Here is a 60,948-nt window from a genome sequence, read left to right on the forward strand (position 1 = left end):
AGAAGGAGTATAGTATGATATCTTACATTCCATGTGCTTTTCATTGAACTCTTCAGTTTCTTGTGTCTGAGCAATGGCTGGTTCTTAATCAACCTTCAGTGGTAGCCAGTTCCGGTTTGATGCTTGGTTATCTTTATTCTGTTTCATCAGGTTCCTTTTGTTACATGGATATTTTGTTTGCCCCCAGCCCTACAACAATTTGATTATGGTAAACATGGAGATTTAGGTGGGCTATCTTTGTCTGGTTGTTGGACAGAGACCATTCTTTGAGACTGGCGTCACTTATTTCACTTGTGAGCTTGGGGTGAGATATCTCACTGATTTACCTCAATTCAAGCTTCCTTGTTGTAAATCCTTTTTCTGCGGCTTATGTGTTCAAAGCTCACAAAATACCATTTGACTAACTAGCATCGTCACATTAATTGTTCAATATTCCTTATATAGGCCAAGGGACAAATTGTATTTGAACAAAATTTTCTTGAAGTTTCCTACTGATATGGTAGATGAATGCATTTATTTCATATAAGAAAAGTGCAGTCTTGCACGGAGGAGGTAGATATGGGGGTTGGTTGGTATATGAATCTTGGTTATAGATGAAATGCGCAACTAGTTCGTCTACTGAAATACGCAGCTAGTTTGTCTACTGAATACTAACTTCTTAGTCCATTGAATCTATACGTTTGCATTACGTAATATTTATGGATAGGTAGCGTCGTGTAACTCTGCCTGTGTTCTGGGTTCCCTGCCACAGCCGGTCCCAAGCCCGGGAAAAGAGGAGGGGCGACAAAATAATGTAGTACTCCATGAGTTCCTTTAACTGATTATGATTTTCTCTTCTAGACATTTACTAAATTATAGTACTCCATGTAGTACTACTATTGCATTACAGAAGCCATTACGGAGGTAGTACATTTTTCATGTACTGCCTCCGTTTCAAAATGTCCTGTCTCCGTTTTAAGTTATTTGAGTTGTATATCATTTTTAGTCGTTCCAAGATAGCCAAAAACAAAATGTTTTATCTTACTTATTTGTTACGTTCTTATTTTTCTTTTATTTTCATATCACTCACTAAATATAACTTTTTAAAATCTCGTGCTAAAAAAATATCTATGGAGGAGTAGCTTTTTGGTGACTGATATATCGTTTACTCTAGGATTTACTCTATTGTATACTTACTTAGTATACCATTCTAAATTAAAATCTAATTACAAATAGTAACCTATATCTGATGCTGGCCGTTATGGAGGGTTGCAGAGGTAGTATATTATTTATCTTTGTTAGTATTCGACTCCTTGAGGATACTTTTGGTTATTAAGTTGAAGTTAATGACGGTAATGTAGAGTGTTATATTTGTTTTACTCTTTATTGTCGAATATCAACATAGAATAACTTACAATTATCTATCAGCTATCAAACATGACTATTACCCCTCTGTGTTATGAGACAAACTATTTAATGATAATTTAGTTTTATTGAATATTCAGACATGAACAAACACAAGTATATTTCCCTATGTCTCAGCTTTATTCTAATATTATTGTCAAATTCCTCAATTCCTCTATTGAGCTCTTTGAAGTCCAGTGCATCATCATCTTAATCATCACCCCCAACAATGATTGTTTGATGAGTAGATATATGAATATGAAGTCGATTCAGCCCAACTAATTAAATTTTCGTAAAAAGGAGAGTAAGCCATATTAAATTGTTCATTTGCTTTTTCTTACTTGTTATTTCCATAATATATTTATATGAATTTTTTATCTTGCATATTCATACCAATTTAAGGGTAGCAAGTTAGGTTCATATTAGGATTGACAATTTCCTTAACAGATCAGATTCGGGTTAGGCTTTATTGGGTTGGATCATTATTAGGTTGACGGTTGACCCGATAACAACCTAATCTGCACGACTGGTCATCCCTAGTACTTTTGCTATCTAGTACTTAATTAAATTTAAGGATATCTAGAAAATTTTGGAACTTTTATGTTAGTGTGCGACACAGAAAATTTTAACACTTACATAAAACTTTCTATTTTATTATTTAAGATATGTTTCTAGTACATGTGTTATCTAGAAAATTTTAGGATATTTAAGTATATACGTTAACCAATGTGTTATCTAGAAAATTTTGGAACAATTATGTTAGTGAAGTAGAATGTGCGATTTTGAAATTCCCTTATCTTCAGGAATTCATGTTCAAGATTGGTATAATGTTGTATATATACCAATCTACTTTAAGAAGGAAAAAGGACAAAAGATATGAAAAAGATTTGAATACATCCCTGTTGCATTATCCACAAATCCACTCTCAAAGACCGAACCACCGAACCATACTAAATTAGGATTTTTAGATCTAATTTTTTATGGATGAGATACACAAATTTATAAATTATTTTAGCCTTCATCACGAGCCTATTTTAATTCATCCGAAGGTAAATAAGTCATACTAACATGTTACGAAGATTTAACTTCATTCCAGAATATATTACTTCATTCCTGAAGGTTTTTACTTCATTCCAATAGGATTATTACTTCATTTCAGTACGTATCAGTACGTAAATGCGGTTTCACCGTCGCGTGCCATTCTTCTCTCTACAATATCTATTACCACCTCCATGGCGATGATATGGTTTAATAAACACATGGAATAATATAATAAATTATTGGAATGAAGTATGTGTAGAAGCATTTGAAATCCTACTAGAATGAAGTAAAAATCTTATCCAATGAAGTAATAATGTTTCTGAATGAAGTACTAAACCCACTTGAATAAATTGCATTTTAAAATGTTAATCAAGTAAAAATCCAAGTCAATAAATTTGAATGAAGCATTCAAAACCTACTGGAATCAAGTAAAAACATGTTTTAGTTTCAAGGTATTACGTACAGAATGAAGTAATAAACCTATACAATGAAGTAAAATGGGCTTGTAATGAAGCAGAAAGCAACACATCTCATCAAAAACACTAGATCTAATGGCCCAGATTTGGTCTCTAGTTCGGTCTTTAAGAAGGGTTCGACATTGATCACAACTCCATCCCCATATATATATATATATATATATATATATATATATATATATTTGAAATTGGTTAAATTTCAGCCAATCTGTACAATTTTTTTTTATTAAAATAGAAGAAATTAAGTCAAAATATTAATTTGAATGCCAAATCACTATAATTTATATTTACTATTGTTTAGTAACTCTTATCTCACTAAAACATCACATTTTATCTCGTAGTACTTTATACTCTTCCCTAACCAATGTCATAAATTGAATAGAATGTATAGGCTATTCATATTATTAAATTGGGTTGTTGAAGTGATTTAAATAAGTTGATGTGTTTTCAAAATATTTGTGATGGAAAGGAATATTGTTTATTAGAAATGGAGATTTAGGATTTATCTTCTTATATACGTTTAGGTTTTCTTTACAATCGCTTTCTCACTTTTCAAAGCCTCACATCACATAGTTAGCGTTTTGTTGATGGATGGAATCGATTCAATAGTTAGCATTTTATTGATGGATGGAATCGATTCAACCCGTACGAGGAAGCAAAATCAAAAGGTAGGCTTGTTTGTATCTCACAAATATATATGAAAATATTCACGATTAGTCTTTTTAACTAAGGTGTTTGATTGCATTAATATATATTGTTGTTTAGGGTTCAGGGTTTAGTACTGACAGGATAAGCGAGTTACCTGATGACGTCATCTTAGCTGTTCTCTTTCTCTCATTCTTATCCTCGATGGTGGATTTGTGGAAGCACACTCCAAATAACCTTTTCGACACTAATAATCTCATCCAAGAAAAGAGTGAAACCGAGCACGCTTCATGGGATTCAGAGACGTGCAAGAATGTCAAAATGGTGAATTCGGCTCTGAAATCGCACCAAGCCTTTTAGTTGAAACAGTTCAAGAGATATTGAGATTAAACTTCCAGTGTAATAGTATAAAGCATGCAGTTGTGTTACAAAATTCACTGGGACAGATGAGACCAGTGAAATATCTCGAGAAGTTGTCTCTAATAATGAAGAAAGTAAGTGTCAACGGGTTGTAGCGCAGTTGGCAGCGCGGAGCTGTGGTGACCTTGAGGTCACGGGTTCAAACCCCACTACCCGTTGGGAGACTTTCGGCCTTATTCTGCAAACCCGGGTCGAGCAGGATTAGTCGGATTTCACCGAAGGCGGGTTCGGTACACCTGTGGTCAAGCCAAAAAAAAAATGATGAAAGTAAATGGCCATCTCATATATTCGGAGCAACCGCATTGGAGCATCTTCAAATAACTATACGCAAATGTTGGCTATCCGTTAACAATTCTGCTCCAAATCTCTCTACAGTTTGTGTTGATGCAAGACTTGGGAAACTATAGTTCGAGAATGTTCCAAAACTTGTAGCACGTTTTGGAATAATAGTACTATCTCCAAGATATATTATGCCTCATTTTGCTTCTGTCCTGTCCTGTTTTACTTCCCAACTCCAGAAACTTACCTTGTCTTTAATAAGCTGCATAGATGACGACGATGTCGATCTCTTAATTAGGCAAAGCTTTTGGGGAAAGGGTGGGTTCCTCAACGGCCTAATGTCAAAGAATTGATCGTTTTTCACTCCGGTCTTTTGCAAGTAACTCATGTGATATTGACACGTCCTCGTCTTCAAAACTTCATTTTCAAGGTCAGTATATATTTATAGCACTCGTCTTCTATTTTTCATTTAAATATAAAGATCTAGTATATTAACTTTATTAACAAAGGAGATTGTTCATTTTAGAATTTTCTTAAAATCAGAACATAAAACTATAAAACTATAGTATTAGTTTATGACTCATGTTATGAGTAATATTCATGACATGATATTAATGTTTTTTTTATCAAAGTTCTCATTGGAACCGTCCTCTATGAAGGAATGTCAGTACTAATATGAGTGTATGCAGTTTCGTGACAAAGCCAAAGATGCGACAACAGATAGCAAAAGAATCAAATTGTTAAAGTTTAAAGGATCTTCGGAAAACAACATTCAATCATTGACGGATACTTCTGAAAGGGGTGCATTTCAAAAAATAAAAACCCTCACTATGAGCGAGGACGACACGGAAGGATTATGTCGACAAGTTCAACATCAATTTCAAGTTCAACTTAGTGTTCAAGTTATTTAAGGCTTCATTCGGCATTCATAATAGTACTAATGCATTTTATCAGATAGTATAAATAATCTTTATATTTGTATATTGAAAATTGATTTTTGTATTTTTGGAGTTTTGTTATTGTGAAGGATGTGATATTTATTTTGATTTTCAAAGTTATTTTATGTTAGATTTATCAATTATTTAAATCACGAAATTTTGTTAAATGTAGTCATTCTCTTAGGCCATCCACAATCCTGGCCCGTACGTCATCATTCCTCTAAATTTGAGTCTCAGGCCACAACTCCTCTAACTTTGTAGGCCTCATCCCAGACCATAATTATTAAATTGCACTATTCACAATTTCAACCTATTTTGCTTGTAAAAATTGAAAATATTGAACAAATATAACACGAGAAATTAATTTTTAATTCAAAAATAATAAATTATAAACTAAAAAAATTAAAAATTAGAACATCATAAAAATGCACAAAAAAAATAAATATTAAAAATCAGAAAATTTGGGGGTCCGTCGTCGTCGCCCCTCTTCTTCCTCTTCCTCCCTTTTCTTCCTCTCCCCCCTCCCTCTTCTTCCTCTTCCAAAAATCAGAAAATTAAAATTAAAAATCAGAGAATTGGGGGTCTGTCGCCCCTCTTCTTCCTTTCCCAAATGCAAAAAAAAAAAAAAAAAAAAAACAGAAATTGGGGCCCGGGACCGGAAAAAGCTCCCCTCCAACGCTGGCCAGGCCGGACCCTGGTCGCAGCCCCGGGACACTACTGCGTCCTCGGGCGTGGCCCAGGCCGCAAAAATGGCTCCTCCAATGCGTGAGACCGGGGGCCGGGCCGCACTTGGGTCCCGGCCCAATGCGTTATTTATGCCCTTAATACTCATCCGTCCTATAAAAATAAGGTTTCTAGGATGACACAGATTTTAATGCACAATTTGTAAAGTAAAAGAGATGTAGATTATTTGGAGAATTAAGTCCATCTCATGAGAGAGAAGAAGTTACTAAAAATGGAGATGATTATTTTTTGGGATGGCCCAAAATAGAAAAAGAAAAATTGGAGTATTAAATATTTTATTTTCCTATAATTTCTTAATTATTTAAAACATGGTTGATTTTAACCTGGCCCAAAAAAGTTGATTTGTATATGAATTAGACAAATTAAAAAATTGTAATTTTATGATATAATATTCCAATTTCAATGGTTATGAGACTGACCAAAAATTGGCCAAACTTAATAATTTAAACGGGTATTATCCTTTGGTGACAAACTATTTAAATTGATAATTTAGTTTAAATGAATTTCAATTTTCAGAGTTAATGGGATGATTCGATTTATTTTTGATTCGCTATTATTGAAGCAAAAAAATCAAATTGAAGTTCACCGTTACTGATTTCTCGTCAATTTAAATGTTTTGCACTTTGCATGTAAACTCAGTTATTTCAAAATTTTGTGCAATTTATTAAAATCGAGTTTTGTAAACCATTTACCGAATTAATATTTTATTCATCAAAATTTCAAATTTCTTGATAGTTTTTTTATTCAATTAAAAAAAATGGGGCTAAATTTTTGTAAACAAATTACCTTAATTTGATTTTGACGAAAAAATATGTTATACACATTGTACCAAAAAACGACAATACCTTATAGCAGTATTTCACAAGATCGATCCTATAAACATAATAATCGTGTACTATGACTCTTTCTTGAAAATTTTTAAAGTTAAACGCAATAGATTATGCAGTAATCTTGCTTTATTTCTTATTTATTATTAATTTATTTATTTTTATTTTATTTGAGAATGCGAGAAATCATATTCAAACGACGCCTTTTATTTCATCTTTTTTAAAATGAATTATAAATTAGTATTAATTGAGTTAAGTCCACGTTTATTTTCTTACTTAAATACTGCAAAGTGTGATTATATTTAACCCACAAGTAAATGTGGGATGTTGACTGGTTTGAATTTGACCTACATATTATATACTATAGATGTTACTAACTTCCTAAGAGCACTCCCAATGGAGTTCCCTTATTTCTCCCTTATTTCTCCCTAACTCCTGCCACATCAGCGCCACATCAGCATCACATTTTATCCCCAGTTTTTAGCCAACCCCTACAATGGTTTCTCCCTTATTTCTCCCTTATTTCTCCCTAACTCAACATTTCATTTTTACATCATCACTAATTTAATTGTTTTATTTTTATATATAATAAAGCTAGCTTATTTAATTTATAAAGATAAATCAAATAAATAGTAATAAAGTTCGTTGTATTAAACACGGGTACACATTACAACGAAGAAAATTAAAAAAAAAAAAAGTACACGAATGGAAATAAAAAATCAAAAAAAAAATTCAAAGAAAAAAAAATTCAAGGGCGGTGGGCGCGGTTTCTATTTGCCCACAATTCTTCGATGATATCGTGTTGTAGTGCTTGATGGGCCTCCTTCTGGTGTATGTCCATGAACGCCTGGAACCGTTCATGTTCGTTGTGCGGTACACCCTGGCGGGCGGACTCGGTTGAGACACCGTGACTCGATGATGCAACACTTGGGTCGTTGGTGACGTCGAGGACGCCTTCGTGTTCATCTTCGATGATCATGTTATGCATGATGATGCACGCATACATGATATCGGCAATATCCCCCTGGTAGAAAAAGCGCGTCGGACCCTTTACCAGTGCAAATCGCGATTGGAGCACCCCAAATGCCCTCTCCACATCCTTGCGCGCAGACTCTTGCGCTCGGGCAAAATACCTTCTTCTATCTCCGAGTGGGCATCTGATCGTCTTCAGAAACACGGGCCATTGCGGATAGATGCCGTCAGCCAGGTAGTACCCCATGTTATGCACATTGCCATTGGCCGTGAATTCGATGGAGGGGCCTAATCCGTTGATCCGCTCGTTGAAAAGGGGCGAGGAATTGAGAACATTTAGGTCGTTGTTCGACCCGGCTATACCAAAATAAGCATGCCAAATCCAAAGCCGTTGGTCGGCAACGGCTTCAAGAATGATGGTGGGATGCGTACCTTTGTAGCCGGTAGTAAACTGGCCTCGCCACGCGGTTGGGCAGTTCTTCCACTGCCAGTGCATACAGTCGATGCTGCCGAGCATCCCCGGAAAGCCGTGGGTCCTCCAGTGCCAATCCAGTAGGAACTGGCAGTCAGCTGCGTCCGGCGAGCGAAGGTAGTGCTCCCCAAATATCTCTCGCACGCCCTGACAGAAATTCTTCAGGCACTCGTTGCCAGTCGTCTCGCCGCATTGCAGATACTCATCGAACATGTCGGCGGACCCTCCATATGCCAACTGCCGGATGGCAACAGTGCATTTCTGTAGGGGCGATAGTCCGGGCTTCCCTGCTGCGTCTCGCTGGAGCCGGAACTCGGGGTAACGCGCGGACAACGCATTAACAATGCGCAGGAAGAGGGAGCGGCGCATTCTGAACCGGCGACGAAATACATCTGCCGGATAACGTGGTTCCTCCGCGAAATAATCGGCGAACAGCCGATCGTGCGCACCAGTGTGGTTGCGAGGGATGTATCGGCGCCGCCGGCGGATTGGCCGTTGGGGGGGTGGCTGCTGCATTCGAGCGATCTCGCTTTGTATGCAGCGGGAGATATAGTTGTTGATTGGGTTGTTGGCGAAACCCGCTACATCCCATCCGGTGGGAGCGGGAGGTACCTCTTCTTCGGAAGAAGAATGTGATATTTCCTCGTCGGACTGAGCACGAGACGATGAATCAGAACTCATTTAATAAAGATGGAGAGAAAAAAGATTGAAAATTTGTGTGAATGAAGTTTGTGGGTGATGAATGGAGGAAGAGGATGAAATATTTATAGGGGTGGGATAAAATAGCCGTTCGGCCAAAAAAAAAAAAAAAAATTTTAAAAATCGCCGATTATCGCCGAGCGTCGCCCACAGTGGCCGGCGATCGCTCGGCGATAATCCGGCGATAAATCGCCACTCGGCGAAGCAACGGTAACATTATCGCCGAATTATCGCCGACTTCGCCACAATGGCCGGCGATAATTCGGCGATAATCGGCGATTTATCGCCGAGAATTCGCCACCTCCATTGGGAGTGCTCTAAACTATGATTAGAAAAATAAATTGCTAGCCACTAGTATAATTTATGCGATTGCTGGATTGGATAATAGACCTTCGCATTTAAAATTACCACTACTACTACTATCATTTCTATATTTTTGGTGAATTCTTCATAAATTATACTAGTACTATTACGAAAGTGAGATTCACTTAAAACTCATGATATGCTTGAATTCATCAGATAATGTAGTATATCATGGGTTCGCGAGCCATGAGGTACCATCAATCCAACACTCTAAGTCCACCCCAATAAATAGTGCGTTCAACGCTTGCTCTAAAAAAAAGAAATCAAGTGAAAAATTCTTTAACTAAGACGCAACAGTTAACGACAACATTAGGGAGTCCAGGGACATTAACAACAAACTAAAAAAAACATATGGAGTATTAATAGTCAAATGATTCAATACAAAAATTATAAAACATAATAATTAAATAATTCAAAGATTCGAAAAAAAACAGAGAATTAAATACTTACAAGGGAGAATTTAATAGTAAAATATACTCCTATACTATTGAAATTGTTTATTGATCAAAGAATATATATTTCCCAGCCCATAATTACCTCAAATTATATTATATAAACAGACCAAACAAAGTATTTCCAGCAAATAAATTACAGAAAGAATCCATCGCTATCTAATCATATCTATCCTCTGTCTTTAATTTTTAGTAGTATCATTAGTTTCAATTACTGTAATTTGTCACATTTATTAATCTCAACTATCCTTCTATTCTCTCCCAATAAATAAGCAAATAAATACATTTTTATTCTGGGTTTGAATAATCTTCACCCTCTAGATTTCTTCATAATTCTCCTGCTCGTATTTATGCGGCGGAAAATCTGTTCACAATTGTAGATGCAGATTTTTGCCCGCTGATTTCATCGCTCGAGATCGACTCAGATCTGTATGTATGTAATTTCCGCCTTCAAATCTGTATCTATTTTCCGTGCGTGTGTGTATATAGCGGCTGCGGCTGTGACTGTGACTGTGACTGTGTAGCTGAAGTAAATGCCTAGGCTTTTGTTGATTGGCGTTGATTTCTCCACATTTGACCTTTCAGTTCACTGATTTGTGGATAAATGTTATTGACTTTTAGGTGACAGTGTACTCTCTCTTCAATTTATTCGTTGTTTATTCGGTTGTTATGTTTTCATGAGGTAATTCAACTGTAGTGTGGAAGGAAAACTGAATCCCCTTTTTTTCTGTTGAGCCTTTTTCTCTTTGTCGTTTTGTGTTAGGGTTATGTTTCATTTAGTTGATCTTGGTAGTTGCTGCATTGTTAGCTGAGAAATAATCCACTTCTGAATTATTTTGGGGGAATGCATATTGTTTTATATGTGAGATTGCAACTGTGTTTTCATCACTTGGATTGTTTTGTAGTGTTTCTGTTGTGTTAAGAATTTAGTGGGAAATTTGAATGATTTTGACAGCAGGTGAATTATGGTGCAGAAATAGATGAGAAGAACTGATGTTATTGGCAGTAGAAGGAGGGGGGTTTTTCTCTTCATCGGCTTCGGGATATAGTAAGGGATTGACGCTTCTTCTATTGGGACAGAAAAATGAGAAGGAACCCATGAGAGTAACACCTTGGAGCCAGTACCAGTTGGTAGACCAAGAGACTGATCTCCAGCTGGCTCCTGGGAAGAACCGGCTTGTCCGTGGGTGCGCCTCCTTTGTGTGCTTTGGTCGCCCTGCCGCTGGACATGAAAACCCTTCTCCCCTGAAAGTTGGACCAACTCAAAACCAAGAAGTTTTGTCAGAGCCTGTAGATACTGATGAGAGTAAAGATCAAGTGCATTCTGTTGATCCAGTTGATTGCAATGAAAATATTAGAACGGTGGTTAGCCTTAAGAGTAGCTTGAAGAAATCAGCAATTGTTGGTCCGGTTGCTCATGCTGTTGATGGTGGAAACTCCAACAAGCATGAAGTGGACAGAGGTGTTGCTAGTGAATTGGAAAAGAGGAAAGTGCAGTGGACAGATACAACTGGGGGAGAGCTTTTTGAGATACGAGAATTTGAGATGAGGTAACAAGAGCTTCCAGTGCATAATATTAATCAAAAACATAAATGGATTCATTGTAGTATGTGCCTGTTCAAAATCTAACAAGAGCGCTTATTTGTTATATAATGAGCACCATGATGTAAAATTCTAAATCTTTCTTGCTAACTATTAGTATCATTTGTGAGAGAATTTTTTTTGAATTTGCTCTGAGCATGTTATTAAAGAATTCGAAAATTAGTTATACCAAAAGGTGTTTTCTTCACTGCTTCCTGTCTCTGTTTTAATTTTATTGTTGCAGAAACTAAAACTTTGTTGTCAATCGGCTAATTTAGTTGCAAAGAATGATGTTTAATGAGTGTGTATTAATGTGCTGGCTGCAAGCATGCTACTACAACATCAAAATTTGCCTCTATTCTATTGTTCTTGTTTGAAATTCTTGTTGTCTATATGAGGTCTAAGGCAGGGACAGTATCATCCGTCATTTTATTTGGTACCTTTATGCAAACTCAATTTATTTATGATTTGTTAGGTGTAGTTCTAGAAAGCAAGGTTGTATGCTTAGGTTGATCTGGTATCTGCTTTCGCGTAAGGTATTGTTTTTTAAGCTCATCTTTTAAGTAAGTCAAAGCTCATATCATGTGGTATGCTTTATACAATACTTGTGCATAGATTGATGAAGTGGGTTTTAGTAGGATTCCTTTAAAAATCATGTTTGAATAAAGATTTTAGAGAACTACTTTGCCATACGCTACAATTAATTCTAAAATACCTACTTGCTCATGGCCATGAGCACTTATAATGAAGACAGAGCGAGTTCTAAACAGTATTCTTTGGTTTCCTGGAACTTCGGTCTATACATGGTAAATTGGTTCTTTGGTTGGATAAGTAATCTACCTCTTGGATGGTCCTTTGACATGCTTTAGAGTGTTGTCTTGTAGCCAAGTTTAGTAATCATATGCCTGGTTTTTAATACAACTCTCGATTTTGTCAATTCTCATGTGTTTCTTGAATAGGGAATGAGTTCTTTCACTTTCCTCTTTCTAATTCATTGTTTCATGTGTTTTCAGTGAAGATGGATCAGATGATGAATTTGATCAGGCGACTGCAAAGAGTTGTTCATGCATAATAATGTAGTCCTTCATCTTTCTTAGGTGCTTATGGGCTTGATTTATATTATGACAAGCCTTTCGTGCGCCACATCACCTGAAATCCGAGCAATGGAAGTACTGGTTTTATCATCCCCCAGCTGTGTCATCATCGGATGACAGGAAAAAAGGAAAGTTTGAGGTAATGCAAGATGTCATGGCTATTCACTGGCCTATTCTGATCATATTCTTGCTTGCATTCCGTTCCAGCGAAATGGGCATTTTTTGTTTCCCTTCTTGTTTTCGAGGCTGCAAATATTGTATTTTGGTGTTCATATATTGTTGTTTAGATTTGGAGAGGATGGACAAGGAATTTAGTCGTCTCATTATTTATATTTTGTAGGTGTCAATATGAAGTAGAGTTTCATTTGAAAAGATTTGTAAATTTTGCTTTGATTGATGCTATGAAGGATTTCTATATACATTTCCTTATCACTTTAAAATTTTTGAGATAAACTTCTCTTCATTTTCAAATACTCATTGAAGGAGCTAATAACAAGTCACTTTCATGGATATATCAAGTAGTAGTACTTTTTGAATTGGATATACGACATTCTCATCAAATTTTAAAATCAAAATTTGACTAAACTTACAGTGACCGATAGATTAATCATACCCTAGCTACTTAAATTAATCTGGTTTTATTTCATAATTTCTATATTGTTGAAATTAAAACTCTCATATATGAATATCCGAACATACAAAAATCCTTTCACTTTTTATCATCTTCCTAGTGGATCCCACAAAGTCGACTAATTTTATAGCTAAACCAAAAGCATGAGAATGTTCACAAACTTGGCCACTTGTTATCCACAAAACTTTCCTCTTTGAAACCATCACTGAATCACAATCTTCTCTCCCTCTCCCTCCACACAAAACCCTCATCTCAATCCCAACAATCACAAACAAAAAAATGTCAGTCGCTTCATCACCTTCATTTCCATGCATCAAACTCCGCACCCCTTCATCATCACCACCGTCTTCCTCTTCCCTCAGATTCACCATTAGGAGCTCTCAAGCCGACGGCCCTTTCCGGAGACCCACCGCTCCCACGCCGGTGAAGCCGGTGCCGCCTTCTCCGTCTCCGTCTCCGTCTCCATCTCCGCCGCCGCCGGCAGCAGTGGTGCAGGACAAGAATGTGATAACGTTGGAATTTCAGAGGCAGAAGGCGAAGGAGCTGCAGGAATACTTCAAGCAGAAGAAGCTGCAGACAGTCGATCAAGGTCCATTTTTTGGTTTCATTGCCAAGAATGAGATCTCCAATGGCAGGTTATTTCTTGATCAATTTACTGTGTTACAAATTGCAATTTGAATGTGTAGACAGAACCTTTTTGTTGTTGTTCTTGTTTCTCTGTTCTAGCTTTGTTTAGGAGTAGTTAAAGAATGGATTTTTGCACTTTTTTCTTTAACAATTCTAGCTTTATTGAGGACAAAATGGGATATACTCAAGCAAAGGCTAATTTTAACTTTGAGACTTATGATCAATCATGTACTCTAACTTTACTCTAGTTTGTAATTGTCATATGAGACTATTTTTTCAACAATTATGCGACGTTTATCTAATGAGATGACACTTATATGTACTGATGTGAGCCCCAATTCGGTTAACACATCGTGGTGAGTTGCAAACCACGGTTGTAAACAAATTATCCGGCTTCCACAACACCAATTTTACCCAAAATTAGTCTAGTGGGACAGTTTTGCTAATCGTATAAAAGTTACTGTTTAATTGGCATGATTTAAAGTACTATAATTTTCCTAAAAACATACTAGTACTTCATTTGTCCATGAAAAATAATCATGTTTTTATTTTGTGATGATGTAATGTGAATAAATTTGTTGGTGATGCAGATGGGCAATGTTTGGTTTTGCTGTGGGAATGCTAACAGAGTATGCAACTGGTTCAGATTTTGTGGATCAACTCAAAATCCTCCTCTCCAATTTTGGAATTCTTGATCTTGATTGATATCTCCTTCTTTTCCCCATCTTCTAATCTGCTTTGTAACGCCACTTTCTTTTCTATGTTTGCTCAACATTTTTCACATACATGTATAATTACACTACACTCATCCATCTGTATAATTTCATATATGCCTTCTACATTACAAATTTCATTTGATTCGATTCATGTCATTGTGTTGGTTTCGTGGAGCGAATAAAGTAGAGACAAGTGTGCTTACATTTGTAGAAATGCGTCACTTTAAATGGAAATATCCCAAAAATTAATAAAGAGTATAAGTTACTGTGAAAGTAAATGTGAAAACAGCCAACCGCTAAACTCATAGATTTTGATGGAAGAAGGCTTCAAAATCAGCGGAAGAATCTAAGTCTATGTGAATTCTTTCTTGTTCGATGTTCTTGTTTGAAAAAAAGTAAACAATGTATGATGTGATATGATTCAAGAATCAACAAAACAAGGCCTCTCCCCTGCATAAGGACTAAAATCGGCTTCGAATACATGCACTCCGATCTCTCGAGAATCCTGTCTAGGCCGGAAGAGAGGCTAACGCAATCACAGGTTGATCTTCTTGTCTGGTCATGAAATGTGTATTTTTCCCTTTTTACGCAATGCAGTGGTGTTGTGCAGATCAAATGCTACATGCAGCAGCTGCTTTCCGGCCTTCGCCACTGCCACGAGCGCGGTGTACTGCACAGAGACATTAAGCCGTCGAATCTACTAATAAACAAGAACGGCACACTCAAGCTTGCAGATTTTGGGCTGGCGAATTTGATCGATCCGAAGAGAAGAAAACGGCCTCTGACCAGCTGTGTCGTGACGCTTTGGTACAGAGCTCCAGAGCTGCTTCTCGGCTCCACGGATTACGGAGTTGGCATTGATCTCTGGAGCGTTGGTTGCCTCATGGCGGAGATGTTTGCCGGTAGACCAATTCTGCCTGGTAGAACAGAGGTAATACTTCAATTCTTCTTTTGTAAAAAAACACACATTTTTGGGAGAAAATTCAGAAAATGTTGAAAGCTCATGTATTTACATGAAAATAGTGTCTTTTATTTTATTATCTATGCATGTTTTTTAAGGCTGAGCAAGTCCACATAATCTTCAAGCTGTGTGGCACTCCACCAGATGAATATTTCAAAGGACTGAAGCTCTCCACATCTCTAATCAACCCTGCAAAGACCTACAAATCCAGCCTTGCTGAGAAGTGCAGGAACTTCCCTTCTTCTGCTATGGCTCTTTTAACCGTTCTGCTAGCTCTCCGTCCGTCCCTTCGTGGCTCTGCAGCTTCTGCTCTCGAAAACGAGGTTTTCTGCAAATTTGGTTTTCTATATCTATCTGTAATCTTTGAACTGATTCATCCATAGTTTGTGTTTGTGGTAGCAGTTCTTTCAGAGTAGTCCTTTGGCATGCGGACCCTCTGGCTTGCCGGATATCCGAGCTGAGGACAAGGATCAAGTCCCAATAAACGAGAGGCGAACGTGAGTATGATTGAGCTTGATGAAGGGACTTGAATCTTGATTAATTTGTGATAATTTGACAGGCATAGGAGTAGTAGAGTAAGGCGATCACAGAAAGAAGAAGAAAAAGGGAGATGATGATGATAAGGATGAGTAGTTGCCTCTTGTCGCTATTTCAAGATCGAACGAATGTTGCTAGCTAGAAACATCGGGAATCTACCTCCGTTGGCCAGTGCTAAGATACGTACGATCAACTAAAGCCTAGTGTCACTAATCATCCATGTAGTGGAGATTGGATCATTTAGAATTCTTGAACGATAAAAATATATCTCAGTCAAATCTATCGCACCTTATCTCATATTATGTATGAAATGAGCCATAAGTTATTGATAACCAACTTGCATATATACAACAAGGTTGTTTATTTATCATTACATTGGGCGGAATTTACATAAAAGCCCTTAAAAACCGGACCGCGCCTCCTCCGCTTCTCCAACGGAAGAGACCAAGACAGAGTATGCATTTCTAGCCGAACAATTGGCGCGGACCTCGCCCTGGCTCCCCGTGATCACGCCAAGCAGGGACATCTTGATCATGGCGGCAACAAACTTATCGAAGAACAACGTTTGGTTGACGGCGAAGGCGGTGACAGTGGGGCGGGTCCTGGGATCGGTGTAGAGGTCTTGGTCGGAGGTGAAGAGACCCTGGCGGTTCATGAGGTCGACGTAGTATTTGTTGTCGAACGTGTTGGGCGAGCGGAGGTCGTTGACGGTGGTGTTGGTGGAGTTGGTGGTGGGGCAAGTGGCTTTCAGGTTGTTGGCAAATGTCTTGTCCATGGAGGGGTCCTGAGGGTAGAGGCGGCCAGCGAAGGAGGGGCAATGGGCAATGCCGATGGTGTGGCCGCCTGATAGCGCCACGACGTCCGTGGCGGAGAAGTTCTTGCGGGCCAGGGATGTGAGGAGGGCCGAGGTGTTGCTGGTGGGCGGCGGGAGGTTGGCTATGGTTTCATTGACGGTGGCGAAGTTGAGGGAGTCGCGGCGCCCCAAGGGAATGTAGTAGTCTGGTCCGCCTGACTGATACATGTATACATCCCAAAATTTATAATAGGAGTTAGGAGTAGGTGTTATACAAAAAAATGTATGGTCAAATTCTATACTCCTACAGTCCTGCTGCATTGTATTGTGATTTGATTATGGTAATGCAATCAAATACTACTCTATGATTTTGTATTAAAAATAAAATATTATTCATGTATTTGTGATATTAAAGGTCAAAAGGTTGGATGAGAGGCTATATTGGTAGATGAGTAGCAACGACGCCCCCCAATTTTTAATACGATCATCTTCAACTATTTACACCAAACTCAAATCCATTTTTGAATATACGTCACACCAAAAACTAGTTTTACTCCAACCATTTACACCAAATTTAAAATTTACATCATATTTGAGTTTGCCTCACAAAATTTTTGCAATAACACCATATTTAATGTTGTTTTAAAAAAAAATATCAAAAATAGATTTGAGTTTGGTGGTCAGAGAAACTTTTTACACCAAAATTTATTTTTTGAAGTGTGGTCGGAAATGATATTAGGACAATGGATCCAAGTGACATAAATGGGTATTAAAGAATTGGACCAGCGTCATCAATTTTTCAATTTATATTTATAAATTGAAAGTTCTCGTTTTATATTTTACTTTATTTCACTATTTGGGCTATCTTTTAAAATTCCCAAATTGCCAAACACTCCTAAAACTTTCTGACGTCTAAAATGGAGTACTAAATTTTAAAAATCATATTTCCTGCCGCACCTAAAGCAAAACTTTGATGTATAGTAGTTGAAAATTAACATTTTTTGCATTAATTTTAACAATTAACCTCAAGTCAAAATAGTTGAAATTTTAACAATTAACAGGGCACATAATCAGGTGTAAGGTTGATATCAACAGTCAACAACCTGACTGAAGTATGCAGCCAATGAAGATTGAATATGACATCGATACTGAAGTATGATTTCATATGTAAGTTGATTTAAAATAAGGATTAAAATTAAAAATTACTATGAAGGAGAGAAAAATGTGTGAAGAATCAAGTAGTGTAATATAGGTTTAAAAATCAGATTTTTCAAGTTTTGACAAGAATATTGCTCCATAAATCACTTCCTATGGCGCATTGTGATTATCCCACGAAGAGCGTGCTCAAGCACGTTTGCGCGTGCAATATATATCTGCGTGCTCATCTTGTTGTAACACTAGAATACGAGATGGAAGAAATCTAGAATGAAGCACTTACGAGGGAAACAGCATCACGCGCAGCAACGGCCAAAATATCCGCACAAGACACAACCCTACCACACTTGTCATGAACCCTTCGCCGGAGATCGTTGATAATCTTGAACGCCTCCGCCCTCAGGCTCAGATTTGGCGGCGCCGACTGTTCGCCCGGCCCGCTCGCCGACCCATCTAGCAGCACCGACCCATCACACCCCTGCACATATACTTACATCATTCCCATAAATAAAATAATATGCACCGAGCCGAAGCCAGGATTTTTACAAATAGACCAGTGAGATCACAATTATGTATAAAGAATAAAAAATTGACTAGCAAAATTTACTTTAAAAAAAGAAAAAACAAAGATCAACAATGGTTCGTCGTTTAAATTTACTTACTTGGACAAAACAATCGTGGAAATGGAGCCGAAGCAATCCGGCAGCTTGGCCGATATCATTCTTGAAGACTTTCTTGAGCTGTGTTCTGACAATAGGTGCCAAATTAGGACATGAAATATCATAGTAATTCCTTGATAGACCCTGAGTTCTTGCACCACCAAAACACAAGCTCAAAATAAGAAAACTACACACCAACAAAATTTTAGAAGCCATGGCAATTTGAGTTTGACAGTTGCATGGAATGATGCATACACATTTATAGATGTGCAATAAATGAAGCCAACTATTTATCATCAAACTTAAGCTGACCAAAAGTTAAAATGTATTAAACACACAATTGTATATATTCTGAATATCTCCCATCGATAATGTGGCTTCAAAAATGGCCTTAATTAAGTCAAAAATGGGAAAATTGATCATAAGCACAACACTATAACATAATTCCAGAATTAATTATAACTCATTTACAATCTTTTGGTTATGAAAATTCATCACCTTATTGACTAAATTCATGGTCTTATGTTACTCTTACATACTATAGTTTATTATGTCACATCTTTTCTCACTATTAATTTCACTGTTTTATAGTACTATTACAAAAATAAATGTTGAGAGAGGGGCCTGCATCTATGGGACTAATCTACTTGACTTGTGGCTCACCTATAAATCTACTAAGTGTCCTTGATTTCAAATAGACGAAGTACAAAACAGTTTTAGATTATAAATTAGCTAGGTGTCATTTATAATCCTTAGATTACGTAGATCTACAATATATTCGTCACTTTTTTCAATGAATTCATGATTTTTTATTGAATGAATTCATGATCTTATCCCGAGTCGTGTTTCGCTGTTGATTTCACTATTTTACAACTATTTAATGCTACAAAAAATGTACTATCACCTTTATTAATATTTCTCATTATTTTAAATTTTACACAGCCTAGCTTTGGTTAAATTAACAATAATAATAATGATGATGATGATAATTAACAATAATTTTTATTGAAGAGCTTTCTATTGTATAAAAATTATAAAAAGTAAATTGAAAAATAGTCATGTAGTTGGTATCAAAATTAGACAAGATCACATGTGGTAATCCATTGTACACCCCAATTATTTGCAACAGTCCATTGTTACGTGTCAAATATCTTTAGAGCATTTCCATTCGTGCTCTTAGCTAAGAGCATGGAAGTGAGTCCGGACTCACTTTTACTGCTTGTCCTTAGCTAAGAGCACAACACCTACATCCGTGCTCTTAGCTAAGGACAAGCTCAAGGGTCCCACCATTCTATTATTCAATTTAAATAAAAACATTTTCACAATATTAAAATGCATTAAAATATCCGAAATACTATTACAAATTACAAAATAATTAAAAATTGCATAATTAAAATCCTAAAAATTAAAAATTACACAAATAAAATCCTAAAAATTAAAAATTACACTACTCGTTGCCGAATTTCGCCCAAATGTGATTGATTAGATCTTTTTGTAGCTCAGTGTGGGCTCTTGTATCGCGCATTGTGTGTCTTCTTTCCATCCTCTCGTTCACCGTCGTATGCACACCTCGGCGTGGGGGAGACCTCGCGGTTGAGCTTCCGGCTTCATCCTCGTCGTAAAAGTTACCCGCCATCGGTCGTTCGTCAGCTATAATCATGTTGTGCAAGATAATGCACGTGTACATGATGTCGGCGATATTCTTAACGTACCAAAGCCGAGAAGGGGACTTCACAATGTTGAATCGGCCTTGAAGGACACCAAAAGCTCTTTCGACGTCTTTCCGAGCAGACTCTTGACGCTGCGCAAAAAGAATCCGTCTCGGCTCTTGTGGATTGCTGAACGACTTCACGAAAGTCGACCACCTTGGGTAGATACCATCGGCGAGATAGTAACCCATGTGGTATGCATTTCCGTTGACGGTGAAGTCGATCGCCGGTGCTACACCATTCAAAACATCATCGAAGAGTGGTGAAGAATATAGCACGTTCAAGTCGTTGCCCCCTCCAAGCAGTCGTAGAATTCTTCCACTTCCAATGCATGCAGTCAATGCTGCCTAGCATACCGGGAAAACCGTGGACTGTTTCGTGAAGACGAAGCAACCGTAGACAATCGTCGGTGGTGGGTGCCCGAAGGAATTCCTCGCCGAAAGCAGAACGAACGCCGTCGCAAAAATACTTGAGGCATAGGATTCCAGTTGATTCACCGACATGCAAATACTCGTCGAAGAGGTCGGCCGTTTGCCCAGTAGCAAGTTGTCGGATGGCACAAGTACACTTTTGCAACGCCGTGAGACTTTGCCGACCGGTTGCGTCTGCACCTTCTTGAAAATATTCAACGCGGGTGGACAATGTGTTGACAATACGCATAAACAACCGTTTTGACATGCGAAAACGGCGCCGAAAGTAATCTTGTGGATACCGCGGCTGGTCGGAAAAATAGTCGGCAAAGAGCCTTTCATGGGCTCCCTCTCGATCACGAGGGATGTAGCGACGTTTTGCTCTAGTTGGTTGAGGAGGAGGGGCGTTGGCGGCGACATAGGCTTCATAGGCGGCACGATATTGTTCATAATATTCTTGTTCTTCGCGCTCCGCTTCCGCAATGAGATTGGTGAAATCCATTTTTGAATTTTTTAGAGAGAGTTTGGGTGAGAGAGGAAGATGTAGATGATTAGTATGAAAAAGTATGAATGAGAGATAATTTGATGTGAAAAGTGGATGATGAATGTGTGTATTTATAGATGATTTTGAGATTAAAAAAAAAAAATCACAAAAATCCAAAAAAAACGTCTATAAACGGCTCTATTTTTTTTGGAATCCAAAAATATATTTTTTTTATTTTTTGGTATTATTTTGAATTATTTATGAATGTTTTTAAAAAAAATAAATTAAAATTCGAATTTGCCAACGGCTATGCCGTTGGCCAATAAAAACACGCCACGTATGGCTGCTCAGCGGCACGGACGTGCTCTTAGCTAAGAGCAGCGCCGTGCCGCTGGCGCGGACGGACGAGATTTTCAAACCGCTACGGATGCTCTTATGCTTCTTTCCATGTCATTTTTTTTATTGTGGTTCTTATTTTTCTCATACACAAACTAAATATAGCCTTTGGATAAATGGATTCTAACATTTTCAGTTCTATGTGAATTTAATATTTTGGATAATCCTTGATACAAGGATAACCAAGCACATTTTAAATTCATATTTTCTTTACAAAATTTAAATTTTACATCGAATTAATTTTAAAAATCCTTATTCATATACTCCTATTCATGATAATAAAATTCATCGAGATTATTTTACTAGATCTCTCATTTATATGTACCCACGTTCTTTCAGAAATTTCATTTATCTAAAATCGAAAAGATGGACCTCTATATGTTGATTTTGTTCGAAATGTCCTTATTCTCACGACCCGGCATGGTCAGTACCTAGTCGAGCTCTTTTTTATATTCGAAAAAAGACTTTCTCGGGAAGGCTATGCACTAGTTAACCATCAGAGGCTTCTTCAATACACAATTATGTTGGTTCAGTTTATCTATTTTGTATCTTGAGGATTCCTTTTTTTAGCTTGTGATAATGTCTTGCTCTTGGTTCCATTTTGTTCTCTCGCTTTAACAAATTCTTCTCGTTTGGTCTTTCTTTTTTTGCTTGTTGCTAATAGCTTTAGATGTTGGTGTTGGATCGATCGAAGTTCTTGGCTATTATCTTTGCTGCGTTTTTGTTTTGTTATGGAGATCTTGTCTTCTAGTACAATGTTGGTTAGAGAGTTTTGTGATACTTAAAAGAACATAGAGACTAGTACATTGATTAGTGTTACCATCAGCAACCATCCAACCCAACTCAACCCAACCATCCACTTTTTCAATATTTAATTCATTTCTATCTCCTCCACATCATCTTCCACATCATCAATATTCATCCAACCCAACCACACCTATTTTCATGGTTTATCAATGACCACCCAACCACACTATTATACATTTATTTTTATATCATTTTTTAAATAAGAATATTATTACATGAATATTTATTATTGCATAATAAAATTATGACTAAACGCAATCAATGACAAACTAAAAATTATAGAGACAAACTTAAAAAAAACATAAATTACAATAATTGAAATACGAAATTGAAAATACATAATTAGTTATCATACATAAGATGAAAACTAGACATTCAATTGGAATTGCCGAATTTCGCCGATATATGCTCAACCAAATCGTTTAGCAGAGCTTTGTGAGCTTCTCTGTTTTGAAGTTGGGCTTTATTTTTCATGTAAGAAGCTAGACTCGCGATCCTATTCGTAGAATATATGAAATCATTATTCGCATCTCCACCTTCATTCTCACGACTACTTCGTCCAAGTCGATCTTGAATAAATTCGGCTGGATCACAATAGTTTGAATATGTGCTTCTTTCATCTTCCACTATCATATTATGCAAGATTATGCAAGCAATCATTATTTTCCCCATAATATCACGATTCCAAATAAGACATGGGCATTTGATAAAAGCAAAACGAGCTTGCAAAACACCAAAAGCTCGCTCAACATCTTTTTGCGCGGACTCTTGATGTCAAGCAAACAACTTGTGCTTCATCGTTTGTCGACCTGGAATAGATTTGACAAATGCCGCCCATTGAGGATATATGCCATCAGTGAGATAATACCCCATATTTTTTTCATGGCCATTTACTATGTAATTGACCTTCGGTGCTCGACCTTCCAAAATATCATCAAAAACAGGAGATTGATCAAGCACATTAATATCATTTTTCGAACCTGGAGTTCCAAAAAAAGCATGCCAGATCCACAGATCTTGAGATGCTACTGCTTCCAAGATGATTGTCGGACTCCCGCTTCTTCCCGCATATTGTCCAGCCCATGAAGTGGGACAATTTTTCCATTCCCAATGCATGCAGTCAATATACCCAACATGCCTGGAAACCCACGTTGTTCTCCAATATGCAGAAGTCTTGCCAAGTCTTCTTCGGTGGGCTTTCGCAAGTACTCATCGCCAAAGTTAGAAATTACACCTTCAACGAACTTGATGAGAGATTTGCGAATGAGTTGTGCGCTCATTCTCAAATATTCATCGTGCAAGTTGGTCGCCGTCCCGTAGGCCAACACCCTCATCGCTGCTGTACATTTCTGAATGGCAGACATGCCAAGCCGACCAGTAGCATCACGCTTTTGCATAAAAAAGTTGTCGGTCTCGACGAGCTTGTTCATTATTTTTTCGAACAAAGGTTTTCGCATGCGATACCTTGTTCGGAAAAAATCCGAAGGATAGATTGGATCTTCAGCAAAGTATTGCTCGAAAATAATATCATGACCCTCCTCGCGTTTCCTTTCAATGTATCTCCTTCTAGCTCTAACCGTCTGGGTTGTAGGTTGTGAAGATAGGGTTGTTGGCCAAATAGCTACATCCTGGATTAGTTGATCGAGGTGTTGATTTTGTTCAACAATTTTTTCTTCCCATTCATTGTCTTCGAGAAGATTGAAAGCTTCAAAATTAGAACTTGATGACATTTTTTAGGGAGATTTGGCTCAATAATTGTGAGAGGATTTGTGTGTAACTTTCATGAAGCATATAGGTAAATATATAGAAGTTATTTGTTGAGCATAGGCTTCCACTACTATCATTTGTGAGCACATGGGTTTTCCTTGGATTCTACCACTACTTGTGATAAAAAAAAAATGACTTGTAATGTAGTCATACTTTGATTTTCGTGATCACATGGGTTTTCTATTGGATTCCACCACCACTTGTGAGTGGAAAATGACTTGTCATGCAGTCATACTTTGATTTTCGTGATCACATGGGTTGAGTAATGGATTTCACCATCACTTGTGAGTGGAAAATGTCTTGTCATGTAGGCATACTTCCATTATTCGTGATCACATGAGTTTCTAATGGATTCCACCACCACTTGTGAGTGGAAAATGACTTATCATGTGGGCATACTTCCATTATTGGTGATCACATGGGTTGAGTAATGGATTTCACCACCACTTGTGAGTGGAAAATGTCTTGTCATGTAGGCATACTTCCATTATCCGTGATCACATGAGTTTCTAATGGATTCCACCACCACTTGTGAGTGGAAAATGACTTATCATGTGAGCATACTTCCATTATTGGTGATCACATGGGTTACTAATGGATTCCACCACCACTTGTGAGCACATTTTATCTATTCATGCTTTGATTGAAGGGCTTATCACATAAACTGGAAATTACATAAGCAACCGAAATTAAAGGTTACATACTAAGCAACGGAAATTGGAGATTACATACTAAGCAATAGAAGTTGAAAGTTACATACTAAGAAACATACATTGAAAACAGATAAACTACGATCACTTCCCAAACAATTCTGCTATTAGATTGCGTTTCAGCGTTTCTTCTTCTGGAGTTAAGTCCCTCCTAGCCATCAGCGGAGTAAGGATAGTTGCCTTGATGTTCCGTTCCTGAATATCACTAGCTGCCTTGATCTTCCGTTCTTGAATATCACATTCCCTTTCACGTGTGACTCTCATTTCACGCAGTGCTGCAGTGAAATCATTAGGAACCGTATATGATGGTGTTGCAACTTCTTTGCCTTTTCTTTTTAGCCTTAGCCTTAGCTTTGTCTCTTCCAATAGGACGTTGTAATGTTGAAGAAACACTCCCAGGTGTGGAGTTAATTTGAGGTCCTCCCTCCTCACTAGTCCTCGACCTTTTTGAGCTTCCACGACTTTCTTCAAGGCTGTCGTCATCTGGCTGGTATCGCGATGAACCGGTGCTATTCAACTTCAATTCCCACTTGGGATGGTGTCGCATCACGCTCTCAAACACCTGATGGTGAGTAAATTTACCCTTACCATAGATTTGTTGGGCGGCTTTCTCAATGTTCTCATTAGATTGGCCGCTTGTAGCTCATTCGTGTGCACGCTTGTATGCAGCAATCCACTTGGAGACATTTGCGTTGAGTCGTCTGTAGCGCTGTCTCAATGACTCCAAACTCCTCTGTTCGCCCATTGTTGGATTTTCTTTTCTTCTTTGTTCATATTGAACAAGAATATTTTCCCATAGATTCGCACTAGTTCGGTTGGTGTCAACACATGCATTTGTGCTGATGAAACACCAAGCAGACATTAACGCATTGTCTTATTGCTCATTCCAACCATGTGGAGCGTTTGAAGCATTCACATTAGTTTCAAATTGGCTAGAATTTGGAAAATGATCAAAGCTAGGGATATAATCTTGGGAAGGATTGAAATTTTTGGAAGGATTGAAATTTTGGGTTGAGTAGAAATTTTGAGAATCAGAGAATATCTCATCATCATCCATGATGAACAACAAAGAGGACCAAAAAATAAGAAATTATATCAAAGAAAGGATTATAGAATGAGAAAAGATAAGATTTTTTTTTTCAAAGCTATATAGCAAATGTGGTCTCTATTTATAGAGAATGAAAAATTATGAATTTTGATATAATTTTTATAATTATTTAATATTTTATTTTCGAGATATATTAATTATAGAAAAAAAAAATAACAGCCAATGAGAATGTGCCATTTGGCACAATCTCATTGGCTGAACCATTAATAAATTTGACCAACCAAGAGGTTGGTGGTTGCCATTTGACCAACCATTGTCGAAGAGAGACCCTTGAATTCATTCTTTATTATTTTTTTAAAATGCATGGTGACGTGGCGGTCGACCATGCAATACCGATAAACGTGGTCTAATAGCTTTAGATGTTGGTGTTGGATCGATCGAAGTTCTTGGCTATTATCTTTGCTGCGTTTTTGTTTTGTTATGGAGATCTTGTCTTTTCTAGTACAATATGTTGGTTAGAGACTTGGAGAGTTTTGTGATACTTAAAAGAACATAGAACTAGTACATTGATTAGTGTTACTATAAATGGCTTTTGGGTGTAAGTCAACAGAAGCATAGACAATTGCAATGTGTTTGATGCTGAGGTTTGATCGAACTATGAGGACTTTTAGGTGCCACACTTCAAGAGTTTGATCATCTTATTATTGAAATGGATAGCCTAATTATTGCTTGCAAAGTACTACATTATTATGACCATGCGGCAGAACTGAAGCAGAGAACCCTTGCCTCACTAATTATTCTTTCTTCAAATTTTTCCTTACGGCGACTATAGAATAATGAATATTGAAGAATCATCTGGGAGAATTACAGCTTTCCAAATAAACACAAAACAAGAGAAATGATAAAACAAAATCATACACTTGATAAAACTTTAAACGTTGGCCATGTTTGAATGCAATCCTGCATTTACTTATTGTTGAAAAATGAACCTTCTTGATTCATTCAAGACACCATAACAACATACCCTATTTACATGTCACAAACAATAATAGTTCTATGTCTACTCAAGATTTACGATTTACCAACTGAGTAGCGCTTCATCATCACGATACAACACCACCCAAAACCATATTCAATTTCTCTTCCACTTGATTCATGGCAGGCCTTTTGTTCTTATGATCCGCACACTCAAGCCCAATCCTGAACAACTCCTCCACCGCGGTCGTCTCGAGATCCTCCCTACCGATGGAGGCATCCACCATCTCCACGAACCTCCCCTTCTCCGCCATCCGCTTCACCCACTCCATCAGCCTCACCTCCTTCCCTTCCTCCCCGGGGAAGGGGAAGCTCGGCCTCCGCCCCGTCAGCACCTCCATCATCAGCACTCCGAAGCTGTACACGTCCCCCGCCGTCGTCGCCACCGTCGCCCCGTCCAGATACTCCGGCGGCATGTACCCCATGGTCCCCGCCCCCTGCGTCGACACGTGCGAGTGCGCCTTATCCACCCACCGCGCCAGCCCGAAATCCGCGATGTGGACCTCGAATTCGCCGTCGAGCAATATATTGCTGGCCTTGATGTCGCGGTGGATGATCGGAGCTTCCAATCGGTGGTGCATGAACGCGAGGCCGGCGGCGACGCCTCGGATGATTTTGAGGCGGGTGGGCCAGGGGAGAGGGGGCCGGGGTAGGGCGTCGATGTCATCGTCCGACGTGTCGTAGAGCCATTGGTCGAGGCTGCCTTTCTCTATAAATTCGTAAATCAGGACCCGGTCCTGACCCGTGGAGCAGAACCCGAGGATCCGGACGATGTTCGGGTGGCGGATCCGGCCTAGGGTTTCCATCTCGGCCCGGAATTCGCGGAGGCCCTGGAAGGCGTCGGGGGAGAGGCGCTTGACGGCGACGACGGCGTCGGGGCTGAGGCGGGCCTTGTAGACCAGCCCGAAGCTGCCGTCGCCGATGATCAGGTCGCTGGAGAAGTTGTGCGTCGCGGCGACGAGCTCCTGCATCGACACGTGGGGGAGGCTCGTCGGGTCGAAGGTTGCGCTGTCGCAGGGGGAATGGTTCGGGTCGGGTCTAGGGTTGGGCTTCGGAGCAACCAGATTGCGAGATCGGGTTTGAGAGGAGCGGCGGCGGCGGCGCTGCTGCTGGTTCTGCTTGGATTCGGTCTTGCAGATGATGAGGATTGAGGCGAGGATTACGGTGACGACGAAGAAGCTGGCGAGGGCGGCCAGAATTGCTTGGAAGGTTTTATCCATAGAAATTGATTGATTCGGAGATTATGTCAGATGAAATTGAGTTTGAGAGAGAGGGGGGAGCTCCGGGAGATGGATGTTTCGGCTGAGGAGAGGGGATATGGGGGAGCCGCCATTAACGGTGAGGAGAGAGGAATTGTTGAAGATGAAGACTTGGATTCTTTTCTGCAGTGTAGACCAAGGTGGCTCCAGTCAACGGCTCCATTTTGTTTTTCTTTTTTTTTTTGCTCAATTTTTTAGCAAAAGTATTCCTAGAATAATTGAATTGGTCAATTATTTCATGAACGTACATAAGAACTATTGAAGTAAACATCACAACGTGCACTAATCTACTCCATAAAATAGGGATAAAAGCTGGCTTTTTGGATCCAATAACATAGAATCAGTTGGTGAATTTCCGAACCAAAATGTCTGTGTTTATCTCCTTCCCTGAGTTATCTAGCTGAGGATTGCCGCACGCAAGGGTTTGGTGTTATGGTATGAATGAATTCTGCAAATTTATATCTAAAACTTGCACAAGAGACCATTCGAGAGCGAGGCCATGGTTTGATGTGCATCTTGTAAATTATCAGTAGAGTAGAAATTGTTTGTCCGGGAAGATAACTCCTTGGTAATCTTTACCTTGCCGCGAAACGAATCGAGTTGAGGAAAAACATGAGGGATGGACAAGTGTGGTCGTATCACAAATCTGTGGTTTTCTCCGTGTCTAACTTTGTCTCGCAAGACATTTAGAATTTGAAGGATGAGGACCCAAGAGCTACTCAAGGGTGCCTCGCTTGGAGAAATCTCGTACTACCAAAAGTACAAATGCATGTATAGTTCGTATTGCAAGGAAAACTCAATACCAAACATAGATTGATCAAATGTTGCATAGCCTGAATCGATGATGATCGATGCATCTTTTGCAATGAGGAGCCGAAGTTGTTGGAGCATATTACTTCTAACTACAAAATCTCAAGTCAATTGCGATACTACGTTCGATTGTGATTGATGGAACATATCCATGTACCTCCTCAGACCTCAGGGACCTGATTGATAAAAAGATGTGAATCTCTACGTTTTGTATCATATTTTGGTCGATTTGAAACCATATAGAATAAAATGACTTTCCAAAGTTTAGAGCTGAATTAGAAGACCAAAAAGAGAATACTTTTTTTGGCAGCTTACGTTGTGAAATAGAAGTGGGTGTCCAAATCTCCCCCAAAATGGAGTTGTTGATCGATTGAGAGAACAATATCAGATTTTCGAGTGAAGATGCATATATGGCCTTTGCTTATGTTTTACTTTTGTTGTTGTTGCTTGTGTTTTTAGGCAATATATGTTGGTGTTAGTTTGCCATTTTTGTTTGCTTGGGATGCTATTGTGTTTTTCAATTTTTGGATTTTGCATTTTGGCTTTTTACTGCTTGTCCGAAACCTTTGCTTGTCGCTAGTTTAAGCCTTTTTTAATTAATGAATGAAATAATATGAGTGGGCAAGTTAATTACGTGAAACAAGATTATGAAATCTGTAAAAGCAGTGTAGGAATTAACATAAAATGAGATTAAAACTAAGAAATGACTTCTAATTCTAGAATTTGTGGAGTTCAAAGCCAAAAATTAAATATAGGGGATGCACTCCAGGCATATTATACACGATGAATAATAGTACTCTGTACTTACTAGTGTAATTTTCTTCTCTTCTGACTTTCAAAAAATCATCAATTTTAAAGGATAATGAAAATATTAGTACTACTACTATTTTTTTAGAACCCATACACGAAGCCATTAAAAATGCATTGATTGTAGAAATTAAGATATTAATAGTAACGATTAAACTTTAATTAGGATAGCTAAATATTGATTTGGGGATTAATGGTAAAATATTTATGAGCTTGCAAATGGTCGCAGGTTTACATTCTCAAATATTACTGAAGTATATATGATCATAAGATCAAATCTATTTACTTGTAAATATTTGGGAGGTACATTATTAATATATTTAAATAGACACACATTAATATACTACTCCTACTATTTGTTTTAAAATATTAAGACACTGTAGAGTTTGGTCGTATACATCAACTTAATAGAATTATATCTATTATACTCCATTAGTTAATAATTTAAAATGATTAAATCTCATACCCCAGTTGCTAATAAAATATAGGTAGAGGAACAAAAAAATTTCTCTCGTTTATCAAATTCAATTTGGACCAATGATCATTACCTAATAAGTACTCATATTGTTGGCGTCTAAACTCTAATATATTCATATATAATAATAATAATTTGTGAAGTGTGGGTTAGGTAATACTCCATACAATTTTTTTGTTATATAAATAAAATTTAAATCTATAATATATATAGGATATGATCAGTTGATAAATATTTTATATTGATAATTAATAATTATGTCAACAAAAAATATACGTATATCTACATTTAATTGACATACAAATATATTCATATTGACATGTAGGTTTCGATATAATAGTCAGTTAACTTATTTTATTAATAGTAGTACATACATATTATTAGCAAAGTGGAGTAATTAGGCTTACTAGCCGAAGCTGCGGACCTAAATTATTCTAAAAGAAGTAGTAGTAGAGTAATAATCAATGCTGTTATAAAATAACTTTAACATAATTATTTTTCATACATATTAAAAGAAGTTGTGCTGGCAAAATCGTTACGTTCTATTTTCATCACTACTTGATTCTTATATTTTGGGAACATGCAAGAGCCATTTTTAATTTGGTAAAATGAAAAAGATTGTAGTCAAAAGGAAGTTAAAAAGAATTTACATTTTCATATGCTAAAAGATTATTTCGCTTTATCTAGATTATCCAGTTATATACTTATATTAACCTAAAAAGAAAAAAAGGTTTGTAAAATAAGATAATTACTATAGTATTTAAATTACAATTTTTTGTTGACTTATGCGACTCTCATGGTTTTAAAAACTAGAATAGTCAATTTTTTATTTAAAAATAACATTCATAAAAAAAATATACTAAGATAATTGTGAAAAATAGTCATATTTATTAAAAATACGCACTACAAATTGACTCTTGTTATTTATGCTTTTAAAATAAATAAATAAAACTTTCCAATTTTACCATCGCAACGATTACACGGTTACATTAAATGTGATGTATTCATGTACTATGTGTTTAAGTTCAATTTATCCTGTTATACAATTATACAAATGTGTTTGTGTAATAGAATTAATTAATTTTGGATTGCTGCACGAATACGCACTTTTTTTTTTATTTGTTTTATGATTCTATCCACTTATCAATAAGTATTTTAGCAACTGTGACTATAGCAAAATGACTATTTCTTGAAGTAGCATAACACACTCTCATGTCATGTCTACCACTTAGCTCTAAATATTTTAGACTTCGATCAATGTCATTGTCGATACATGCTATTCAAAGTACTCGTTTTAATCAAGAATCTTAGAATCAAGTATGAAATATTCCTATTCAAATGAAGCTCCACTTAAATGATTAAATTCAATTTACATTGATGAGTATCGTTTAAATAGTATAGTAACCCTTCTGATTTGTTTATACTTTTAAAAATTGAAATGCTATAAAATTACAAAATTTTTAATTTTTTGCAAAATCAAAACGATAACAAAATAAAATATAATATGATAACAAAACTATGTCGTTTTTTTAGATATATTGACATATTTCAACTAACACTCACAAATATAATGCCGCGATTTTCTAACATTGTTTTGTTGTCACATTCGGATTAGCTTCAAATTTGACTACCATAGAAGGACTAAAAAAATTAATAATTTTATAAATTTATATTTCAATTTTAAAAATTATAAAACTGATATGAAATTAAAAAAAATCTAATTAAAACGATAATTATACCTAATTTTTTGCCAACATAAAATATTGAGCCAAAATAATCAATCATCAAAATCTTTTATTTGCCAAATTAAACTACCTAATCACAAACCATTCCTCTATGTTAATTACTTAATTGTGTAGTTAGTGACACAAAATTCCATAAAAAAGTGCATTGATTTATTAGGTAAGTCAAATTAAAGAGGAAAAAAATAAAGAACTCATTTCCCCAAAAACATTCCAAAAATAAAAAAATACAGTAAAATTGAGTTCGCAGCCTGAAAACTCCAAAACCTCACAGATCAGAAGAGCGAAGACGAAGACGAAGACCCCTCAACTATTCAAAATCCCTAAAAAACCCCATATTAAAGTCGCTGCATTTTCAAATTCAACCTCCTCTAATTATTACGCACAAGAACAAACAGCAAGAAAACGGTGGGAGCAGACAATTGATCACTCTCACCGTTTCTGTGAGATGAGCAGAGTGTCCAAGTTTGAAATCTTCGATTCGCTTCCGGCATAGCTGGCAAACGGCGCCGTATTGTTTTCTGGGTTCTTTTTTAGTACCTTTTGTGCTGAATGGCTAAGCGCGTGCACCAAGTATGGAAGGGTAACAATGTGAGATTTCTTCCGTTTTTTCTCATTTTCTTGAGTTTAATTTTTATGGGCGTCTGTTTAATTTTGTGGGAGGTTATCTTTTTCAGCTTAGCTTCATAGCTGATGGCATGCTAAAATTAGGGTTATTTAGTTTCATTCTTGGTTCTCAAGTTCTTGTTTTTTGTATTTGGTGAAGTTACTATTTGGCATCTAATTCTAATCTTGCAGTTATGTTGTACTTAATTTGACGTTGTTGTGCTACTGACTTATGCACTTTTGAATCTTTGATTGATTGTGTGAGGATACATGTAGAGATGTATATAGTTGAATCTTTTCCACTTTACCGTTCTCGTGTTACAATTCTCAATTGTAAGGACTCAAGGATAGTTATTTTTTCTTCAGCATCCACAGGTATGATGTATGATTTGATGAGTTCTGTGTCTCCCCGGTCTACTTTTTGAGATGGATCATGTGAATGTTTTAACTAGTAGTGCAACTATGAGGTTTAACTGATCTCAATAACATGGCTGTCATATAGCTCATGTTTATGATATGCTCCTTAAATTCACATAAAATTAAACCATTTGGTTGTTTGTGCAAGATAATGAACAATTGAGAATCAGTACCATGTCTTATTATCAATCTTATATCTCCAGGGATTGTTTACTTTGATAGATATGATGGATTAATAAAACTAATCCTAGCTAATCCTCTGTTTACTTTGATGGATTGCTTAATTTTTAGCTTGTTTGATCATCTTATCCTTCAAATACTCAATCGTATATTTTATCAATATATCTTATCACTCAATGTAAATTTCCCCTCATGAAATAAAAATTATACTGAAGGCTTGTGGAGTTTGGTGTTTAACATATAATATAATTTTGGTTACCAATTGATGACGATGAGATCTCTAGTAATCCATCTGCCTTAAGTAGCTCTTATACCTTCACGATTTACCTATCAAAATCAAGATCTTCCGTGACTCATGCTTGGTCTGTTATTATGGAATGACACAAGAGATATAATGTTAAACAGGGCTTTCAGTACCTGTAACATCAGACATTATTTTGTTTTTTTATGTATGTATGAGACTTCTTTTTGAGTGTCATATTCTGTAATATCAAAGTTTGCTCCTCAGATCTTTGAAATAATACTATTGCTTAAGTACGGACTTTGCAATCATGTACGGAGTATTAGTATTTCCACTGTGCGTTTCACTTTCTTAATAGAAAAAAGAAAGTTAATTTTATATGCTGGTGGCTTTGACAGTTCGTGCAGAATCTCTAAACTGGAACTAAATATTTGGGCCAAATCTGTTGCAACGGATTATTCATTGTCACATTAGACTTTTGCTATCTTTTCATTGTGCTTGACTAAGCGGTTCTTGTTTGCCTATTCATTACCATTATTGGCAAATTTCTTATGCATGCCTTTGCGCACTTATGAAACATTCTGCCTGTGGTAGTGACACGCTATACTGTTTTAAACAAATCTAGAATGAATAGGACTAAACGGAAACAAGAGATATCCATTGAAGCATATGATATGGGATGTAGTATGATTTATTTCTGATTTTTATCTATCTAACTGTTGTGCAAATTATTACCTTCATACAGAGTCAGAACTTCTAAACGAACTTGTATATGATATTTTGATGTAAGGTTACATTTGTGTTGAAAAATGATGAAAAGTGTCTTCTTCCTCATTGACTATGAGGATTTGAAAGTGGAAATGTTGGCATATTTGCTCGTGTATGTTATTTTAACTGTAGATAACATATTTAATGTGCATCTTCTGCAGATCTTTTTTCTGTGTGGGAGGTTGATTTTCGGCCCTGATGCAAAGTCACTGCTTGTCACCTTATTGTTGATCATCGCCCCTGTCGTTATCTTTTGTGTTTTTGTTGCAAGGCATCTTCGGCATCAATTCACATCCTATAATGCAGGATATGCAATCATTGTAGCTGCTATAGTCTTCACCATTCATGTTAGTTCCTATATCTCTCCTGGTTATTTAGTAAATATTATGGGAATTCCTAAATTGTTTGCTAATGGATGCATCCTCCTGCATTTTGGTTTATAATCTGCGATGGTGGTTTTTCTGCTAGTATATGATAATTTGTCAGCTCTGTTCATCCTAATCAGAATTGCTAATTAATTTGGGATTGCTCATTGCTAATGGATGCATCCTCCTGCATTTTGGTTTATAATCTGCGATGGTGGTTTTTCTGCTAGTAAGTACTCCCTCCGTCCCGGCTAAGATGACACATTGCTTAGCCGGCACGGGGTTTTAGGAGTTATTGGTTAAAGTGTTTAATTGGAGAGAGAGAGGTGGGTGTAAGTATTAAAGTAGAGAGATAAAGAAAGATGAATATTTTAATAGGAGTGAGAAAAAATGGTTGAGTGTATTAATTGGAGAGATAAGTTACCAAAAAAGGAAATGTGTCATCTTAGTTGGGACAAACAAAAAAGGAAAACGTGTCATCTTAAGCGGGACGGAGGGAGTATATGATAATTTGTCAACCCTGTTCATCCTAATCAGAATTGCTAATTAATTTGGGATTGCTCATTGCTGTAAAAAAAACTACAGTATGTTATAGACTGGTGTTCTGAAGATATGGTTTACGGAGTATAATTTATCTGAAAAATGATCCACTAAATGAATACAATCTTAACCATGTCAAATAACTATACTGTAGCATTACAACTCCCTGGGTAAATTTCTAGGATACCTGGACAATACTCTCAGTTTCTGTGATTCTGATATTTGATCCAAGGCATTGCTTATGGTTTCGATGCTCTTAAAATGGTGATGCTCATCTCTATTGAAACACGGGGTTCGGTATCTTGATCTTTTGTGTATCACAGATGCTAGGGGCTAGAGGCTTATTGTAGCAAAAGCTCCACTTACTTTTAACAGTCTAACTTGTAGCACCAGAAATACACAACATCTTATTGTTATATGCCTATTATGGATGAGCTCACATAACATGGAATGGCTTTTGAAGAGTGAAGTTTGTTTTATTGTCGAGTCTACAAGATATCTAATTGCGAGCTTGTATGAAATACATGGATATACATATACATGTGTATTGTGAGCATGCTAAGTAGTACTCCCTCCGTCCCTCTGTAGTAGAGGCGTTTCTTTTCGGCACGAGATTTAAGAAAAGTTGTGTTAAGTGAGTTAAGTAAATGAATAATAAAGTAGAAAAGGAAAAAGATAGAGAGATGAAGAGAGAATAAAGTAGGTGAGAGTAAAGTAAAAGAGAAGAAAAGTTGTTGCTTTTTGCCAAAAAAGGAAACGACTCAGCTATAGTGGGACAACCCAAAAAGGAATACGACTCAGCTACAAAGGGACGGAGGGTGTACTCCCTCCATCCACGAAAAATAGTCCCATACGTGGATGGCACGGATTTTAATGAGAAATTGGTAAAGTATGTGTGAGAAGGAGAAAAAGTGAATAAAGTATGAGAGGAGAAAAAGTGGGTAAAGTATGAGGGAGAAATTTTCATTTTTGGAAATGAGACTATGTTTTGTGGACACACCAAAATAGAAAAATGAGACGGAGGGAGTATTATCTACTTGGTGCCTGCACATTCTTTTTTCTGCAATGGCAGCCAATAACCTTTAAAATATATTGTCTTGAGATATTTCCTTTGTTAACCTAAATTTACATCATTACATGGCTATATGGAAGTTCGGAAGGAGCCTGTTTGAATGCATTGAAGCAGATTCTTTTATGGTTCTTTGATTTATTTAGGTGACTGAACTTTGATTTATCTACATGGTTCTCACTATTTCTATGTTAGCAAGTAATGTGGTTATCTTTTATACTTTATTAATCATCTATACCATTTTATCATCAATATTTCGTTTTTGATCAATGTGATTATCCAAAGAGATTATGTACTATTGCAATATTGTGGCTTATGATTATCTCATATTAATTAATATAGGTGCTAGTCTTGTTGTTTCTAACATCATCCCGAGACCCCGGAATTGTGCCACGCAATTCGCATCCTCCAGAAGAAGATATTCGTTATGATAATTCTGCATCGGTGGAGATTGGCGGAAGGCAGACACCAAGCCTCCAGTTCCCACGAACCAAAGAAGTAATGGTCAATGGGCTCCCTGTCAGAGTTAAATATTGTGATACTTGTATGTTATATCGTCCTCCTCGTTGTTCACACTGCTCGATTTGCAATAATTGTGTCGAGCGTTTTGATCATCACTGCCCTTGGGTAGGCCAGTGCATAGGATTGGTAAGATATCTTCTTCAAATTGGTTATTCCTATCTTCCCTTACTTTCTCTGAATTTCTGTTTTATCTCTCACATTGCAGCTAATCAGGCCTAACTTGTTCTTTTCCTCCCTTTCTTCAACTGAATGTGCAGCGAAACTACCGTTATTTCTTCTGTTTCGTTTCCTCGGCAGCACTTCTTTGCATCTATGTGTTTTCAATATCAGCTTTCTATGTCAAGGTTTTGATGGATGATCATAAAGGTACTGTGTGGAAGGCAATGAAGGAATCTCCTGCATCCGTGGTTCTGATGGGTTACTGTTTCATATCATTATGGTTTGTCGGTGGGCTGACTGGATTTCACCTTTATCTAATAAGCACTAATCAGGTTTGCTTCCAATTTTTAACATTCTGAGATTCAGTTTCTTGTTTCTACTGTAATATCATCATTTGAAACTCGACAAAGATCTTCTAACGCTGATCTTATAAGTGCTGGTCCTTTCACTTGCATTCTGACACTTTACTGACTATATTTTGAGGAAATACCGAAATAGAACTTGAGAGAGCCTATTTAGGGTTATTTGTTAGGCATCATCTCCCAGTGGCTAGATTTTGAGGCAGAAAAGAAAATATGGTTACTTAGTTAATATTCGATTGGTAGAAAACAAGCTAGGAGGAAAAAGGGTGCACGCAGCATATTGTTTCAGCCATGTAGGAAGGGTTTGGACTTTGGAGTAATCTTTATTTGCTCCACTAGATCGATTTGAGTTGGAGGGTACAGCTAATGTTGATGTGAGGGGGAGTAATAGCTTTTATACATAATCTTAAAACCCAATCAACGGATCATCAAGTCCCTACTTTTCCGTACATCAGTTGCTGAAAATGCTTGGTGCCATATGTATGCCTTTTCTATCCATTTTATTACTTAATTCCGTTTTGGAAGGATGAATCGGATGATAGCTATAAATACAGAGAATCTGTAGTCTTATTATTGAAATTTGCATTGAGCAAATATTTCAGATTAATACTAGTTAGTTTTTTCGCTGCAGACTACCTATGAGAACTTCCGGTACAGAGCTGACAACAGGATCAATGTCTATAATCGTGGTTGCTTAAACAACTTTTTCGAAGTATTTTGTACAAAGGTGAAGCCTTCAAAGAACAACTTCCGAGCTTTGGTGCAGGAGGAATCCCAGAGGCCACCGATGCCTACTTCTAGGGACAATGCTGAGCCAGAGGAAACGGGAGATGACCGACGTATGAAGGTGGAAGATGATTTAGACATCGGTGGAGATCTTTTGAAGATCTCACAGCGTCATAACATTGAAGACATTGAAGCAGACATTCGTAGTAGAGGAAGCGATGTGCCCCATCACAATTTATCTGAAGTAGATTCTGTGTTGGGTTCTAACAGAAGGCCCCCTGCCGTGCAATTAGAAACAACGCGACGCACAAGTTGGGGGAAAAGTGGTAACTGGGAAATTGGAAACGAGGGCAGCTTTGTTACTCCGAAAGAAGCATTCCAATGAGTGTGCTGAAGAGCATTAGGCGGGCACCGGACGTGAAGCGGTAAACTTGCAAACTCGAAGGATATTCATCTTTGCATTTTGATATTGGAAGAAAAATGCCATCTTATATTCAATCCAAGGCCGAGATGATTCCTTTTTACTACCTGTTTAGGCTATGATTTGTGCTACCATTCTTCTCTTGCTCCTTGGACCAAAAACTAATCTTTACCTTCTTTTTATTATTTTTATGAAAAATGTGAAGGTTCCTTACTTTTGTATTTTCCCCAAACAGTCCTATTTGGTGTCTGTAGTCGTGTGGGTTTTATGAATCGGTATTCTTTGTGTAATTAACTTTTTTACATAGATTTGGCAAGATATTTATTTCAAGGCTTTACCACGATCAACATTGTATCAACTATATTCTGTTGTAAATCGATATGATTCTGTTGTAAATCAATACCTTACATTACTTCCCATTCTTGAAACTGCACAAAATACCATTTTCCCGACAACATTAGTTTTCTGGTGTTTCGTTTGTTGATGTCTCTTCATTGAATTTTTGGGTTTTACTCATTTCATCGTTTCTTCCATTTGGTACAAGCTTTAATCGGCATAAACATCCAGCTCTACAAACACAATAGCAGAACAAACCAAACATAAGACAAGAAATGAGACGAGAGTCACACAACATGATCACAATATCCTGTATATGTAACAATTTGGCGTTGTGCAAAAGAACTTTTGATGATACAGCAGAGGACTGTTGTCTTTCGCACATTCCTCAATCGATGAATGTGATTGGAACGACAATATTGAAGAATTGTGATACACAGAAGTCCCTTATCTCTTTCTTAAGGAATCATGGCACAGTTAGTGTTAAGAAAACTCGGACCAACATGAATAATATGGAAACCAATTTCGAAGTGTAATTTATGCCCTTCTCAGAGGTCACGTCACTTACAGCCACTCCAGCCTGCCTTGGTGCTCCACGAGATGTTGAATTTTACCATTAGGTAGCAATTCTAATTTCCTCACTTTGGCTGGTTTCGTGCTGCACTTCACTTCAAACCTTGGTGCAGGGCTCTGATGCACTTCCACACTTCTTGACGTTTCTGGGGGCACTTCATCAAGGAACTCATCTGCAACATCTCCATCTTCATCTATTCTAAGGCGCCTCGTGTACCACCTCAAGCCCTGAGCAATAAGGAACGTAGTTAAGGAGAGATATGCAGAAATTTACTGACACCAGTAAAGACAAAAGTGATACCACAGTAATTGCTTAGCAGTGTTCGTACATAATATAAATCTTAGTTATATAGCAATGGAAGATTAGGAAGAATAAGCATCTAGTAGCAGTAAATAAGAGAAACTAGGATAGGATATTATATCACAATTTACATAGAGTTTGTGCAACTACAGACATTAAACCAAGCAATGAGAGCTGCAAAGCCAATCAGCCCAGCTCTAAGCTGTCTGGAGCTTGATATCACAATTTACATAGAGTAAGCTTGACTGGAGCTTGATACCACAAACATGTGAGGTAGTAAGCAGGTTGTGAGCTCAATTAGTCAACATTCATCTCTATTTGTGTGTTTTAAGTTTCAAGCACAAGTAACCAAATGCATGTTTCACCCAATATGTGATTAAGAATCACAATTGTGCATGCACTCTTTAAGCACCAAACTTACTACCTCATCATTGTCTACTTGATCAGTAAGCAAGTAAGTACACATATCTAGAGATGAGAATGAAAAGCACCAAAGCTCATTTTGAATTGACTAAGAAAGATATGCATGCAGGTCTTGGAATATTACTATATTAGCAACCCCAGACTACGATGTTCATATATTCTCCATTTGTAGCCTAGTACGTATCAGTTGCTCTTGCAAAAGAAAGTTCTCTTCAGTTTATGCTACAATTTACCTTCTAAACTTTTAATTAGTATAGAAATTATATAACTCCTACCAAGAGTTTCTAGGCATTAAGCTCTATTTTCTTCTTCGTTGAGAAAATAAAGTATACATGGTATTCAAATACAAGACCAGTTTCCTCTAGGTATTCCAAAATTTATCAGCCCTACATAAATATGACTAATCTTTCACATCCGTAATCAAAGGCCATAAAAATTCCATGTCCAAAGAAAGCAAAAATAAGAAAGGAAAGTCTTAACATGGATGTAGTTAAAAAAAAAACCGAACAAGTTCTGCAAGCAAGACTCTAGAGGATCATACATGTGTGTTTAATGAAGTATAGAAACCATGGAATTTCACATTTCTCCAAGGAACAAAAAGCTGGAGGGTCCACAAAGAAGTGATATATAAAGATCAACATTTGATTTCCTCTACCTACCCTTTTGGATAACTTACAAACCACCAACACAGTTTCCCCTAATGGGTAATGGGCACAAGAACAAATTGAAGTTTAACCTATCAGCCCTCCTTCTGGCAACATCATCCTGAGTAGCTCTTCCTCCACCCATGCAACTTGTTTGGATATCAGAAAGACTTACAGAGAATTCAGCATCTAATATTTTACATTTGTAACTGTATCCATCTCCTTCTTTAAGAAAACTCCTGTTCTTTCCCGCCATATCTGCTCATTTGTAGACTAAACAGAACCTTTGGTAGCTAAAGCATTAAAGAGCCAAATCCCCAACTATTTAACACATATCAAGATTCTGATTTGAATTGGAAACCACACACACAGAGATCACAAGTCGGGAACATGGCATTCAACACAAGCACAGTATCAAGTTGATCACCACATTGACAAACTTTTCATGATTAAATTCCCTAGCAATCCTTTTTCTCCACCTCGTTCTTTTACATGATGCAGTGTGCACTTTGGGCTTGTGATGATTCCACACTACGACAAACACATTTTAGGCAAGTCCACTAGATTCACAAAATCGTAGCTCTCATCATCTAATTGTTATAAGAAAACTAGTCAAAAATCAACAAACTTGCAAATTGCAGGCCACAGATTGATCACTCATCAGATCTACAAACCTCAATTTTCGACGACAATAGTCAAACCCTATCAACTTAGCCAAAATTTCCGCCTAATCAGCGATGCCAAAGCGTAAATTCAGCAAATTTTAAAAATTGCAATAATACCTAGCAAAGCATACCTGAACTCCACCATCTCCGGAGGGGCAAAATACGAGAAGAGGAGGGGGCGGGCCCCGCTCGACGGGGACCTGAACAGGAACACTGAAGCCTCTGCGAGGGAGATGGTGAGCTGAAGCAGTAGCTGCCGCGGCGGTTGGGACAGAGAAGGGAGGCGGAGCAGCGTCGCCGTCGCGGTGCTGCTGGTCTTCGTCTTTCGCTAACCCAAACAAGCCCGCGATTTTCTTAAAGAAACCCATAATCTCCACCCAAATACATATATACAACCCAAAATTCTGCAATGAAACTTATTTAGGGCTCGAAAATGAAATTGCAGACAGCTACAATTTGAAGAGGTTTAGGTATGTTGAAGATGAATCGATGAGGAATTCGATAATTGTTTTATGTAGATGAATTTATTGATGAAACAAAATCGAGAAAAACGCCCTCAATATCATCACCAGTCTCTTCAAATCATCTGCTCTATGCAACTATGGACATACCCCATTAGTATTTCATTTTTTTTTAAATAGTGGAGTAGACTAATCTAAGATATTATCCAAAATCTGATTCAATAATAAGAATAGTACTATCTCGAAATTAAGATTGGCTTTAGCTATCTAATTAAATATTGTACTCTCATAAGACTTATTTTTTCTTTATCAAAATCATAGGGAAATTCAATTAGGGCATTAGCAATAATGCCCCTTCTCCGAAGCCATCTCAGAGCTTATTTCCATTTTTTCCTGCCACGTCAGAAGGCTCATTCCAGAATGAGCCTATCCCTCTACTATGGAGAGCACATCCTAAAGCTTATCTCAGAGCCTATCTTATTTCATTTCAAAAACTTCAAAAAACATAAATATTTAAATAATATAAATAAAATTACATAATAAATTCATTCTTTGATGTATTACAATATCGGAAAACAGAATACTATGAGAAACGAATTTAAACAAAACACCAGCCCCTTCGTGACCAAAGTTCTTCAATCATATCATGTTGGAGTGCATGATGGGGTTGCTCTCGCCGATGTCGGAATCCGAACCCGAATCCGAATTGTGGGTGAAATTAAACATTTCTAGTCAAAAATATTGTGAAGTGAAGGATGTGGGTGTGTGAAATGAAGAGGATTGAGGTATTTATATAGGAGAAGAAAATTAAAAAATTAATTTAAAAAAAAAAGAAAAATCGGCTCCGCCATCAGCCCGAGACTCCGCAATGGAGTCCTATCGCGGGCCAATGCGGAGCCGATAGGTGCATCGGCTTGGCCGATTTATCGGCGGAACGGCGAAGGCGAAGGAGAAGGGAGATCGGCTCCCTCCCCACTATAGTGACCAGTGGAAGGCGATCGGGGGGCCGATCCATCGGCTCTAGGAATCGGGCCCCATTGCTAATACCCTTACAAAATAGTTTAGAGAAATAAGAAGTGCACAATATATATTATCATACAGCAACTTGGAAACTATAAACTAAAAATCATTAGTAAAATTATTTTTTTCTATATACTTAATTTCGATTGAGTCAAAAGGTGTAACAAACAATGGATTTTCTAAACTATAGAGTGACAATAATTAGATATATACGGAATACATCAAAATTCCCTTTATCATAGAGATTACAAGAAGACTATCATTCTCCACCTTCGACTTCAGTATACTCAAAGCTCTAGCCAATCCAGAGCCAAGCCATGAATCAAGCACCAAATATATCTGCATACAAAATGGAGCAAACCCTAATATGAACAACAAAATCATACTTCCAACAATATCATTTGTCATTCTAGCATCTTCTATCGTCATAGCCACGCTTGTAATTTAAGATATTCTCGAGTTTGGTCAGTAACATTGATAATCTCATTGAGAGCCCAAATAATCTGGAGTGGTAGCCGGGCAAAGAACTCCTCGTGAACAACAAGTATGTTTTGGACCGACTCGGAGTTATGCGAAAAAATTGAAAATTATATACTCCTACTAATTAAACAACATATATAAATTGAAAGTTATCCAACAAAAAATGAAAGTTGCATGACAAGGATCATTTGTGTATTACATGTTCAAATTATATACACTTAACAATGAACTGACTTTATCATAACATTAAATTTAAAATTATTACTACAATATGGTACATCATTATACAATAGGATTTATCATACGTAACCAAATATACATTTGATTGTCATATGAATTCCTTTCATTTCCTAAAAATAAAAATTATTTCCTTTTTTGTCCATCCCCTAAAAATAGAAATTTTATATAATATTTAAAAAAATTCTTTCTCTCTAATAAGGTAAGTTCCATTTTCCACTAATACATTTTTCTTTATATCTTTCTTTTACTAAATTAATTAAAAACCCGCACAATGTTGTTTCAAAGATTCCTACTTTTAGAGATAGAGAAAGTACATAAGTGATAAAAAATTAAACCAAATTTAAATGCATAACTAAAGAACAAATTTAAATCACATAACTAAAGTACTCCATAGTACTCCCTCGTTCTAAGGAAGATGACCCCTTCCTTGAGCGGCACGGGATTTGATGTAATTTACTTTATGTGTCAAGTGGAGAGGGTAAAGTAAGAGAGATGAAATAAAGTAGAGATAAAAGGTATTTCAATTTTAGTAATGTATCATCTTAACTGAGACAAACTAAAAAGGAAAGCGGATCATCTTCGGTGCGACAGAGGGAGTATTAGATAATAAAATATTTGGTTAGTTATGATGTACTTATTTTTATTTATTTTGGTAAGTGAATATAATTTTTTTTTTTATCGCAACATGGTGGGCTCGAACCCGCAATCTTTGGCATCTGACTGAGACCTTTGACATTTGAAATTACTTCTTTTCGCTTGACCAACTCACACAATGTGTCTTATTATTACATATTGGAGATAATTATTTAATGTTACTATAATGAATATGAATATTTCAAATCTGACACTCATATTTTTCAATTACAATTGATACTCCTCAAATATTTTAAAAACTTTAATTTAATAAACACTCGACTTAAATTCCATATATATTGTATTATAACAAATATAATGGTGTCCAACTGTCCATTAAAGCATTACTTAGTAAAATCACAATTACTACAATTTTTGCGCGTTAAAGAACAGTGTGGTGGCAATGAATATCCTATATTTTGCGTGTTAAAGATTATTTTGTTGGTCATTAATATATATGCATTGCACCAGCTGGTGCTTCTATCCTAGTAAAATCACAATTACTATAGTCTAATATAAGCGTTTGAACCAGCTGTATACCACCTGTATATATGCCTTGAACCAGCTCTATGCACCTGAATTTGTTCAAATAAATAATAGAACAATAGATAAAACTTTAATTTTTATGAAATTTACAAAATAAAAATAATATTTATAATAATTTTGATATATTAAAACTAAACAAAATAAAGAAGTTTAAACGTAAGAGTGGTGCTCACTATTATTCTCTTTATTCTTTGAAATTTGGTGACCCAAAAGTCAAATAATACAAACAAATTTGGCACCCATAGTAACTGTGATAGGAGTAAGAGATTAGATTTTATTGTTATCCCATTGCATAACAGATAATTAATGCACACGCTCTCTTCCATGAAATTTCATCTCATAAACCTTAGTACTATAAATAGGCCTCACCATTAGTACCAACATATCCCCCCAAAAATGTCTCCTTCAATAATCTCATTTCCCACAATTTTCCTAATCTCCTCAATAATCCTACTCTCATCACCCAAAACCACCGTTGCCGTTCCCTCACTGGTCCAAAAAGCCTGCTCCAACTACACCAAAAACATCGACGAGAAGCTATGCCTCAGCGTCCTCGAATCCAATCCAGCCATCACATCGACCATCGACCGGTTCACCCTGTCGATCGCGATAATCGAGGCGGGAATCGTAAACGCGACGAAGACGCGCGCGCAGCTGGGGCGGGGGCGCCCCGAGGAGAAGGGCGCGTACCAAGTGTGCAAGGTGTCGTACGATCAAGTGGTGAAGCGGTTTAAAAGCGCGCTGGGACTGGTGAAGAGTCGCGACTTCGTGACGCCGACTTACGTGCTGCTGACGGCGAGCACGGATTGCGTCAAGAGTTGCGAAAGCGCGCTCGCGAGTTATAAGGTCAGAGATAGCGTTTTATTGAGGGATACCAAAGTAGTGACTGTGTATGGGATATCTGCGATTTCGGTGATTGATGATATGCATGAGCTTGGATCGCCACCTCCTCCCCGCCATTGATACAACAAACACCCCCACATTAGTACTATACTTTGTTATTCACAGTCCACAACCTGATATTGGTTGTTGTAAGGCTGACTCACTTACTCAAATTTAATAAATCAAGTTTCCGTCGATTTTATTTTTAGGGGCATTGACAATACAAGTCATTATTCACTCTATTTCTAATCATTTATATCAATTTCAAATTCATTTTTTATATATGTTACACCCATAATTTTACTTTAAATTTAAATTTTACACTTATTTTTTAAATTACTACTTAATACTTACTATATTTATACGAAAATGAATTTAAATTTAGTTTAAATATAAAAAGCACTTCCTGCGCCCAATCTAACCGCCCTCCTCAGCAAACAATTTGGTGTGTTGGTTGCATTCACGATTTAGTGGGTTTGGGTTGAGTTCTAATTTAATTGTTTATATATTTATTAAAAAATAAGTAAATAACTAATATTAGACTTTTAATAATATTCAGTAAAAACATTCAACGTATTGAGTAAAAATAAATCATGTTAAAATCTTGATAATATACTCCTATTTAATATATGAAGAGATATTTAAATGAAATCTTTTGATTTTGATTTTAATTTTGATTTTACACTTGTTTAAATAAACAAAAAAAAGTGTATCATTAGTTGCCTGGATGGTGTAGTCGGTCACACACTTGAGGTCCTTGGTTTGAACCCGGGCTCAGACAATTGTTATCAACGTTTTTTTATACTACACTTAATTAGTAGATTCATTTACTTGTAAACAGCAACTAACACATTTTTCCACCTTTATTATATCTGTTTTTTCATTTTTCCTAATTTATTGTCTTTTTATCTAATGTATTATACATTTTTTCCTTAATTTTTATGTCTTAAAAAAATGTTTCATTACTATGGAACGAAGGGAATAGTATCTTTTTCTAAGACAAATGTTGGTCTTATCAGCATAGTAGTATAATTTTACTAGATTGTCTATGACAAAAAATATCCTTAGTCATTAGTTTAAAAATATTACACACAAACATAAATGATCTAAGTAGTATAATAATATAATTGTGTGACCTATTAAGCTACGCATACGTATGACTGTTTAAATCGATTGGAGTATTACATATCACTCAAACATCTCGAGTCTCGTCTCCTATCATTTTCCCTTACCGCGCTTAGAGCATTCGCAGCGGTGCATTTTTTGCCGTCCATCCGTTCGTACCAGCGGCAAGGACGACCTCGTTCGCTGCTGGAGTTTGTCCGTCTGTGCCAGCGGCACGGCGCTACTCTTAGCTAAGAGCACGTCCGTGCCGCTGAGCAGCCAAATTCGAATTTTCTTTTTAAAAAAAAAAAAATCATAAATAATTCAAAATAATACCAAAAAATAAAAAAAAATATTTTTGGATTCCCAAAAAATAGAGCCGTTTATGGACATTTTTTTTGGATTTTTGTGATTTTTTTTAATCCCAAAATCATCTATAAATACACACATTCATCATCCACTTTTCACATCTAATTATCTCTCATTCATACTTTTTCATACTAAATCATCTACATCTTTTTTTCTCACCCAAACTCTCTCTAAAAAAATTCAAAAATGGATTTCACCAATCTCATTGCGGAAGCGGAGCGCGAAGAACAAGAATATTATGAACAATATCGTGCCGCCTATGAAGCCTATGTCGCCGCCAATACCCCCGCCCCTCCTCCTCAACCAACTAGAGCAAAACGTCGCTACATCCCTCGTGATCGAGAGGAAGCCCATGAAAGGCTCGTTGCCGACTATTTTTCCGACCAGCCGCGGTATCCAGAAGATTACTTTCGGCGCCGTTTTCGCATGTTAAAACGGTTGTTTATGCGTATTGTCAACACATTGTCCACCCGCGTTGAATACTTTCAAGAAGGTGCAGACGCAACCGGTCGGCAAAGTCTCACAGCGTTGCAAAAGTGTACTTGTGCCATTTGACAACTTGCTACTGGGCAAACGGCTGACCTCTTCGACGAGTATTTGCATGTCGGTGAGTCAACTGGAATTCTATGCCTCAAGAATTTTTGCGATGGCGTTCGTTCTGCTTTCGGCGAGGAATTCATTCGGGCACCCACCACCGACGATCGTCAACGGTTGCTTCGTCTTCACGAAACAGTCCACGGTTTTCCCGGTTTTCGCGACTGCTTGGAGGGGGCAACACTTAAGCGGCGACAAAAGGTGGCGGCCCAACGCTTATCCTTGAAGCGGTCGCCGACTACCGCCTATGGATTTGGCATGCATATTTCGGTGTTGCCGGATCCAACAACGACTTGAACGTGTTATATTCTTCACCACTCTTCGATGATGTTTTGAATGGTGTAGCACCGGCGATCGACTTCACCGTCAACGGAAATGCATACCACATGGGTTACTATCTCGCCGATGGTATCTACTCAAGGTGGTCGACTTTTGTGAAGTCGTTCGGCAATCCACAAGAGCAAAGACGGATTCCTTTTGCGCAGCGTCAAGAGTCTGCTCGGAAAGACGTCAAAAGAGCTTTTGGTGTCCTTCAAGGCCGATTCAACATTGTGAAGTCCCCTTCTCGGCTTTGGTACGTTAAGAATATCGCCGACATCATGTACACGTGTATTATCTTGCACAACATGATTATAGCTGGCGAAGGACCGATGGCGGCTAACTTTTACGACGAGGATGAAGCCGGAAGCTCAACCGCGAGGTCTCCCCCACGCCGAGGTGTGCATACGACGGTGAACGAGAGGATCGAAAGAAGACACACAATGCGCGATACAAGAGCCCACACTGAGCTACAAAAAGATCTAATCAATCACATTTGGGCGAAATTCGGCAACAAGTAGTGCGTCTTTTTAATTTTATTGATTTTAATTGTGTAATTTTTAATTTTTAGGATTTTAATTGTGTAATTTTTAATATTTAGGATTTTAATTATGTAATTTTTAATTATTTTGTAATTTGTAATAGTATTTCGGGTATTTTTAATGCATTTTAATATTGTGGAAATGTTTTTATTTAAATTGAATAATAGAATGGTGGGACCCTTGAGCTTGTCCTTAGCTAAGAGCATGGATGTGGGTGTTGTGCTCTTAGCTAAGGACAAGGAGTAAAATGGGTCCGGGCCACTTCCGTGCTCTTAGCTAAGAGCACAGATGGGGATGCTCTTAGATTCCGACCATAAATGACCATTGTACTTTCTTGTCAAGGAACATTTTTTTTCTAACCACGTGAGCTATACAAATAGCACTTGCAACACTCACTTTTCAACTGCAAACTATACTTAACTTTACGATATATTTCATAGGCTGACTTAGAGCATCCGTAATGCTGCGGACTTCCCAAAAATACATTCTGCCACGTCATAAGGATTTTCCATTGCACAATAGCGGACATCCCCAAGGACTTCCCGCGCGGACTTGCTGCAATAAAATAAATTCACAAATTCACAAATATGCAATTTACGTTACGGAATTAAAATTTCGATACAAATACAGGAAAAATGCAATGATTTTATTTTTTTTAAAAAAAACATACATATTTAAACTAAAAAAAGTACTAAATGGTTTTTAAAAAAAATCACCCCAAACCAAAAAACGATTCAAAAAAAGTATATGTTATGCCTTGAATCTCTATAGTTTGCCGCTAGCCGAACGGTCTGACGGTATGATATGTTTTTGTTTTATGTCTTAATTTCCAACGATAATGCATGCGTTAGAGTTTTTTAAAAAATAGTATATACAGAGTTTGCAACGAGCCGTATATATAGAGTTTTTTATAATAATAATAAAAAAGAAAGAAAACCGGGACGTCCGCGTCGGCGACGCAATGGCGGACGTCGCGAGGGACGTCGCCGGAAAGCCGTGGATGAGCGGTGTCCTCACCGGGCGTCCGCGTCCTCGCCTCCCACGCCTAATGACGGACGTCCGCGTCCAAACAAAACAATCGAATACTGATTTACATTAAATAGCCTCAACAGCAACATACAGTATATCTCAACTTCAATCATCTCATCATTTCCTATAATTCTTCTTATCTCCTCAATAATTTTGATCTCATCACCCAAAACCACTATTGCTACTCCTTCATTAGTCCAAAAATCTTGTTCCAAATCCAATTTTAATGACAACACCTACACGGAGTTATTATGCATCCACTGAAGGGGCTGGCAGCGGAAGCGCTCACATAAATCAATTACATAATAATCAGATCTATTTAGCAGATTATTTAGACAAAACCTATTCGCGTAATTATCACATTGACAAACACGGATTTTGCATGTTTCTAAGGGCTAGATTTGACTCGTTTTAAATGTCAATCATGCAAATTATGTTCTTAAATTGCATATGTTATACATTTGGTATTTTTAATGTGTTTGTTGATCAATGATAGAAAAAGATAGAAAAGGGTGCAAAAAGACCAAGGTGCAGCAGCCTCTGTTCGAGCCTATTCTTCCAGCGAGTTTGTGGTCCAATCAGTGCTTAATTCATATCATTCTCTTCGTCTTCGAAAGAGCTTCGCGTGGACATCTCGCACGTCTCAATCGGAGTTCTGTGGAGAAAGTTATGACTATTCTACGAACATTGCGCAGTACAGTCAAAGCTGACGGAAATTAGGCGGAAATTCAAGGAAGGAATAAATTATTGCTCAAATCTCTCCTATTAATTGAAGAATTCGAAAATAATATCTTTTATATTTCTTGGAGGATAATTTTTACCATTCAAAAACCCTTTTTCTAGCCTATAAATACCCAAACCTAATTCAAAATCTCTATCTCATAGCCTCCAATCCTTCCCTCTCTACACCTTCTTCCATTCCATATTCCACACCGAATTCATCCATCTTCCATTGGAGCGGAGCTCTGCAAATCCAGGCAAGAGAGACTGAAGATTGAAGATTCAACATTGGGTTTTATCAATTTCTTTCATGTCTAGTACTTTTATTGATTTTTACTACTTGTCTATGAGTAGTTAAATATCTTTTGTATGGTTTTTGGTGAAGACTATTATGAACATGTTTTGATTTATTGAATTAAACTTTTTCTTAGCTCTTGTGATTGTTTTGCTTGTTCTTGTGCTTTTATTGTTCTTTTGTTTGGCCAACTTTAGAACTATGTTCGTTTAACTAGATTAATCGAGAGATAGCTAGTTTTACGTGGTAAAAGGAACGAGTACAACACATAGGTTTATCTGCACTCGAGAGAGGGGACCCTTTGTGAGGGGTTTGAGTCTTAGGAACTTAAGGAGTTAGAATCTAATCTATTAGAAAGAGACTTTGATAGTTAGAGTCTAATCTACTGGATAGGTACACTCGAGAGGGGGCTTATCTGATAATCGCGACTTTCCTAATAATCCTGGAGACACATAAAGGTAAAGGTTCTATGAGATTAATCATCACTAGGTTATATTAGTTGGATCCCAAAACTCTACATTCTTTAGCCTGTTTTGTATTATTTTATTTTATTTATTTATATTTATGTCTAGTTTATAAAACCAAAAACCAAAAATAATGTGTGTCTCTAGATAGTATATGACGCTTAGTATATGATAGACAGTTGCAATCTTATTCCCTGTGTTCGATATCCCGGTACTGACCTTTAGCTATACTAGATCTACCCTGTAAACTTGCAGGTATTTTTAGTGCTAATAAATAGTGCATCACACATATATCATGCTCATAACTTGAATTAATCATGCTTTAAGAATAATGAAACCTAAAACATGCTTTTCTACGGAGCAGAAAAATACCTAATTAATTCTCCAAAGAATTGAAGATGGCTAGCTTCTTCTCCACGTGATGCTTTGAGTACTAGACCACAAATCTTCTCTCTGGTTCCCGAACTGTATCCCAATATCAGTGTGGGCTGATCTTACTAGAATACTAGGACTTAAATAAAGAAGACAGAAGAAATCCTTTTTGGAATAGGAGAGGAATTCGAAAATTCCTACAGCTGGGGAAGCTGAAATTTTCACAAATAATGAAATTGCGTTATTTTTGTCTCATTTATTCTCCTATTTATATTAAGTTCCTTTTGGGCCCAGACAGGGATCTATGGAAGGTTTTGGATATGGGCTCATCCAATTTACTTTTTACTAATTAAATTGAACCCACAATTTAATACTCCCTCCGTCCCAAGATAAGTGACTTGTATTCCTTTTTGGGGTGTCCCACTATAAGTGACCTATTTCCATTTTTAGCAAAAAGTCATCTCTCTTACTTTATTCTCTACCTACTTTATTCTCTCTTCTCTCCTCTACTTTTCCCTCTCTCATACTTTACTCTCTCCACTTTAACTTATTTAAATCCATTCCTTAAATTCCGTGCCCAAAAGAAGTAGGTCACTTATCTTGGGACGAAGGGAGTATAAGTTATAATTGGAATATTACGAGCAGCCACTACAGAAGTAATATTGAACTCTCCCCATCCAAATCCGAAATTACAAGTAATCCGGGTTTCCGTTTAACTTTCATTTTCCGGTGCTTAAGATTAAAATGTCCATTAATTAATTAATGTCTGCTATTGACTTAATTAACTAACTTCTTATTAATTCCAAGAGTGGACTCAGCATGAAACGCTTATTTATTATTCATAGAGTAATCAAACTCCAACTAACTAGGTTCCGAATAATAAAACCTTGTTTCGCACTCCTCTTGAGGACATTATCAAACGAGACTCTCCTCGTGCACGATTCAATATAATAGCAATCCTAGCACCGCTAGATATTGATCACCACTACCCAATATATCAGGATAATTGGGTTACGAAAAACCCGCACCATTTGATAAGTCAAAGTAGTGCATAATCAATACCGTATGCACAATGCTAACCTACATTGATTAAGAAACAAATATTATCAAGACCTCGCCTTTCAGTAGATAGCCCAAGGACAAGTCTTGCTGTTAGATCCGTTCAGTGCTATACCACACCAATGTCAGCTTATTTCAGTAAGGCTTAGAAATATGCGGACTGACATTGCAACCTTTCTCGATGGATAGTCAAATTCCATCTAGGTTGTGAAATTCAAAGACTTAAAGTGGACGACGCCCACAACCGGTCTACTAAAACAAAGACTTAGACTTTGTTAAGTTAACTTATACATTTAAACATGCATTAACATCCATTAAATGTAAAACATAACAACATTATGACAAAAATAATCTGTTTTATTCCTTGGAAAATAAAATAAGAGTTTTACAGTATTCAATCACTCGAAACGTGATTTCTAGTATACAAACTCTAACATCCACACCCTTCAATTCATCCCAAACATCACATCAGCTAAGGAACCATTGAGCTTATCAATCGCGATAATCGAGTCAGGAATTTCAAACGCAAAAGTTCCAACTCCCGAGAGAGGGATGGCGATCAAGTGGTGATTCGGTTTAGAAGCACGTTAAATGAATTAAGAGGTGACGATTATGTAACGCCGACTTATGACCTATTGACACCAAGTACGGATTGCATCGAGTTTTGTGAAAGAGCACTCACGATTTATAAAATAGAAAGACCGCGTGATTATGAGAGGCAACCAAATTGTGCCAATATTTGGGAAATCCGCATATTCGGTGATTGAAGAACTTAACAACATTGGATCATCCCCTACGTACCACCATTAATAGAACAAAAACACACATACCCACATTTGTGTGTGTGCTTTATATATGATGAAATTAGTTCTTTTTCTTTTGTTGTTGATTATCAAGGACTGTTGTAACGCTGGAGTTCATAAATATTTTATAAATCAAGTTTAAGATGGTCTAAAAGATATACTGAAAATAGTTGGTTAGTAGTGGGCTTATTGTTTTGAAGTCAACTATTTCATCTACAAAATACCCTACAAAACCCATAATTTTTTCACTCAATAAATCTCTCTAATTTTTGCTGTATCAGAACCGCTTACAAAAAATGTTACTAGTATTTTTTTGATTTCAATTATATATTTTCAGCTTTCAATTAAATGGAAAAAATAAATACAACTGAAAAGAAATGAAAAAAAGATTTAAAAAAATATTTGTGCTTCTTATGAATAATTAAGGGAAGAGATAGTAGGTTGTGAATATTACTTTTTCATAAGAGCATCCGCTAAGGCGGATATCCGGCAGACGTCCGACCGGCGTGTCGGGACGTCCGTCATTAGGCGACGGAGGGGCGGACACGAACGTGAGGTGAGGACATCAGATATCTGCGGCGCTCCCGGGATGTCCGCCGGGATATCCGCGCGACGTCCGCCATTGCGTCGGACTGACGGACGTCGCCGGCGGACGTCCCAATTTTTAAATTTAACTTTTTTTAAAACTCTATATATACGGCTTGTTACAAACTCTATATATACGGCTCGTTGCAAACTCTAGAAATACGATTTTTTAAAAAACTCTAACACATGTATTATCATCGAAAATGAAGGCCTAAAACAAAAACATATCATACCGTTGCAAACACATGTATTAGCGAGACCCCCGTTCGGCTAGCGGCAAACTATAGAGATTCAAGGCATAACATGTATTTGAACTATGTACTTTTTTAATTTAAATATGTATGTTTTTTTTAAAAAAAATCGTTGCATATTCCCCATATTCATGTCGAAATTTTAATTCCGTAAATTTGTTTAATTTGGTGAATTTGTGAATTTGTATTATTGTGGATGTCCGTCGGAATGTCCTTGGGGATGTTCGTCATGTGCAGTGGGATGCCCTTATGACATGGTAGGAGGTGTTTTTGGAATGTCTGCCGGGACATCCGCACCAATATGAATGCTCTAAAGAAATCTTAAAAAAAGTGTTAAGGGGTCTGCATTTGTGAAACAAATGAATGCCTTACACCTTGTGGACGGCCTTCCTTCCACACATAATTTCCAATTAGCTCTCTCTTATCCCAATCCCAATCCCGATCCCTATCCCTATCCCTGAATCTGGCTCTCTCCAATTTTAGTACATTATTCTCATCTCTTTAAAAATGGTAGAATAGGAACACAATCACCAACAATCCCCCCTCCTGCACACGACACTAGTAGCGCACCAGCAAGGTCTAAATTCTAATTGTACATGCGATTGCAGTGTGCCTAGTCTAAATGGAGTAGTTCCTTGAGTATATTACTGTATTATACTTTAAAAAATTATAATGAATGAATAAATAATACTGTATGATACCACTTTTAAACTTTTAATTAAAAGTATTCGATGTATCAAGCAAACATAAAGTATATATACTACTAGTATTAAAAATTAATAATACTAAGATTTTAGTTATAAATGAAGAATAATTTATGTCATTTTTAATAATTTAATTAAATTCAATTATGATATATAAATAAGAATGACTTAACAAATGAGAAAAATATTTGTGTAGGTGAAATTCTTTTCAGTACATTATTAAGAAAATATTTGTGAGATTTATAAATAGTGCAAGGAGCCTTAAATACTCAATTAGTGCGGTCATTTCTCTTCTTAATGAAAGTCAGCACATTTCTTTTCACATACTTTACTCTCCATTCCTCTAACTTTTTTTTCATTTCCTACTTTATTTTTTCTTTAGTTAACTCTTTTAACGCTTTTTCTCAAATTATGATAGGTGTTTGTTATAGTTTTAAGAAAATATTTGTGAGATTTACTCTTATAATAGTGAAAGGAGTCTTAAATAAGTCTTTTGGGCCATTTCAAATTATGTACCGTCTTCTTTATTCATTTGGGCCGAAATACAAATACTTTCTTGGGTTTTTAAAAAATTATGAATCAAGAACAATATCCTTCTTTAACCCTAGACTCATCAAACTAAAATTGTCTTTAAAAAAAAGTGACACTTTTTATGCTTTCCTAATATCCCATAATGATCAAAGTCAAAACGAACATGACACAAAATTACGTCGTTTCAGATAAATCAGTGCCATTTTAATCAACAATCAAATAAAATGGCATAATTTTGTCTGAAACAACGCCATTTTTATTGTCACGTCATTATTGGCTTTGTCTTATAGTTTTTTATTTTGATCATTGTTGAACAATTGCAAAATATTGAAAAATTAATATACTATATTTCAATTTAAAAAATTATTGGACTAACCATCAATTAATGGAAAGTGTTGATTTAATTAACCGTTAACCGTAACCTCCATCAATAACTAATATATCCAATGGAACAAGAAAATTGATATCCTATATAGACATCAATATCCAATTTATTTAAGTTAGTAGTTTGCTACTCCTCATTCTCACTTTTTTGTTAGAGATGACTATGACTTTTGTTCAGGCCCAATTCAGTTTCTATTTACATCGTAGTATTGTTTATATATTCATATATATTCGTTTACTTCATTTTTTGGAGATTTAATCCATATATTTCCTACTCAGTTTTATCTACATTTTTACAAAATGAACTCCGTGAGAATTGATTATTAAAAACAAGATAAATAAGACATAATTGTCTGGGTGGTGTAGTCGGTTATCACGCTAGTCTCACACACTAGAGGTCCCCGGTTCGAACCCGGGCTCAGACATTTCTATATTTTTGAATATTTTTTGTGATGGCTATGAAGAGTACCAAAGTCAAAAAAAAAATAGTTATGACTATTGATAATTTTTAAAGTTGCGCGTTACTATTACAACTAGGAGTACTTTATATTGATTTTAAATATTTGTATTACACACAATAAAAAACACACTATATATAATTGATTATTTACCGTAAGTTATAGTAATTTTAGTTCGCTCAAATAAATAGGAGTATATATTTCTCATCGTCTCAACACCTCTGCTTTTTCACGACCATTGAATCCAATTACACTCCGACCACAAACAACGATTAGGTGGTAGGACCCAACGCTTCACTTAAATTGAACCTAAAATATTTTACAAATATCGATAAAAAAATTTGTGGGTGTTACTTTCTTTTGCATGAATGGAAGAATTTTGGCCATCTTAATTTAAAGGAGCATTAATGGTTTGTCTAACTATATAGACACATACTTCCAATACTCACTCTTCAAATACAAAGCATCTTTCTCCCAAGTTTGGTGACCATCATGCTTCTCTTAAGAGCTACATTAACCTAACTTATGTCCATCTTAGTCATACATTCGTTGAATTTAATCAAATCAATCCATTAATTCACATTCAATATAAACTGTCGTTTAGTGACCCAAAAATTTAGTTACATGAATGTATATGTGACGTGAAAGCTCAAAAGGTAAAAGACAAATGAAATTTGATAGGTCTTAGTCATGAAGTATGGGGCAAGGGTGAAAATGTTTAGTTATTTGTAGAGATAGCAAATTCGCTTCGCACATATTTTGAAATACTTCCTCCATCCTTGAAATATGTGCAACTCAAATTTTAATAAATTTGGAAGAATGTGAGTGGAAAAAATCGGCAGAATACAGACTTCACTTTTATATAGTTTTATAATAAAATGGAATGTAAAGACCACTTATTATATTATATATAGTAAAAATAAGATGTGAGACATGCACTACAGACGTACCAAAACGGCAGAATAAAACATGTATAACTGGACTAAGAGGATAATAAAAAGTAGTAGTAATTTTTACAATATAACAAATCGCATTCCCTAGGAGTGTTTATTAATTATATACTACTAAATTTATAAGATATAACCAAGTTATTTATCTCAACTCAATTCATACAAAGTAATCATATAATTAATTAGTTGATTTATTTGATAAAATACAGATGAATTAGATAAATTATAGAATATCAAAATTAATTATGCTAATCAATTTATAAAAACCATTCTACTAGTTATTAATTTATTTCATTTTTCATCTTTTAAATAAATAATTACAAATAAAAGCCGAGGCAAAATAAGGCCGAATGCTAATGTTCTTGCATACATTTTTACAAACATATACATATAAATAAAGTTGACATTTTTACAATCATCTATAATAAGAATTCAAATGTCACATAGATATCATCATCAAAGGTTGTCTTCATGCATGACTGTAAAACTTATCTCCAGCATTGTTTTGAACCACATTACATATGAATTCAATATTAAAATAAAAACCTAAGAAATACCTAATTTATTAATAAAATAGTATGACACGTGTGATAGAAATCTAGTTTGAACACAAATGTCTTAAAAAACAATTTGGCAACAACTCGACAATTTCAACGCTTGCACATTAGAGGATTTATTGATTAATTGTTCTTTTCTTTTGTTTTTTGAGTAGAATATATAGAAGTTGACTCCCAACAACTTTTGTGTAAGTCCTAAAATCTATGCAACTTTTGTTAGTCTTCACCCATTAATTGCTACATTAATACTATTAGATATATCATACTCCAATCTATCACATTTTATTTTTCAATCCATCACAAATCTTGTAAATTTTGAGTAGGAATCAGAGAGTATGAATTATACTTGGCAAACTCTCATATCTTAATATTACCATATTCTACAGAGCAAAGCGCTAAAAAAATTATCAAATTTGGTTAATCTCACAACTTTTAAAATAACTGACTTTGATATATATAGTATGGCCAAAATTTACGTCTTAAATGTCTTCATTTTTTAAGCCATTTTTCTAGCTTTGTAAGTCAATCTTTGTTACGCTCAGATAGAAAAATTGCTAAAAGACGTACTATATACATCAAAATGTGATGATATGCATGCATGACGCCAACTTTTTTGCATACGAGATAATAGAAAATTTGTCAAAATCATGATACATTTTAACTATTTTTTAAAACCGTGGCCTTAAACAAAAGTTGACCAGACTTGATGATTTTTTCGGCAATTTGGCTATGCTACATTGAGTGTGAATATATTCATTTGACTGAAGTAGTATTTTTTTGAATTATTATTCAAATTAAATTTAAATTGTTTGGTTGGAAAATACTACATGTTCATGGAACATAGATTGAACTCCATCCAGCCTGAGATTGGTAGGTGAACAACCAAATCGACAATCCCCTACGGTTTGGATTATTAAAAAAAAAAAAGAATATCAATATAGTTTTAACTTTTAACCCCCAGAAAGAAATAAACTTAATTATGCGAAAGCACGTGTACAAAAAAGAGATCTTCCAACAAAAAGAGAAAATGAACACCCAGGCGACACGTGTCTCCACAAAAGTCTAATTAATTTGGTTGTTGAAAAATTCAACGTGTTTTTAATTACTTAATTTTATTTTCCAACTTAAAAATAAAAATTCAACTCGTGTGCATTACGTTTTCTACTTTATTATTTATTAAATTTAAGTTAAATTATTTTTCTCCAACCTAAGAAACTAACTGTTCCATCATTTTCTTCCGTTCCAAAAAATTTGTTACATTTTATTTGTACCATTTTTAGTAGTGAATCTAACATTTCACTAAATCATTCTCACTTACTCACATCTTATTATAAAACCAATATATAAAAATAAAATCCTCATTCCACTAACTTCTTAAAATTTGTGTCGGATTAAATGGTGACAAATTACTGGAGACGAAGGGAGTAAATTGTATCCCATACATGGATAATTTTGTCATCTAGTACTTAATCCGTGTCTTTAGCACTAGTATAAAATGAAATAACGAATCAATAGATTCGTATAGAGATGATGTTGTATATATGGATTATGGAGTAGTACTAGTTTACAATTCATTTTGCTCTTTTACTATTTCAGCTACACTAATTTGAATGACCAAAGATAAATCAACAGTTATTGAATACATAGAAGGAAGTTTTGTTTTCTAAAGAAGAAAATAGTTGAGATAATTAATAAGTACTACTACTAGTTTGATTCTATTAAATTTTAGCCCATATCTTTTTTGTTTTAAATTGATATATATCCTGATTTTTGACCATATTATCTTAATGCACACTAGGCAATATTGAAGCACGGTATGAGATAAAGTTCAACTAACATAAAAGGACCTAAACGAACAAAATCAACAAAAGTCGAGGAAAAAAGATGACATAGACAAAAGACGAAAGTTTCATAGACAAACACAAAGCAACACACCCAAACCAAAGAAAAAGATCACAGCATCATAGAATTCAAGAGGTAAGAAAAAAGAAAAAAAGAAGGGTAAATTAAGATGAACCAAAATTAGGTAAAGGCATTTAAAGATATTGTGGTACAAACCAAATTATACATGTACATAAAGTTGTGTGGAAGGAATAATATGCTGTTTTTAGGCCATCATTTAGAAAAGAGATATATACTTTCAACATTTGGACCAACTTTAAAAAAATAATTCCAAGTGCATATAAATACTGACACTTGTATCTTAATTTTTTAAGGTTAGGGCAAAGACATAATTCAACGTGGTGTTTCTTTACTCAATATTAGTATTACATTATACTACTTCCTCCGTCCTTGCTATGATGATTTCACACGTGTTTTGAGAAAATAATATTTATAAATAATAAAAATAAAGAGAAAGTAAGTAATAGTGAGAATAATATAGAACAAAGTCTCTTGTTCTCTCTTTTACTTAATTAATTAATACTAACATACACATTGACTTTCTACACTTTTGTTGATGCATTTTGTAGTAGTGATTGAAAATAGAAAATCTTGTTAATAAACTTTTGTCTATAACTATATAGAGACGAGATTTAATGATAAATATTTTTTGTCGATGTTACCCAGTAATCTTTCAGAAGCCTATTTGTTGTTAGTAAATTCGTCAACAAATCTCGTATTTTTTTTTATAGTGCAAATGACATTGGGGTCGAATTGTTGAAGCCATTGCTAGCCGACCAGCAAGGTCCAACCACAACGGCGAGTCTAACATAGTACGTGACAAGAAACTTTTACCAATTCTTGTACAAAATGTATCTAGTTTTACCCATATAACTAATCGAATATGGTTAGTTTTAATATATTACCCATATTTTTTTGGCTGAAATATATCATAAAATCATTATATATACGACTTTTATCGTCAATTCAAATATTCAACAAAGGTAACTTGAAGCAAATGGTTACCTGGATAAAACAAGGAAGGGGAAATGATGGAACTTGACAATAGATGTGTTGTCTCATCTTCATTCATGTTATTATCAAATTAAAACATGCACACTCTATTTATTTTTATTGGTAGATAAGTACCATATTTATTTTATTTGAATTATTTGTCGAATTTTAGTGAGCATGCATTTGTTCCTTCCACGCCTTCTAAATAATAACGAAAAAATATTCATAAACAAAGAATTTTGTTTCTAACAATATTCTCCTTCAACATATCAATTTTTGTACATCTATTTCATTCGATGATTCACACATCCAACACACAAAATAGGTAACTGAATTATCCTTTTTTTTTTTGCTAGCTGATGTGGCATGGACATTTAACTACGCCGTTTAAGCAATGTAAATTTGTAGCTACCACATCAACATTAATTTGAGGCAACTGATATTCATGTGAAAAATTATT

At 36.2% G+C, this 60,948-nt stretch overlaps 7 protein-coding genes, 1 long non-coding RNA gene and 1 other non-coding gene across 14 annotated transcripts in view; 6 read left to right on the plus strand and 3 right to left on the minus strand.

Annotated features, from left to right (window-relative positions):
• The window catches only part of LOC148933184 (uncharacterized), a 6,528-nt gene extending 5,541 nt beyond the window's left edge, over positions 1 to 987 (plus strand). Inside the window, exon 2 of the long non-coding RNA XR_016134466.1 lies at positions 1 to 987. This exon is cut by the window's left edge and continues 2,554 nt beyond it. This is a non-coding gene — a long non-coding RNA (uncharacterized LOC148933184).
• Positions 988 to 9,985: 8,998 nt separating this feature from the next.
• Positions 9,986 to 12,818, plus strand: LOC125218783 (uncharacterized). Of its 6 annotated transcripts, none has more exons than XM_048120545.2 (3): positions 9,986 to 10,144; positions 10,686 to 11,261; positions 12,306 to 12,818. In XM_048120545.2, exons 2-3 carry the CDS (start codon positions 10,705 to 10,707, stop codon positions 12,370 to 12,372), a joined length of 624 nt encoding a protein of 207 aa, XP_047976502.1. In that variant the 5' UTR covers positions 9,986 to 10,144; positions 10,686 to 10,704; the 3' UTR covers positions 12,373 to 12,818. The 6 variants fall into 6 exon arrangements, with proteins under 6 accessions (XP_047976502.1, XP_047976504.1, XP_047976503.1 ...); XM_048120547.2 differs by having other exon boundaries at positions 9,989 to 10,144; positions 10,667 to 11,261; XM_048120546.2 differs by having other exon boundaries at positions 9,989 to 10,144; positions 10,670 to 11,261.
• Positions 12,819 to 13,176: 358 nt separating this feature from the next.
• Positions 13,177 to 14,511, plus strand: OHP2 (one-helix protein 2). Its single transcript, XM_048121294.2, has 2 exons — positions 13,177 to 13,652; positions 14,235 to 14,511. Exons 1-2 carry the CDS (start codon positions 13,297 to 13,299, stop codon positions 14,347 to 14,349), a joined length of 471 nt encoding a protein of 156 aa, XP_047977251.1. The 5' UTR covers positions 13,177 to 13,296; the 3' UTR covers positions 14,350 to 14,511.
• A 130-nt stretch (positions 14,512 to 14,641) lies between these two features.
• Positions 14,642 to 16,109, plus strand: LOC125221366 (putative serine/threonine-protein kinase At1g54610). Its single transcript, XM_089058187.1, has 5 exons — positions 14,642 to 14,901; positions 14,971 to 15,291; positions 15,420 to 15,644; positions 15,724 to 15,818; positions 15,881 to 16,109. Exons 1-5 carry the CDS (start codon positions 14,842 to 14,844, stop codon positions 15,933 to 15,935), a joined length of 756 nt encoding a protein of 251 aa, XP_088914313.1. The 5' UTR covers positions 14,642 to 14,841; the 3' UTR covers positions 15,936 to 16,109.
• Positions 16,110 to 16,180: 71 nt separating this feature from the next.
• On the minus strand, positions 16,181 to 18,896 carry LOC125221365 (peroxidase 12-like). The gene is made up of 3 exons (XM_089058180.1): positions 18,469 to 18,896; positions 18,090 to 18,284; positions 16,181 to 16,870 (listed from the first exon to the last, which is right to left on the minus strand). The coding sequence occupies exons 1-3, from the start codon at positions 18,760 to 18,762 to the stop codon at positions 16,259 to 16,261; spliced, it is 1,101 nt and encodes a 366-aa protein (XP_088914306.1). The 5' UTR covers positions 18,763 to 18,896; the 3' UTR covers positions 16,181 to 16,258.
• Positions 18,897 to 26,698: 7,802 nt separating this feature from the next.
• On the minus strand, positions 26,699 to 28,263 carry LOC125217674 (phytosulfokine receptor 2-like). The gene has a single exon (XM_048119193.2). It carries the CDS (start codon positions 28,049 to 28,051, stop codon positions 26,900 to 26,902), a length of 1,152 nt encoding a protein of 383 aa, XP_047975150.1. The 5' UTR covers positions 28,052 to 28,263; the 3' UTR covers positions 26,699 to 26,899.
• A 3,890-nt stretch (positions 28,264 to 32,153) lies between these two features.
• Positions 32,154 to 38,700, plus strand: LOC125221363 (protein S-acyltransferase 8-like). Its single transcript, XM_089063075.1, has 5 exons — positions 32,154 to 32,515; positions 34,298 to 34,483; positions 36,453 to 36,758; positions 36,890 to 37,123; positions 37,785 to 38,700. Exons 1-5 carry the CDS (start codon positions 32,477 to 32,479, stop codon positions 38,262 to 38,264), a joined length of 1,245 nt encoding a protein of 414 aa, XP_088919201.1. The 5' UTR covers positions 32,154 to 32,476; the 3' UTR covers positions 38,265 to 38,700.
• Positions 38,701 to 38,933: 233 nt separating this feature from the next.
• LOC125221136 (uncharacterized) lies at positions 38,934 to 41,867 on the minus strand. Its single transcript, XM_048123259.2, has 2 exons — positions 41,374 to 41,867; positions 38,934 to 39,437 (listed from the first exon to the last, which is right to left on the minus strand). Exons 1-2 carry the CDS (start codon positions 41,608 to 41,610, stop codon positions 39,201 to 39,203), a joined length of 474 nt encoding a protein of 157 aa, XP_047979216.2. The 5' UTR covers positions 41,611 to 41,867; the 3' UTR covers positions 38,934 to 39,200.
• A 14,112-nt stretch (positions 41,868 to 55,979) lies between these two features.
• TRNAV-CAC (transfer RNA valine (anticodon CAC)) lies at positions 55,980 to 56,053 on the plus strand. The gene has a single exon. It is a non-coding gene; the product is annotated as a tRNA-Val (tRNA).
• The last annotated feature ends 4,895 nt before the right edge of the window (positions 56,054 to 60,948 follow it).

The sequence above is a fragment of the Salvia hispanica genome, chromosome 1 (genome assembly GCF_029641045.1).
Source record: "Salvia hispanica isolate PSC_SH4W2 chromosome 1, Shi_PSC_v1, whole genome shotgun sequence".
Taxonomy (NCBI): domain Eukaryota; kingdom Viridiplantae; phylum Streptophyta; class Magnoliopsida; order Lamiales; family Lamiaceae; genus Salvia; species Salvia hispanica.

What these genes read in the sequence shown, in the direction of transcription:
- LOC125218783 (XM_048120545.2), top strand. Translation starts at nt 10,705, where the DNA reads ATGTTATTGGCAGTAGAAGGAGGGGGGTTTTTCTCTTCATCGGCTTCG. An exon ending in ATACGAGAATTTGAGATGAG is followed by an intron (nt 11,262 to 12,305) that starts GTAACAAGAGCT and finishes ATGTGTTTTCAG; the next exon opens with TGAAGATGGATCAGATGATG.
- OHP2 (XM_048121294.2), top strand. Translation starts at nt 13,297, where the DNA reads ATGTCAGTCGCTTCATCACCTTCATTTCCATGCATCAAACTCCGCACC. An exon ending in AATGAGATCTCCAATGGCAG is followed by an intron (nt 13,653 to 14,234) that starts GTTATTTCTTGA and finishes TTGGTGATGCAG; the next exon opens with ATGGGCAATGTTTGGTTTTG.
- LOC125221366 (XM_089058187.1), top strand. Translation starts at nt 14,842, where the DNA reads ATGCACTCCGATCTCTCGAGAATCCTGTCTAGGCCGGAAGAGAGGCTA. An exon ending in TTCTGCCTGGTAGAACAGAG is followed by an intron (nt 15,292 to 15,419) that starts GTAATACTTCAA and finishes ATGTTTTTTAAG; the next exon opens with GCTGAGCAAGTCCACATAAT. An exon ending in CTTCTGCTCTCGAAAACGAG is followed by an intron (nt 15,645 to 15,723) that starts GTTTTCTGCAAA and finishes TTGTGGTAGCAG; the next exon opens with TTCTTTCAGAGTAGTCCTTT.
- LOC125221365 (XM_089058180.1), bottom strand. Translation starts at nt 18,762, where the DNA reads ATGATAAATAGTTGGCTTCATTTATTGCACATCTATAAATGTGTATGC. An exon ending in TCCACGATTGTTTTGTCCAA is followed by an intron (nt 18,285 to 18,468) that starts GTAAGTAAATTT and finishes GTATATGTGCAG; the next exon opens with GGGTGTGATGGGTCGGTGCT. An exon ending in CGCGTGATGCTGTTTCCCTC is followed by an intron (nt 16,871 to 18,089) that starts GTAAGTGCTTCA and finishes TACATGTATCAG; the next exon opens with TCAGGCGGACCAGACTACTA.
- LOC125217674 (XM_048119193.2), bottom strand. Translation starts at nt 28,051, where the DNA reads ATGGATAAAACCTTCCAAGCAATTCTGGCCGCCCTCGCCAGCTTCTTC.
- LOC125221363 (XM_089063075.1), top strand. Translation starts at nt 32,477, where the DNA reads ATGGCTAAGCGCGTGCACCAAGTATGGAAGGGTAACAAT. An exon ending in AAGTATGGAAGGGTAACAAT is followed by an intron (nt 32,516 to 34,297) that starts GTGAGATTTCTT and finishes CATCTTCTGCAG; the next exon opens with ATCTTTTTTCTGTGTGGGAG. An exon ending in TAGGCCAGTGCATAGGATTG is followed by an intron (nt 36,759 to 36,889) that starts GTAAGATATCTT and finishes CTGAATGTGCAG; the next exon opens with CGAAACTACCGTTATTTCTT.
- LOC125221136 (XM_048123259.2), bottom strand. Translation starts at nt 41,610, where the DNA reads ATGGGTTTCTTTAAGAAAATCGCGGGCTTGTTTGGGTTAGCGAAAGAC. An exon ending in CCGGAGATGGTGGAGTTCAG is followed by an intron (nt 39,438 to 41,373) that starts GTATGCTTTGCT and finishes CTTATTGCTCAG; the next exon opens with GGCTTGAGGTGGTACACGAG.